The sequence below is a fragment of the Bactrocera tryoni genome, unplaced genomic scaffold, assembly GCF_016617805.1.
Source record: "Bactrocera tryoni isolate S06 unplaced genomic scaffold, CSIRO_BtryS06_freeze2 scaffold_240, whole genome shotgun sequence".
Classification (NCBI taxonomy): Eukaryota; Metazoa; Arthropoda; class Insecta; order Diptera; family Tephritidae; genus Bactrocera; species Bactrocera tryoni.
In genome coordinates this window covers 19779-91867 of record NW_024395967.1, presented here as the reverse complement: position 1 = coordinate 91867, position 72089 = coordinate 19779, and the positions used below count along the sequence as shown (strand labels likewise).

Here is a 72089-nt window from a genome sequence, read left to right as displayed (position 1 = left end):
AGTAGGTTAGCTGCGAATAGTAATACGCAGTCCCCGACCAAGAGCAGCAGAGAGGGCTTGGCTCAAAACGCCTAATACGCCCAATGAACCTCCGGCGAAGAGGCGAGAAGATGCCGCCTTTAAATAAGCGTCCACAACCCCCACTGTGGTTGCACCGAGGGAGGCAACAAAGCGACGAGGGAACCATACAGTGAGCAGCACTAAAAGTGAACAGACGACGGCGAAAATCCTGGGCAAGCGCCCACCAGAATCGAGGCCAGTAAGGTTGTGATTATGGAATACTGGAAACCAATAATGGACTAGTCTGACAAAGGGCTGGTGAGGGCAGTATTCTATCACCTCAGTAGGTAAGAGTGACATCTTACCGAAATGGCTGGCAGGCTAATACTGCTCTCACCTCCGCCTCGTTAAAACCCTGGCAGGTTTTCAAGTACGTTCAATGCACGTCGCCAAAAAAATTTTGTTTTTGGCCGTACAGGTTCAGTTGAGACGAACTCCTGATTCGTGCCTGAACCTGGCTCTGAACACAAGCTCCCATAAGAAATTGTGTCAACCCTTGCGTGGCCTCCATGCTTGCATAGATAACCACGGGGTTCATAAAGGACAACTGTTACAACGTGCGGAGATAGCGGCTTGAAGTGGATACCCATTAGATCTACAATGAATTCACCACAACAACAACAAAACCCCCAACAGAAGGAACAATAAAACAAAGATGCTCAAGGCGAGAAATACAGGACCGTGTTCCGCAGAAGTAGTAGGATACCTTGATCAACATGGATACTTAGAGAAAAGATAGCCCCAAGGAAACTCCTGCCACACATGAACCACCAGCAAAACAAACAGAAGAGAAGAGCACTCCAGTGGCCACCACAGAAGGACCTCAAAACTCGCCGAAACAGGAGTACATCACTCAAACGAGACGAGCAGAAAAGAAATCTTTGGAAAAATGCAAGAGTATTATACAAATCATGAAGACGGCGATGGCAAAGCAAAAGAACGTCAGCTTGGATGCCAAGAACGGAGCGGCACAGCTGGACGAGCCGATTAATGGCCAACATAGGAGGCCCCAGCCAAGAAAAGAGAAAGCTCTTAATGTCGACGACAATCACCGTCTTACTATACGGAGCCGAGATCTGGGCAGACACGCTTAAATAGGAAAACCGGCGTAAGGTAATGGCTAGAGTGCACCGCACCGCAGCCCTCAGAGTTGCATCAGCCTACCGGACAGTATCAAGGCGATGCAATATTAGTTATAAGCGGTAATGCTCCAAATGACCTTCTAACATATGAAAGGAAAAAGCTGTTTCTGAGCTAAAGAAATCAACCGATAATAACAAGAGCGCAATATAACAAATAAGCAAAGATATAATCACAACATGGCAACAAAGATGGGAGAATGAAGGTCGCGGCAGATGGACGGCCAGGCTAATAAAAAATCTAGACTTATAGGCAAGCCGTAAATCCGGAGAAGTCGATTTTTACACAACCCAGCCATTATCCGGTCACGGATACTTCAAAAAGTACCTCCACAGAATGGGAAAAGTTGAAGAGCCGTCATGCCTATATAACGACGCGACAGAAAACGAGGCTGAACACACATTTTTTGAATATGTGCGTTGGCAACGAGAACGCACTGCCGTAAAAAACCTGGTTGGCTCAATAAACGCGGACAATTTAGTCAGCGTCATGTTGGAGAGTGAAGCAAACTGGGAGATTATCAAGAATTTCGCAGCAATCTTGCTTCGCCGCAAAAAGCGCACATGTTTGAGTTATTTTTTTTTACCTAAATGCAATGAAAAAATATTTCTTTCATTTCTTGATTTATTTCAATGAATGCGAATGAGAAAACATAATTGTCAATAGTGCCAAAAGAAAATCCCAAAAAGGGTAATAAAATAAACGATTGAAAGACGCATGTCATTCGTGCTCGTACAACAGGAAGGTAAGTGAATGAATTCTTTGTGATTTGATTTTAAATAATCTGCAAATAATTACTGCATTTGTTTTTATAACATTGAAAATCAGGACAGAATTGAAATAGCAGCAGCAGCAATATCATCAGAAGCACAAATATAAATTGTTAAGTAAGTATGGGAAAATAAGTGTTGTGGTGAACATATAGAGGGCGACAGACTTCAAGCAACATCTGTCAAATGTTAAAATACACACGTTCTTATATATGTAGTTATAGTTCTTATATCGGGTGGTTTTTTAAGAGCTTGATAACTTTTTTAAAAAAAAAAACGCATAAAATTTGCAAAATCTCATCGGTTCTTTATTTGAAACGTTAGATTGGTTCATGACATTTACTTTTTGAAGATAATTTCATTTAAATGTTGACCGCGGCGTCTTGGGTGTAGTCCATTCGAAAGTCCAATTTTGGGCAACTTTTTCGAACATTTTCGGCCCGGAATAGCCAAAATTTCTTCGGGAATGTTGTCTTCCAAAACTGGAATAGTTGGCTGGCTTATTTCTGTAGACTTTTAGACTTGACGTAGCCCCACAAAAAATAGTCTAAAGGCGTTAAATCGCATGATCTTGGTATAAACTTACGGGTCCATTTCTTGAGATGAATGTTCTCCGAAGTTTTCCCTCAAAATGGCCATAGAATCATGAGCTGTGTGGCATGTAGCGCCATCTTGTTGAAACCACATGTCAACCAAGATGCTAACAAACTTTTTGTTGCCAAAAATGGAAGAACTGAACTTGGTTGACATGTGGTTTCAACAAGATGGCGCTACATGCCACACAGCTCGCGATTCTATGGCCATTTTGAGGGAAAACTTCGGAGAACAATTCATCTCAAGAAATGGACCCGTAAGTTGGCCACCAAGATCATGCGATTTAACGCCTTTAGACTATTTTTTGTAGGGCTACGTCAAGTCTCAAAGTCTACAGAAATAAGCCAGCAACTATTCCAGCTTTGGAAGACAACATTTCCGAAGAAATTCGGGCTATTCCGGCCGAAATGCTCGAAAAAGTTGCCCAAAATTGACCCTTCCGAATGGACCACCTAAGACGCAGCCGCGGTCAACATTTAAATGAAATTATCTTCAAAAAGTAAATGTCATGAACTAATCTAACGTTTCAAAATAAAGAACCGATGAGATTTTGCAAATTTTATGCGTTTTTTTTTAAAAAAAAGTTATCAAGCTCTTAAAAAATCACCCGATAGTTATGTAGTCGCGCAGCTGTCTGAATAACTGTGTCCATACGAACGTGTGTATTTTAATATTGGACATATATGGCTTGAAGTCTGTCGCTCCCTATGTGTTCAGCACGTGTGTTGTTTGAAATTGGGTTTGCGCAGTCCAATATAATAAGTGAAAACAAATGTTTGTTTTATATTTGAAATTATCAGATAATATTATTCTGTTCTTTCAGATATTATTATCATTTTTATTTAAATAATCTTTTCTTTCAGATGTTATTATTTTTTTCTTTAATTAATCTTTCTTTTCAGAGTTTATCACCATTTTTATTTAATTAATGTTTGCTTTCTGAGTCAATTCTATTTATATTTAACATATTTTGTTTTTTTTTTCAGATAATATTAATCTTTTCTTTCAGATATTATTATCATTTTTATATAATTAATCTTTCTTTTACTTTAAGATATAAAATATATTTGTATATATACATATATTAAATATCTAGGTAAAACTATAATTTTGTTAATAATAATTATTAGTAATAATACAATTAAATTTAATTCTGTAAAAATTGTATATTAATAAAGAAAAGTAAAAAAAATTAAATTTAAAATATTTGTTTAGAATTCTAAAAATCATTTTTGTTTAGGAATCATAAAATGCAACCCTGCATCAGCTGACGCTAAGGGTAATTAAAGCAGTTCAGCTACATTTTTACATAAATAATTTATAAGTCTCTGCTGAATGAGCGCAACAGAGATGTATGATACGTACGTGTGAGGGGAAAAGTGGTTAGAATCTTCACGCGGCCTATGGCGAGCTTTTTTCACTACTTTTGAGGGTTTCAAAGCCTGATTGGTAAATCCGCAACGACAATGCAATGGTCCTCTATAGCAGTCATTGCTTCATTATACATTATGTCACTGAATGATATCGTTAGATTGTTGAACCTTGTACGATCTCATTTCAATATATCATCACTTATCAAATCCTTGTGATTATCCCACAACATTTGTGTCGTTGGCACAATATGTATGTCGGTCAGAGTATTAATTATAATTGTATATATATACATATGTACATATATATCAAATTGCTTAAAATCCGATACTCTGGTTGACGGTTAACATATTAACCCTCTCATGCCCGAATTAAAACGGGTGGAGGTAAATCATTTTTAGGACAGATATAGCATAACATAAAACCATAAGTTTTTATTCACAGCACTATGTGCTTACTTTGAGCTTTATTTCAAACTGAGAACTTTATTCTATTGTTAGTGTTGAAAATAAGTCCGTTTCCAATGCCAAAAATGTACAAACCGAACAGGTTTATGATTTCTTCACTTTAACTGTTCATTCCTGTTAAATACTTTGAATAAAGCGGAATCTGAACAGGTTATGGCCCGAGGCACGTGGGTCCCGCGTTTTTGATATTTAAAATATTTAAAGTAAAGTAAAGTTTATGCTAGTATTAATTTAAGAATACAATCGCAATGAGTTCCATGTATCAGATTGAAAAGTTAGATGAAGGTAACTACGATACCTGGAGCATCCAACTGCGCAGCGTGCTGGTGCATGCAGAGGCGTGGAAAGTCATCAGTGGACAGGGACCAGCAGCAGACGGAGAGGGCTGGGATTCGCTCGATAGCAAAGCATTGGCCGTGATGACTTTGAGTGTGAAGCCATCGCAATTGTGCTATCTAAAGAACTGCACAACTTCAACTAGTGCCTGGAAAAAGCTAAAAGAGGTGCATCAACCCAGTGGAACAGTAAGAAAAGTGTCGCTTTATAAGCAGTTGCTTGGTTTGCGGGTGATAGAGCAGTTGACAAGCTTTGGGAGGTTGACATTAAGCTCAGTGAAGAGCTGGCAGTAATAATATTACTTTCAAGCTTGCCCAAAAGCTTTGAAAATTTCGTGATCGCCATGGAAACACGCGATAGCCTGCCTTCCCTTGAGATATTAAAAATAAAGTTATTAGAGGAAGGAGGTCGCAGGGGCACTTCATCTAAAACAGATCATAACAGTGAACAACAGGCGTTTCAAGCAACCACAAAGCCGATGGAGAAAAAGCGAGAGGAGAAGAGTCATATCAAATTTTACAAATGTGGTCAACGGGATCACTACAAAAATCAATGCAGAAATAAAGGAAAAGAAAAATCGACAGAATCGCAACAACAACATAGGTAATTTCAGTTTTAGCAGCGACAGATGTGGGTGACCTAAAAAACTCCAGATGGTAAATGGACAGCGGCGCGACTGCACATATGAGTGGCTCACGTAATCTTTTTACAAATTATGTCACACAAGCAGAGGATGTTATGTTGGCCGACAACAACATTATACGCGCAGTAGGCAGAGGCGACGTTATAGTTCAAACAGATTTTTGTGAGTTAAGGTTGGAGAACGTATTGCATGTCCCGCAAATAAAGGGGAATTTTGTATCGGTGAGTCGAGCTGTCGAACGTGGCTGTACAGTAAGCATTAACAACGAAAACGCTATCGTAAGCCAGAATGGCGAACAAATTTTAAAAGCAGAAAAAAGAAATAAATTGTTTCTATTTGATTGTATTAACAATGCGTGTTTTGGAGCAGCACAGTGCAGTGCAGAAGTTTGGCATAATAGATATGGCCACTTAAATTATGGCAGTTTGATGAAGCTAACAAAAAATAAAATGGTGTTTGGCATAGAAAATGTGAAGTTCGCAGACAGTAAGCAGTGTAAAACGTGTATGAAAAGTAAAATCCACACTCAACCGTTTCCAGCGACGTCTGAAAATCGAGCTAAAGAATTGTTGGAGTGCATATCGACGTATGCGGCCCATTTGAAAAGCGTTCTCTTGGTGGCTCATCATATTTTTTAACATTCATCGATGACATGTCTCGGCGTATTTTCACATTTTTTCTCAAGTCTAAAGATGAGGTGTTTGAAAATTTCGTAACTTTCAAGAAAATGGTTGAATGCCAAACTGGGCGGAAAATCAAGGTTTTACGAAGCGACAACGGCCGAGAATACATCAACAAGCGTTTCGACGACTTCCTAAAACAACAGGGCGTAACGCGTCAGCTGACGGTACCCTACAGTCCCCAACAGATCGGCGTCGCGGAAGAGTGAACCGCACTCTTGTTGAGATGGGAAGAAGTTTACTTTTACACTCAAATATGCCAGAGTTTCTATGGGCAGAGGCAGTGCAGACAGCGTGCTATGTCCGCAACAGATCGCCAACTGCAGCGTTGACTGGGATGACGCCATATGTAGCTTGGAGTGGTAGATAACCGAATGTAAAAAATATGCGTACATTTATGTTCGTGGCTGTTGGCATAGACAAAATGCGAAAAAATAAATTCCATGCGAAAGGTAAAGAGTACAGATTTGTTGGGTACTCCTTGGCATCGAAAGCTTACAGACTCTACGATCAAGAGAAGCATCAAATTGTAGAAAAACGTAATGTTTTGTTCTATGAACATTTCAAATAATCCCAGTCTGATGATCAAATCGTTTTTGATGAATTATCAGAAATTTTGCCAGCTGATTCAAATTCTAATGAAGAAACATTTATTCCGTGCAGAAGTGAAGTTAAGCAGGAGAAAAGTATGTACAATGAAGAAAGCGACGAACACGGCAGTGCAGATGAGCCAGAGCTGGAGCAGAAACGTAAGATAGGACCAGGTAGGTCATGTATTATTTGAAGCGGTATACCAAGGCGTCCGAAGAAGAGCTACAATGTTGTACAGGCAGTGCAATCTGTAGAGATACCATTACCACGGACGTTTAAGGAGGCAACTGACGGCAAGTATGCTTCATGGACGCAGAGCATAAGGCAATGATGGCAAATGGCACGTGGGCTGTGGCAGACTTACCAAAGGGTGAACAAGTAATTGGGTGTAAATGGGTTTACACAGTTAAAAGAGATAAAACTGGCGCAGTTGAGCAGTACAAAGCACGTTTGGTAGACAAGGGGTGCTCGCAGAAGTTCGGCGTGAACTATAAGGAAACAATTTCCCCGGTGTGTCGATATGAAACGATACGCTTGATACTTGCGCTCTCTGTCGAGCTGAAGTTACACTTCCATCAGATGGACGTTTGTACAGCTTATTTCAACAGCGAGTTAAAAGACATGATCTACATGAAGCAGCCTGAGGGTATGTAGACAGAACGTGTGGCGAAAAAGTGTTACGATTAAACAAAGCGATTTACGGCTTAAAGCAAGCAGGAAGAGAGTGGAACTCCAAACTGAACGCGGTGCTTTGTGAAATTGGTTTTCTCAATGTCAAAATGAAGCGTGCCTGTATAAAAAGGACATAGAAGGTAGCCTTTGTTTATTATTAATCTATGTAAATGATTAACTTATAGCGCGCCAGAAGAAGTCTGATTTAATACAAATTAAAACAATGATCTCAAGCAAGTTTGAATGCGTTGATAAAAGCCCACTTCAGATGTTCTTGGGTATGCAGATTGAGCGCGATGGCGATACAGGCGATATTTCAATGAATCAGTCTGCCTACATAGACGATATGCTACAACGCCACGGAATGCATCAATGCAGGGCAACAACGACACCATTGGATACAGGATATCAGGTAGCGTGCAATGAAAAAACGTGTGAGGAAGTGGATGCAACGGCTTATCAGTCAGCAGTAGGCGAATTGTTGTAGTTAGCTTTGACTTCCAGACCCGATATTTATCATTCGGTTGTAAAACTAGCACAAAGGAACAACAACCCTCACACCGAACATCTCACAGGGGTGAAGCATGTAATGCGATATTTAGCAGCAACAAAAGACTTGAAACTGAATTACCACGGTTGTGGGCAGGCGCTTGGAGGTTATGTAGACGCAGATTGGGGAGGTGATATGAGTAACCGTCGATCATACACCGGGTGCGTGTTCTTCCTGGCAGGTGGACCAATCTCGTGGAAATCGGAAAAACAAAATTCCGTAGCCCCGGAAGCTGAGTAAGTACATGGCTTTATCATCAGCGGCCAAAGAAGCGTTACACCTGAGACGTTTAATTATTGAAATTGGCTGTGGCAAGGCTAGTACATCAACAATATTGTATGGCGACAATCTTAGCGCACAGAATCTCGCTAAGAATCCAGTTTACCATAACAGGTCAAAACACATCGACATCAGATATCATTTCGTCAGAGAATTTGTACAGAGTGGTGACATAGAATTAAAGTAAATTTCAACCGAAAATATGATAGCTGATATACTAACAAAAAATGTATCGAAAACAAAGCATTTACATTTTGTTAAGTTAACAGAATCACATTGAGGAAGGGTGTTGAAAATAAGTCCGTTTCCAATGCGACTCTGTAACAGCATACTAACCAAAAATGTACAAACCGAACAGGTCTATGATTTCCTGTTAAATACTTTGAATAATGCGGAATCTCAACAGTTAGTTATTATTAAGCTAAGCTAGAGCCCTATAAGTGCCTAGTCATCAAAATTAGGTTTGCGCGTGTTTCGCTCAACTGCCTAATGATTGGGAGAGCGGATGCGCAAGTGGCCCATTAAGCTAAGAGTGCAATAGGAGTCTCAATTGTAAGTTGCCTCCTAATTATGCAGACATTGTTGTCAGCGAATTTATGTTGTGTTAACTCCTCCCTCCGAAATTCTAATCGTCTCCGATTGGTCTTTAAAAGTCTGGTATGTCGTTAAGACTTTTATGTCTTGCAACTTTCCTTGTCGGCATATGAATCGCCTCCGCGTTTTGAATAGTGATTTTGGCCATTTTTCGTGTCCGAATTTTAAGAGCTATAATTATGATTATAACAAAGACCAAAACACCGAAATGGGTTAGCATACTAGACTTGACTAAAAAATTTAAAGAGCTAATTTTTTTATATTTTTAATATTAAGCTCTCTCATAAACTTTAAAAATAGTACTTCTTCGTACTCGGATCGAGAATTTGAATTATGGATTAACGCTGGCAATGGTCTCAGGCTGTGGGCTTCTAAGGCAGTAAAGTTTAAATTGTTAATTTTTATTGTTTCATTAAAAAATTTTACTAAAAATCAGCCATTTAAATGTCTCGTTACATTATTACTTATAGTTAAATTTCCTTGAAAGTTATTTAGTAAAATTAATCCGACTTTTAGTTATTCAATGTTTCTTACATGCTCAGTATTTATAATAACACAATCATAAGGTTTGTTTCCTATCAAATTTTTAATACAATTTTCGGTTTGTAAATCTTCAGTTTGGTCTTGTTTGCATATTTTTACATTATTTATTTCTTTACAATCATTTTCTACTCCATAGTAATTTTCATTACATTTTAAAACGTTCTAAAATTTTAATTTCAAAATTGTTCAATTTTTGCTTATTGGTTTTATTAAAATGCAATTACAGATTTCATTCCTTGTTTTTGGTACTTTTATTATATAAATTATTAAATTTTGTTTCATAGCGATTTGAATATTTGTAAAGTTTAATGATTCTTCTAAAAAATCAAACGGAATGTTTTCTTCAATAAATATGTCATTTATCTTGTGAGCCTCTTCATTCGATATTATGAAACTTTTTATTATGTTTGCTTTGGTAAGATGTATTGCTCTGTTAATGTTTTCAATTTCTTCTTTTATTATATCAATTTTAAATTTATACTAAAGTATTAGTGAGTTTCGAAATTCATTGCTATTTTGTAGTGTTTTTAATATGCTGTTGCTTACTTGGGTAATATTTTTAATTCTTTCAAAAACGTTTCTATTAATTACTAGCTGTTGATTATTGTTTTCTATGATTTCTTCGAATTGACTATTAATCGCTACAAGGTCATCATGGTCGGGATTTCCCGCAATCCATTTCCATGCCGATCCTATAAAATTTAGTGATCTCTTTACTCTATATTTTGGTGTTATATTGTTGATAGTAATATTAGTTATTTTAATTTCTTCTGCAATGAATGGGTGCATACGATGGGAAGGTGGGATATTTTTTGTGAATATTTATGTCATCTAGAATTATGGAGTATTCGGTAAGGTTGATGAAGTGAAGGATCCTGTAAGTGCCAGACTGCACTTTCCCAATGCCATTTTCGATGGTAACGATTTCGGATTGAGAGTAATCGAGTACTTCAACCGAAGCATAGCAAAGGATGTGCAGGGTTACTGAAATTAGTGATCTAAAAGAAGATATGATTATATTATACTATTTTGCCTGATTCTGTTTTTACTATTTCCTCTTTGTACCTTTTTAAAAGTTTTGTTTCTAATATTTTGTTCTGTTTAACAAAAATTGTGTCTCCTGTTCTATAGTCAATAGTTTCCTTTCTATGTTTGTTACGATATTGCAGGTCCTTTTTCTTTTGATTTTTCTAGAACCTTCTTCATAGTTTCTTCTCTACTAGTGGCATTTGGGGTAGGTCTACCGAAGAATATGTCAATGGGTTTTTTTCTGTAACAGAGTGAACAGAATGGTTGTATTCGTTTACAGACCATTCCATTAATTCGTCGAAATTTTTATCAGGGTGTTCCTGTTTTAAGCATCTCATAATTTCTGATATTGTTGAATGGAACCGTTATATTTGTCCATTCACCTCGTTTTTATAGGGTGGTGCAGTGAATATTTTCATACTGAATTCATTTTCTGACATGAATTTTATTGGTTGAGAATTAAATGCATTTTCGTTATCGATATTTTTTTATACTGTCTATACTTTTCCCGTCTATTTTCTTTACAATGGCTAATTTGGAAAACTTGTCGTTAGAAGTCAATACTTTATGTTTTTCTGTTGAGAAAATGTCTATGTGAATAGTACAGCCTGGATATTCTGGTAAGGGTGTAGATCCCATTGTTTAGGCCACGATCATATTTATTTTCTTTGCAAATTTTGCATAATTTTGTGATTTTTTAATTTTTTTTCGACATAGAGGGGAAATAATATTTTTCCAAAATTTGTAGCTTATTTTCTTTTTTCATTTTTGTGAGCACGATTATGTTCCTCGATTACTGTTTTATCTTGGGCCTCGGTATTAGTAATATCTTCGACTACTATTTGTGTGAAACGAATTTTGTAATTTGCGAAATGTAGAGGGTAGATTGATTGGATTTTTAGCATAATGGGCTATGTTGTTTTTATACCATTGATTACCGATGGATTAAGATATTTATTTAAAAGCGGTTTTAGCGATTCTTCATTGTAGGGTTTCAGTTATTAGGTGCTTATGGCACGTAGGAAAAACTATTTCCAATTTGTATGAATTTTTGGAATCTTCTGATATGAAAATTTGGTTTTTGAAGACGTTAATGGGTGTTTCTACTGAAGAAATTAAATTTTCGGAAGAGCTGTCACTACTGTGGACAGTCATTGAATTTAAATTAGCGATTGATGGTCGTGAGAGTAGGTCTGCGACGATGTTTGTGCTGTATGGCTTATAAATGATTTCGTGATTATGTATATTGTGTCTTCCATCTTTTCATTTTTGCATTCGTATTTTTGTTGCTGAGAGCAAAGGTCAATGGTTGGTGATCAGTGTAAATCTTAACCTTTTTTGATCCGTATAGGAAGCATTTCAGGGCCTGTAGAGCCCAAATTATTGCCAACATTTCTTTTTCATTGGCGGCAAAAGTTTCCTCTGCTTTGCTTAGAGTTCTTGGCAGAAAGGATATTGGCCTACCGTCTTGGGAGAGTACGGCTCCTAAAGCGTAATTTGAAGCATCCATGGTAAGCTCAAAAGCTTTTTCGAAATCTGAATAGTGAAGTATAACAGCGTCTGATGTCAAGCAATTTTTCAGGTCCTTAAAAGCTTCTACTTGTTGAGCTGTTAAATTTTTGATTTTTGAAAACTCTTCCTAGCTCTCCTCTCAGTATTTCAGTCAGGGGTTTCGCAATTTGTACGTACGCTTTTATAAATCTGCGATAATGTCCGGTCATTCCTAAAAAGGAGCGTAAATCATGTAAAGTTTTGGGCCGTGGAAAATTTGTTATAGCTTCTATCTTTTTTTGTGTTGTGCGAATTCCATTTTGGCCAACTATTATACCGAGGAATTCGATTTCCTTTTTGATAAATTCACATTTATCGAACTGTACCTTTAAATGCGCTTTTACGAGAGCGTCAAATATAATTGTAAGACTTCTAAAATGATCTTCTATACTTTTGCTAAAAATAATTATGTCGTCGACATAAACGTAGCATCGAACGCCGATGTGTTTTCGTAGCACATCATCCAAAATGCATTGGAAAATGGCAGGCGAATTTCTTAAGCCGAATGAAAGTCGAGTAAATTCGAATTTCCCATTGGCAATGGAGAAGGCGGTCTTCTCAATATCTGCTTCGTTAAGAGCAATCTAATGGACTCCACTCTTAAGGTCAATTACAGAAAAATATTTATTTGATCCAAGATTAGTTAGAATAGTGGTAATATCTGGAATGGGACATTTATCTGCTATGGTATCCTCGTTCAATTTGCGATAGTCGATTACCATACGGAATTTTTTCAATCCTGAGGCGTCTTCTTTCTTCGGTACGACCCATACCGGAGAATTGTATGGAGATTTCGATGGCCGAATAATGTCATCTTTAAGTAATTCCTCAATTTGTTTGTCTATTTCTTTTTTTAAAGGCATTGGATACGGGTAAGTTTTGGAATATATTGGCCTATCGCTTTTAGTCCTAATTTGGACGATTTCAGAACGTTCGTGACATATGTTAATTTTTTATCTGGTTCAGCAAATAGTGTTGGGAAAAAGTTAAAGAGTTGTTTAAGTTTTTCGTTATCTTCGGGACTCAAATGATTTAGCTTTAATGTAGTGTGCGCAATATAAATAATTGCTAACTGGTGGATGGGGTATTCGTATTTATTGAGTAATGTAAAATAGTTCTCCTTAGAAAAAATTACTGCGTTTAAAATTTTCATAATATCATTACCTATTATGGCATCAAAGGTTCTTAACTTGAGCAAAATGTGAAATTTTAAATTACATATTTCATCATCGAAAATACTGATATTAGCGTGATGAGTAATTTTGAAGGGTTCACCAACAGAATTCGCAATGAAGGGCTTATTCGAAATGGGGTTTCTAATATAAGTTGGACTAATATAATTTTTGTTCGATCCGGTATCTAATACAAATTTTAGTTCATTGCCATTTTTCATTTTGAAACGATAGTATGGCAATGAGGAGTTTAGTCTAAAAAATTGATATTGTCACTAGGGGTTGCTTCGATCTCTTCTCGCGAGGACTCGCAGTACCCTTCAGGATATTCTAATATTTCGTTATCGTATTCTATTGGGTCAGTTTCTGTAACTTCTGTATTGTAGATCCGTTGCATTTTATTAGGAGTCTATATTATCTGTGATGGTGGTCTCTTGCTAGCTTGATTATTACTAGCCTGCGCTAGTTCATTACTAAATGCCTGTGGTTTGTTACTGATTGTTTGCTGCCTATTATTAAATGTTTGATTTTTTTGATACTGAGGCCTATTCTGATAATTTATTTGCTTCGTTTGAAAAGAGCAATCAATTTCCATTGGTGTAGGAGGTTTTGGTGGAAGACGTGGTCTAAGTTTGGTTGCACTGTGACGTAGTGTCGGTTTTGTCCGTGCTGTTGATACGAACTTGGTCTAGGGGATTGGTTGTGAACATTTGTAAGTTCTGGGTAAAAGGGTATTACTTGGGGTTTGAATGAGTATGACCTTGGCTGATTGTGGCTAATAGGTTTGGTATTGGTCGGCAAGCGACTGAAGCTATTAGCACGGTTCCTCCTGTAATTCATGTTGTATAATTTGAGACACATGTGGAGAGCCTATGGTAAACTGGTTGGTTCCTTAACACTTAACAGACTGGGTAAGGCACCATTCAGACCTCTTATAAAGGTGTCAAAAGCCTTTTCTCTATATGTTGTTGTCATGTCATACAAATCTTCTGCACCTAACTGCAGGCAATCGATTTTGTCTAGGATAAGCGGGAGATATTGATAAACTTGTTGGTAAAATTCGTCAACAGTGCTACCCCGTTGAGGAAGTGTTGTCATTTAATATTCCAACGTGCTAACGTCTCTATTGTCTGAGTAATGTAGGATCAGACATTTTTTTATCTTACCCCAATTTAATGGGGTGCGGTAAGACTCAAGGGCCATGTCAGCTTCGCCAACTATCTTGTGTCTTATTGTATGCAGGATAGCAAAATATTTTGGGGTGTTCTTATTCTGTCCGTACATTAATAATATTCTATCTACCGATTTTCGCCATGAACTGAGTTCTCCGTTTTTACCCGAAAATTCTCTTAAACATTTTACCACATCCGCAACTCTTTCGGATGCGTCCACGTTAACGCTAAAATCTACAGGATGTTCAACTTCTTCTTTGATTTGTGGGTGTAGTATGGCCGAAACTGTTTCCGATATTAACGAAACGAGTTCTCTTTTTTGATTAGGAGTGAAAGTCGAAGGGATGTTAGGAGGGGAAACGTTAGTGTTGGATGAGTGCAGATTTAATCTCGACAATGTCGATGCTATTTGTTCTTCCTGGCTCATTTTTGATTCACTACCTTTCTTTTACATTTGAAAGATGAAAAATATGAACCTTTTCTTTATAATTTATTAATATTATTTCTTCTAAAGTTTATCACGAACTTAAATAAGCCTTATTATATAAAAATTTTATTTTTAATAATTTTTTCTTATTTTCTATTAAGTAAAAAATAGTTTAATTGAACACTGACTTACATTAATAATAGCCGCTGCATTATGTCTTTAAATTGCTGACGTTTATTGCTGGTTAACAATGCTGTTGAGGCTGATAAATAGAAAATTTGTTGTCAGCTCGGCGATGAATGTTGATTGGTGGTTAACAACGCTGCTGGGGCTGGTAAGTAGTAAATGGATTGATGATGTTGTTGTTTATTCGTTGCTCTTTAGTTTTATATTTTGATTTTTTTCTTTTCAACTTATTTGCCTTATTTGCTCTTGGCACTTATTTCTTTATTCCTTTAGCACTGTTTGGTAGTCTATTTAAATTGTTAGTCCGACATTTGCAGTCTTAGAAATATTTTATTACTCCTTTATTTTTATTTTATGGTCTAATTTCATTGTCATTTTCTTTGTTGCTCTTATTTATTTAAAAACTTTTTTTTCACACGATTTTGATGTAGAATTTTTTTTTAATTCTTGTTATTTTCCACTTTAAACTTTTTAAGTCCATTTAATTCTTATGGATTCTGTTAGTATTCTGGTTGGCGGGTCCGTACGGACCGTCCTTTTCGTAAACCGGGATTATGTTATTACTAAGGGGCCAACTACCAGAAGTTTTTAATAGAAAACGCGAATTTATTAGTTAATTCAAAATTGTTCACTGGTTTACATTCGCGATTTTTAAACTAACTTTCGCGGTCCTTGCTCGGGCCCCACATAAAATAAAACAATAAGTTTTTATTTACAGCACTATGTGCTTACTTTGAGCTTTATTTCAAACTGAGTACTTAATTCTATTGTTAGTTATTACTAAGCTAAGCTCGAGCCGTATAAGTGCCTAGTCATCAAAATTAGGTTTGCGCGTGTTCCGCTCAACTGCCTAATGATTGGAGAGCGGATGCGCATGTAGCGGATTCCATTAAGGTAAGAGTGCAATAGGAGTCTCAATTGTAAGTTGACTCCTAATTATGCAGACCTAATTATGCGAATTTATGTTGTGTAAACTTATATGTTAGTCTTAACTCAAATATGAAAAGATAAAAAATTTATAGTCCTTAGTGTCCTGGTTCGTTAGTTACAGGATGTTGCCTATAGGCAACAGCACTTTAACAAAATTATTGTAAACAAACTAAACACTTTTCCAATGACTTATTTTTATTTTTAGTAACTATCTTACCTTTATTTATTTATGTTGTTCCCTTGGTTTAAAAAAAAAATTGCTATTTTAATCATTTTAAACACTTTTTACGTAAACGCCTTTTTTCGCGATCTTGACAATTTCACTCTAAGAAAAACGCCTACTGAATGAACCCTTGTATAGCATACAATAGAACAATTCCCTGTAAGATTACACAATAGATCAGACTACATAATGCAAAAAACCGCGCGTCAAAAAAATTGAAATATTGGGACTTAGAAGCTTATATGTACAATGTTGCCTATAGGCCATGAAAGGGTTAAGGTATTCCCTGTTTTTAATTCCAGGAAATTGCAAGAGTATAAAATCAGAAGGAAATTTCGGAATTCATTATATCAGATAGGACAGAGAATGATTGCATTAATTTGGTCATCACTGATGCATACTTGAGAACAATATTTTCAAGCAATTTTACAAATATATAACTCACATACTAAAAGATTCGTTGTAAGTCTTGCTAGGAAAAAGAAAATCATTGAAGAAGGATATGGACGTTGGGATAATTCGACTAGCTGACCCCGCAGACGTTGTCCTGCGTCAATTAAATATATTTTTAAATGAAAAGAAAGTTGAATTTATATTGTGTTGAAAATCATTTATTTACGATTTTTCTACATTTTTTTTTCAATGTAATATACAGTGAATATGGTTTTCCAACTCGTGAACACGCTTACATACCATTTCCAGATTTATACCACACACTTCTAGCGACTATCCTTGTGTCCTGTTGATTGTCATCGCAAATGAAATTTTCCCTGGAAACTGAATACGTTTGAACTGAAATGGCTAATAGTTGGGACTCTAAGGAATTCGTAGAATCAGGCATTCGACCCTTTGTATTCGTTAGCTGCGTCACAATCAGTCGGGTTCCATTACACAGTTTCGGCGCATGAAGATTGTGAAACATAATAATAACAGATCCAATTTTGAGAGGCAAATGATTCGGCGGCATACCAAGCCCCTCCAAAGAATTTAGAAATTCCACGGTATAATTCACGGCTTCGTCTTCATTGTCAAGGCAATCTATCGATTTGTATGAGCTCAAACCCTTCGGAATTTGACTTTGAATCTTCCAGTTGAAGTCACTAACATCAGTATTTTTGGAAGCTAACTGCGCGTGCATTCAAGCAAACGTAGTTACGATATTTTGGCCAATTTTCGGATATACATTCGTGAAAGAGTTCATCTTTCGTTGAAGTGAATTGACAAAAGGCCGGTGGAATTGATATCAAACCACTGAAAGTATCAACCAAAATTTGCCGATTTCCAATTCTTAGCGAATACGATGTAAAATGTTTTCGGGAATGCTATTTTTGTTCGTATCCTATAATTGACAAGGATTTGAAGGCTAATATGTCGAAATGATCATCACGAGAAATGAACGAATTTCAGTGGCAAGCGAAGTAGCTATCGAATCGTTCGATTGATTCCATTGATTATCATTTTCCAGCAAGTGCAATTGCTAGCATGCTTCTCAAAAAGTTGCACACACTGTACCATTCACAGTACGCAATGACTCCAATGAAGTTGAACCGCATATATTAATCATTACCAACCGATGGTAGAAGCAAACGTCGTTTTTCTGGTGGATTATATAAATTAGTCTTAATGCATTAGTTGAGAACACACCAGGATGTACATATATCTGCTGCTTGGTCTTGACTTCTGCGTTTCTTCGACGATGCATTTCATGTAAAATGTCAAAGCATTTCCGAATAGAACAATGTTCTCGCACTTACCCAAGTTGAGAAAAAACTCTTCGATGTCAATTTTGTTGTTGGCGGTATTTCTGTTGGCTGTACTGTATTCTTTGGGCTGAAATCCACTCTTCGGCCTTCTCCAAATGAACTGCGAGATGCACAACAGTCGGAAAACGTTCATGAATTGCAAAAGTAAATATCTTACAAAAGGCTGCAGTTCACGCATCGAACCATTTGATACTTGCTGATCTCATCTCGTTCGAGGCCAATAACCGCCATGTTGCTGTTTTTTGGTGACGTACTTACAAACGTATTTTATCGATTTCACCAAACGGCAATAATCAACATTAATATGAGTTTTGAATGTAAATATTTTTTTGAATGTAATATATAAATGACAATAATGGCGAATATTGTACGATCCATGTGTTGTCATTTTCGATATTCACTCATTTAAATTGAATGCTGAATGTTCTGCGATTGTCATCTGGCGAGTGACGCCGATACAGTGGATATCCATCATTTCCAGTTTGCGCTTCCGAAAGAAAAGCACGTGGATAGTGTTTTGTGCATTTATTGTCACACATACAAACCGAAGTGGGATTGTGGTGTCCGAAAGGTCCATGAACCAAATCGGTTTTCACCACTTCGAATAATTCTGGATCTATGTCTGGATCATGAATTTCGTCAGAAATGATTTCATCAATTTGATCTGGTGTAACCACTATCCACCATCCAAAGAATGTGTGCGTGCTACAAACCTCTTTTTTTGCCACACAACAGAGTACATCCAGCATCTAACAGCACCATATATACGTTGCTTCAAGATAAAGTCCATCAAACATCGTAGCTGTTGTTTGAAAAGTCGTGCTGTGACACCGTGACGATCGTTTGCTAATTGACCGCGATTCCGCACGTATTTTATTGCATCCTGTGAGTGCTCGTGCATGTACTTTGGGCTGCCAATGTATTTTGATGGCAAAAAGAACGCCAACCGATATTGGAGCGACCTATTTGTGGAATTGTAACAAATTTCAATCTGTAATTGATCATTTTGTATGAAACACACATAAAGTTTTCACTGAATAATTTTCAATAACTTACCTTTGATAGGCGAAATATAGAACGCAAACGACCGAAATTGAACGCTTCAAATAATTTATAAATAAATATGTTGAAAAACAAAACAAAAAAATTATAAAATATAAATTTTGTATGGAAAAGTCACTTTTTGGAAATTTACGCTCGTAAGTCGGTTAAAAATGCACATTTTCTGTTTTTTTTCGCAAACTATCCTCATTGGATTCCCTTCAAAGTAGTTCAGGTCATTTTCCATTTCATGCAACGGTTTAGTCAGCTATAGCAGACAAAAACCCAACACTGCATTTTCGAATATCCCTATTCACAATACAATGGTAACATTACACAATAGGACGTAATGAATAGGTTGGTAAAAATTTTCAGCTTTTCGTTCGAACTTGTGATTCGCTTCATTATATTCGAATTCAACCTTTCAACAGTAAATAACAGAAAAATTTTAAACCCATTGTGTTTGGCTATAAAGTTAAGTTTTGTGTTGTTGTGCATCTAAAATATAATAGAAGAAGAAATAAGAAATATAAAGCCTTTTGACGGGGAAAAGTATTCTGTATTTTAAAATTCCGGGTCAGGGCTTTGTTTGCTGAGATGAGTGTACTAAAAGTTATTGATGAAAATATGCCAGATATAGTGGATGGTACTTGGAAAAAAGCAGAAAGATGTCCAAAAAGTCTGCTGATCGAATATTTCAGTGATTCTTTTTTGAATTTCGCAACAAGCGACATTTCGGCGCGTCAAATTCTGCAGAATCTAGACGTTATACATATATCGGGTGATTTTTTAAGAGCTTGATAACTTTTTTTTAAAAAAAAACGCATAAAATTTGCAAAATCTCATCGGTTCTTTATTTGAAACGTTAGATTGGTTCATGACATTTACTTTTTGAAGATAATTTCATTTAAATGTTGACCGCGGCTGCGTCTTAGGTGGTCCATTCGGAAAGTCCAATTTTGGGCAACTTTTTCGGGCATTTCGGCCGGAATAGCCCGAATTTCTTCGGAAATGTTGTCTTCCAAAGCTGGAATAGTTGCTGGCTTATTTCTGTAGACTTTAGACTTGACGTAGCCCCACAAAAAATAGTCTAAAGGCGTTAAATCGCATGATCTTGGTGGCCAACTTACGGGTCCATTTCTTGAGATGAATTGTTCTCCGAAGTTTTCCCTCAAAATGGCCATAGAATCGCGAGCTGTGTGGCATGTAGCGCCATCTTGTTGAAAGTGATATAAGTGAAAAAGTTTGGCGTTGCAGCTAATGGTGTGATTACAGCAATACAAACATTAGCTGACGAAAGTTTGACATTAGCTTTTTTTTAAATATAGGTTGCTTGACCACGAATGTAAAATTAAAAATGACAGTAACGATACAAGTGGAAAAGTTATGAAGGCATTTATTAAAAATAATTCAAAACAACTCATTTAAAAGTAAGGTAAGCAAACCAAAGAAATTATTTAATGGAAAGTCCAAGAATATCATAAAATGTCATCATTGTGGTAAAGAGAGGCACATAAAAAAAGATTGCTATCATTATAAACGAATACTAAACGAAAAAAATAATGAAAATAAGCAAGCTCAAATCGCAACATCACAACAAAGATTTGCAGACTCTTTTGGAATGCACAACTTCGGTGTTATTCTTGATTCGGGCACGACAGACTATTTAATAAACGATGAATCATTATATTCGGATAGTACAAAAGTGCAACATCTACTGAAGATTGCTGTTGCCAAACGAGGCGATTTTATATATATGCGGTTGCACAATGGTCATGGAATTACACTGGAGGACGTTCTCTATTGCAAAGATACTATGTAATTTTCAAACTAGACCAATTCACATACTACTGTGTAACTTATTTAATGAAACACAAGTCAGACATTTTTAACATGTTTAAAGATTTCGTAGGGAAGAGTGAAGCGCATTTTAAGATTGTTAATTTGTATGCACTGACAATGGTAGAAAATATTTGTTCAATGAAGACGGGTGAGTTTTTATGTTTACAAAAGGGATTACTTATCACTTGACAGTGCCACATACACCTCAATTAAAAGGGGTTTCTGGCGGTTTCGTGCCGTGGTTAATGATGCAAAATTTGATAAAAGCTTCTGAGGAGAAGCTGTGTTAACTACAACATACTTAATGAATAAAATTCCGAGCAGAGCTCTTGGTGATAAGGCAATAACCACGTATGAGATGTGGCACAATAGAAAACCCAATTTAGAACATTTAACAGTGTTTCGTTCAACTGTTTATGTGCGCAATAAAATTAATAAAGGGAAATTCGATGATAAATCATACAAAAGTATTATTTTTGGTTATGAACCAAACAGGTTTAAACTATGGGTTGCTTTTAATGAAAAATTTTTTGTCGTTGACGAAATAAATATGGTTAGTTCTAGAGATGTGAAATATAAAACAGAATTCCTGAATGAAAGTAAGGAATGTATTGAAACAGACTCCCTCGAAGAGGGTAAGGAATCTGATAATGTTAATTTTTCGAATAAAAGTAAGAAATGTGATGTAACAGACTTCCTGAAAGACAGTAAGGAATCTGATCAATTGGACAATTACAAAGAAGCCAGAAAACAAAAACATTGTTGACAGTGGATGGGTGTTTTCTATTAAATATAATGAGCTCGGGGATCGCATAAAATATAAAGCAAAACTATTTGCACGAGAATTTACTAAAAAATATCGTGTCGGCTATGATGAATTTGCTCCTATTGCTGGGATTTCAAGTTTTCGATTCATATTAGCATTAGCAGTCCAATATAATAAAGCAATTTACGGGCTCAAGCAAGCGGAAAAATGCTGGTTTGAAGTATTTGAAAAAGCATTGAAAGAATGTAAATTTTCTAACTCTCCAGTAGATCGCTGTATATATATCCTTGACAGAGGTGATATGAAGGAAAACATATAAGTATTGTTATATGTTGATGATGTGGTAATAGCTAAAGGGGATATGACAAGAATGAACAGTTTCAAGAAGTATTTAATGAAAAAATTTAGAATGACTGACTTAAAAGAAATACGACATTTTTGTGGAATTAGAATCGAAATATAGGAAAATAAAATCTGTTTAAGCCAGTCTGCTTATGTAAAAAGAATTTTAAATAAATTTAATATGTATGATAGCAATATAGTTAGTACACCTCTACCGAACAAACTAAATTATGAATTGCATAATTCAGACGAAATTTGTAATGTACCATGTCGGAATCTTATTGGTTGTTTAATGTACATACATAATGCTATCTATACGTCCAGATTTAGCAACTTCCGTATATATCTTAAGCCGATATAGTAGCAAAAATAATACTTAAAAAGGGTCCTCAGGTACTTAAAGGGGACCATTGATATGCAATTGATTTTTGAAAAGAATAATTTTGAAAATATGGGGATGTTCGAGCAAGCAAATAACTGCGGCAATATTGCAACCCTGATGTTTTTTTGCAGATACTCAGCTGATACTTAATCAAATATTTTGCAAATATTTTGCGCGGCGTGCAGGTAGAAATGGAATTTAATACGTCTCAAAAATGAATTTTTTAATAAATTTAACAGTGGATAACATGGTGGAATGCGAGTGCAGTTTGCTTCTTAAATATAAAAAAGCAAGAAAACAAAGCTTTTTACGTAAAAAAAAGTGGCTTATGACCGAAATTTTAAAGAAGAGGGCGATAGTAAAATCGCAAAACTTCTTTAAAACAATTCAAATTTATCCTCCGGATATATATTTATCGCATTTTCGGATGTCTCGTGAAACATTTGCTGTAAGTTTTCTGATTTAAATAATCGCCTAAATAAACACATACATAAATACTTCGTAGGAATTAAAGAGCGGCTTGGAACCTTTTTGGTTATCGTCACGCGGGGAATATTCAATGGATCAGGCTTTGCATATTACCTTGTGGAAGCTGAGTAATAGTAGAGTTACTTATCATGAACTATCAGATAAGTTTGATGTTTCAAAAGGGACTGCCCACAAAATTTTTCTTAAAACGATTAATGCAATTTGCAAGTTAAAAAATGAAATATGTTGGCCATCAATTTCCCAGCAGCAAACAGTAATGGAGCGTTTCCAAGCGAGCCGGCCGAATGCATTTCCTTTCGTAGTTGGCTGTTTGGATGGGACACATTTTAAAATAAACACACCGAAGAAGGATGCAATTAGCTACTATGACCGAAAGGGGAAGTATTCCATTATTATGCAGGTACGTACATATGGTGATGGTTAAGCTAGAACTATTTTAAAAACAGAAAACATTTGCAATGTTTAGGGCATATGCGACAGCACATTTCGTTTCTTGGATGTTTTCATCGGATACCCAGGGAGCTGCCATGACGCCATGGAAAAATAGTCCGATATACAAAGGAATTACGTCTGGAGAGATACAACTTGCAAAAGATGCTATAATTTTAGCTGACTCAGCTTATCCTCTTACGAAATATTTGATCGCGCCTTATAGAGATAATGGACATCTGTTGAGAGAGGAGAAACAATTTAATTATTATTTAAGTTCAACTCGAGTATTCATAGAACAAGCTTTTGGGATTTTGAGGGGAAAGTTCAAAATTTTAAATCATATTGATATTCAAAATATGGAAGATGTATCAAAAGTAGTATTAGCTTGTGTAATTCTGCATAATTTAATAATGCGGAACAATTTTAATGATCCTGGAAGTCAATTATCTATTGGAAAATTTGGAAACACATAATGAAAACGATGCTGAAACGCCTGACAACATAAATGATACTAACGAAGGTATTATCAGAAGAAATAATTTGAAAATGTTGTTTGTTTCTTAAATTATATATTTTTTAATAAAAATGTTAGTAAATAAATATATGTACATGTAATATTTTATTTCATTCAGGTCACAACAGTAATAAAAAATTATAAAAAGAGATCAAGTTTACATTTTTCAAATTTTTTTTTTTTACTTTTCGGTTAACTTTTCTAAAGTTTCCCGCAACTTCATCACTACGTTTATTTTTTTCTTTTTCAAAATTCAATTTTTCTTTTTCGAATTGTAGCACTTCTTCATGACGTGTTTGTTCTTTTAGAGCCTCATTCTTTAAAAATTCCAATGCTTCGTTGGCGGCAGTCTTTGGACGCTTTCGTCGTTCGTTTACGAGTTGACTTTCTTAAGAGTAGTCAGTATTATCGTCTCCACTCCCTTCACACACTTCAGCGCTATCCATTAAGGAGCCTTGAAGGTTTTTGGCTGGCGGTTGAATGGAATGCCGCCTTTGGCATTTGCAGCTAATTTGGCGTTGCAGCTAATGGTGTGATTACAGCAATACAAACATTAGCTGACGAAAGTTTGACATTAGCTTTTTTTTAAATATAGGTTGCTTGACCACGAATGTAAAATTAAAAATGACAGTAACGATACAAGTGGAAAAGTTATGAAGGCATTTATTAAAAATAATTCAAAACAACTCATTTAAAAGTAAGGTAAGCAAACCAAAGAAATTATTTAATGGAAAGTCCAAGAATATCATAAAATGTCATCATTGTGGTAAAGAGAGGCACATAAAAAAAGATTGCTATCATTATAAACGAATACTAAACGAAAAAAATAATGAAAATAAGCAAGCTCAAATCGCAACATCACAACAAAAGATTTGCAGACTCTTTTGGAATGCACAACTTCGGTGTTATTCTTGATTCGGGCACGACAGACTATTTAATAAACGATGAATCATTATATTCGGATAGTACAAAAGTGCAACATCTACTGAAGATTGCTGTTGCCAAACGAGGCGATTTTATATATATGCGGTTGCACAATGGTCATGGAATTACACTGGAGGACGTTCTCTATTGCAAAGATACTATGTAATTTTCGTAGACCAATTCACATACTACTGTGTAACTTATTTAATGAAACACAAGTCAGACATTTTTAACATGTTTAAAGATTTCGTAGGGAAGAGTGAAGCGCATTTTAAGATTGTTAATTTGTATACTGACAATGGTAGAAAATATTTGTTCAATGAGACGGGTGAGTTTTATGTTACAAAAGGGATTACTTATCACTTGACAGTGCCACATACACCTCAATTAAAAGGGGTTTCTGGCGGTTTCGTGCCGTGGTTAATGATGCAAAATTTGATAAAAGCTTCTGAGGAGAAGCTGTGTTAACTACAACATACTTAATGAATAAAATTCCGAGCAGAGCTCTTGGTGATAAGGCAATAACCACGTATGAGATGTGGCACAATAGAAAACCCAATTTAGAACATTTAACAGTGTTTAGTTCAACTGTTTATGTGCGCAATAAAATTAATAAAGGGAAATTCGATGATAAATCATACAAAAGTATTATTTTTGGTTATGAACCAAACAGGTTTAAACTATGGGTTGCTTTTAATGAAAAATTTTTTGTCGTTGACGAAATAAATATGGTTAGTTCTAGAGATGTGAAATATAAAACAGAATTCCTGAATGAAAGTAAGGAATGTATTGAAACAGACTCCCTCGAAGAGGGTAAGGAATCTGATAATGTTAATTTTTCGAATAAAAGTAAGAAATGTGATGTAACAGACTTCCTGAAAGACAGTAAGGAATCTGATCAATTGGACAATTACAAAGAAGCCAGAAAACAAAAACATTGTTGACAGTGGATGGGTGTTTTCTATTAAATATAATGAACTCGGGGATCGCATAAAATATAAAGCAAAACTATTTGCACGAGAATTTACTAAAAAATATCGTGTCGGCTATGATGAATTTGCTCCTATTGCTGGGATTTCAAGTTTTCGATTCATATTAGCATTAGCAGTCCAATATAATAAAGCAATTTACGGGCTCAAGCAAGCGGAAAAATGCTGGTTTGAAGTGATGAAAAAGCATGAAAGAATGTAAATTTTCTATCTAGTAATTATATCCTTGAAGGGGATATGACAAGAATGGAATGAAGTTTTAAGAAGTAGTATTTAATGAAAAAATTCAGAATGACTGACATTTAAAAAGAAATACTGACATTTTTGTGGAATTAGAATCGAAATATAGGAAAATAAAATCTGTTTAAGCCAGTCTGCTTATGTAAAAAGAATTTTAAATAAATTTAATATGTATGATAGCAATATAGTTAGTACACCTCTACCGAACAAACTAAATTATGAATTGCATAATTCAGACGAAATTTGTAATGTACCATGTCGGAATCTTATTGGTTGTTTAATGTACATACATAATGCTATCTATACGTCCAGATTTAGCAACTTCCGTATATATCTTAAGCCGATATAGTAGCAAAAAATAATACTTAAAAAGGGTCCTCAGGTACTTAAAGGGGACCATTGATATGCAATTGATTTTTGAAAAGAATAATTTTGAAAATATGGGGATGTTCGAGCAAGCAAATAACTGCGGCAATATTGCAACCCTGATGTTTTTTTGCAGATACTCAGCTGATACTTAATCAAATATTTTGCAAATATTTTGCGCGGCGTGCAGGTAGAAATGGAATTTAATAAGTCTCAAAAATGAATTTTTTAATAAATTTAACAGTGGATAACATGGTGGAATGCGAGTGCAGTTTGCTTCTTAAATATAAAAAAGCAAGAAAACAAAGCTTTTACGTAAAAAAAAGTGGCTTATGACCGAAATTTTAAGAAGTGGCGATAGTAAAATCGCAAAACTTCTTTAAAACAATTCAAATTTATCCTCCGGATATATATTTATCGCATTTTCGGATGTCTCGTGAAACATTTGCTGTAAGTTTTCTGATTTAAATAATCGCCTAAATAAACACATACATAAATACTTCGTAGGAATTAAAGAGCGGCTTGGAACCTTTTTGGTTATTGTCACGCGGGGAATATTCAATGGATCAGGCTTTGCATATTACCTTGTGGAAGCTGAGTAATAGTAGAGTTACTTATCATGAACTATCAGATAAGTTTGATGTTTCAAAAGGGACTGCCCACAAAATTTTTCTTAAAACGATTCATGAATTTGCAAGTTCAAAAAAATGAAGTATGTTGTGCCATCAATTTCCCAGCAGCAAACAGTAAAAAGCAGGCCGGCCGAATGCATTTCGCTCCACATTTTAAAATAAACACACCGATAATGTAGCAAACCGAATTTCCACGTACTACTACATGGGTGATGATTAGATATTACTAACAACAAAACGGACCTTGCCTTTAATTTCTTGGATGTTTCAATGGATACCCAGGGGAGCTGCCAGGACGCCATGGAAAAATAGTCCGATATACAAAGAATTACGTCTGGAGATACAACTTGCAAAAGATGCTATAATTTTAGCTGACTCAGCTTATCCTCTTACGAAATATTTGATCGCGCCTTATAGAGATAATGGACATCTGTTGAGAGAGGAGAAACAATTTAATTATTATTTAAGTTCAACTCGAGTATTCATAGAACAAGCTTTTGGGATTTTGAGGGGAAAGTTCAAAATTTTAAATCATATTGATATTCAAAATATGGAAGATGTATCAAAAGTAGTATTAGCTTGTGTAATTCTGCATAATTTAATAATGTGGAACAATTTTAATGATCCTGAAGTCAATTATCTATTGGAAAATTTGGAAACACATAATGAAAACGATGCTGAAACGCCTGACAACATAAATGATACTAACGAAGGTATTATCAGAAGAAATAATTTGAAAATGTTGTTTGTTTCTTAAATTATATATTTTTTAATAAAAATGTTAGTAAATAAATATATGTACATGTGATATTTTATTTCATTCAGGTCACAACAGTAATAAAAAATTATAAAAAGAGATCAAGTTTACATTTTTCAAATTTTTTTTTTTTTACTTTTCGGTTAACTTTTCTAAAGTTTCCCGCAACTTCATCACTACGTTTATTTTTTTCTTTTTCAAAATTCAATTTTTCTTTTTCGAATTGTAGCACTTCTTCATGACGTGTTTGTTCTTTTAGAGCCTCATTCTTTAAAATTCCAATGCTTCGTTGGCGGCAGTCTTTGGACGCTTTCGTCGTTCGTTTACGAGTTGACTTTCTTAAGAGTAGTCAGTATTATCGTCTCCACTCCCTTCACACACTTCAGCGCTATCCATTAAGGAGCCTTGAAGGTTTTTGGCTGGCGGTTGAATGGAATGCCGCCTACCGTACACATCGTCGAACTCTTCAAAAAACTCCCAGCTTGTTGCCTCTCTCCCAGTCTGCTCATTTCGCCTCTTTATACGTTTGTATGTCGCAAATAAATTCAAAAACTTTCTTTGCATTAGGTCCTTCGATTTTGGAACATCCGCATTAACCACACTCATTTTGTTGACCACTTTTGCCCATAAAACTGACTTTTTACGTTTCCCCGCAGAAAATTCGTGCTCCATTTCGAGCCGGCTTCTCACTAGGAGCTTGGTGAAATTGTGGCTTAGCTTCGGGCTGGAATTGATATTTAATATAAAAAATAGTATAATATTATTCATTAGTATACATAATTAATAATAATAATTAATTATTAACAAAAATAAAGAGCGATTTCGCTTACCTCATATCTTCCATGATGAATTTCGCTGATGTCGATTTGTCGAGTTGTTGCTTGGTGAAATTGCGACTTAGCTCCGGGCTGGAATTGATATTTAAAATAAAAAATAGAATAATATTATTCATTAGTATACATAATTAATAATAATAATTAATTATTAACAAAAATAAAGAGCGATTTCGCTTACCTCATATTTTTCATCATGAATTTCGCTGATGCCGATTTTGTCACTTTTGCGCGCAAGAAATGTCAAAATTTGAGTTGCTCGAACGCTTGACATTTGCAAAAGTTGCCACATTTTTGCATCGAACGTGATGCTTTGCAATATTGCCGCAGTGATTGAGACTCGAACATCCCCTATATTAGGTGGTTATGTAGATTCTGACTGAGTGTATCAATTGGTTTCGCAAAGAAAAAGTTAATTGCAAAAAGTACGAAAACCCCATGTTATTTAAATGGGAAATAAATCGTCGTTGCGGCACGGGTTATTATCAATAATAAGAGGTCATATGGGTTTCATAATTTTTTAGGGCATTTACTAAAAATTTTGAGGGCGCTGCAGACTCAAAAATAAATTTGGGAAATAACGGACACCTTAATGTACATATATGATCTACGATGCTGAATATTGGCGTTTATTTTATTATTTAATGACAAAATTTACCTCATGAATTTATTGAATTGATCCATACTTATTTAAGTACTTATGTTACTGTTTTGTTAAATGAAATGTAAAGATATTTGTAAGTGATCTGATCGGGGTTTTCTGTATTTTCCCGTATCCTTGCAGCAAATGCTGTATCACATTATACATCCCAGAATGCACATCAACCACATAAGAATATGTCAAAGACAATAATTAATGAATACAATTTAAGGTATATTTTTATAATAAATATTATTTTGAAGGGGGCGTGTTGGATTATCCTTATTTTTTCATACAAAACTAGCATTATACAACACTGTATGTACGAATATCCCTATTCGGGATACAGTGGTAAAATTACACAATAGTACGTTATGAATAGGTCGGTAATACTTTTCAGCTTTTCGTTCGAACTTGTTCACTTCATTCTATTCGAAATCAAGCTTTCAACAAGAGCTAACTTTTTACTTAATTACTTTAACTTAATCTTTGAATTATATTAATATTAATTTCAATCTAAAGAGCGAAAAAGCTATTTATTTTTGAAAATCAAATAATTTTTACTACATTTTAGATCTGAACATGTGCAATTTGAAATAAAGAGTATTTTTTTTTTCTTATTTGAACACTTAATTTCTTAATATTAATGTTAATCAGTATTAATATATAAAAAAAACCATGCTAATTGAATTTTGTTGAATATAAAATTTTTTCTGTTTTAATTTATGGAAAATTAAACGTATTGCATTAAAATTAATTCCTTTTATACATATATACAAGTATATTATATATGTTTAAAATAGTACACAATTTATATAGAGCTCCAGCCACTGCCCTATATAAAATAAAAAATCAAGTTTATTTGTTTTGAAATTCATTAGTCAACGATAGGATAATGAAGTTAATTAAAATAAAATGTCGTCGCTGGCGTTCGAATTGTTGCCGATCGTGGCCGAGTTGTTGCGAAAATATTAAATATTTGGAGAAAGAAGTAAGCGCGCAGGAACCGATTTGTTGCAATGTAGCGAAGTAAAATTATCGTAGAGTGTTAATGCTGCGCATTGTACAAGCGAAAGTGTTGTAGACGAAAGTGGATTATCGAATTGTATGGGTCGAATTGTTGACGTGCAAAAGTATGTGGTTATGCGACGAGTGTCTGACGAATTGTGTTCGCTATCCTTTTTCCCATCCTTTTTGTTGAGTGGGTTGATTGATGTAAAAGTGTGGTGAGTTGTGCTGAGTGGTATTGTATTATTAGTGTGGTAAGCGGCTGGGTGATGTTCTCAATTGTGGTGTGATATAGAGTCATCAGCTATAGAGTGAATTAAGCTGTCTTATTAGTACATATATACATATAAATCAGGGTGATGAGAAAAGTTGAAATCCGGTTGATGTCTGTCTGTCCGTCCGTCCGCGCAAGCTGCAACTTAAGTAAAAATTGAGATATCTCGAAACTTGGACCACTGCCACGCTCAATATGCCATTAACCGAAAACATATAAAGTGCCATAACTAAGCACTAAGTTAAGATATAAAGCTTTAATTTGGTACAGAGGATCGCTCTAGCAAGGGGCACCTGAGCGAAATTTTTTTTTAAGTGGGCGTGGTTCCACCTTCTAATAAGTTCAATGTATATATCTCCTGAACCACCAAAGCTACAACAACCAAATTCGCTTAACAGGAATGTTGTAAGAACTTCTACCGACATTGTGAAAATGGATGAAATCAGAGGATAACCCCGACGAAGAGATGGTGTGTGTCGATTCTCTTTTCACGGATCTTTTCCAAGATTTGGCGTGAGTATCTGGTCAGTTGTTGATTTTCCAGACCTTAAATCACACTGATAAGGTCCAATCAGTTCGTTGACGGTGAGCTTTAATCTTTCACAGAATACGCTCGATAGAACCTTGAGTCAAACCACGTCAAGTGGTCCATGAAAATTTCGAAAAATCTCCGATTTTGAAAATTAGCAGTTCATTAGGAAGGGGACCAGACGCATACCCCGTGATATAAATATTTCGTCAAAATTCTTTTTTGTTAAAGTTATTGAAGGTTGAAATTTACGGGTCATCTCGACGGGTAAAAATTTATGGCATACTAACTGTCAAATCTATTGCTATTGCCATTGCCAAATCTGTATGTGGACATTTGTTATCATATAACATAATCATTTGCGAAAGGGCTTCGGGTAGGTAGGTTCGAGCTGATGTAGCGCATATTTTCAGCTCTTGAAAATTTTATTTTATCATTGATGATGTACAACATGTTTTGAGCTCTTGAATTGTATAAAGGTATATATGGATGGAAAAAATTTATATGGAAAATTAAAACAGGAGAAATATACTTTTTTCTACAAAAGTCTTTCTTGTAAAAAAAGATTTTATATTTTCGGACCATGATAATCATAGCATACATTTTATATACCAATTAAAATAATAAATTTGATATGAGCAATGATATTTTAATTTTTGCTTGTATAAGTTTATTAAATTTAAGATTTTGGTCATTCCCAAATCATTTTGCATAATTTTTCTGTAAATTAACAATATTAAACTAAATATTAATTTTTTGGAAAAATGTTATTTTGAAAATGTATTTTATTTTTATAATATAACACAACCGTTTTAATACTCGCTCTTCTATTTTCGCTCTTTAATATTACCGAAATGAAAATGCCGTCGATATATGTCTAAATGGGACATGTTGAGTCTTCGAAACAGGAATAAAGGGATGTTAAACTTATTCCAGTGTGAGAGCGCCTCAAAATTAGCGTTTTTTATAACATTTTCCATTATGGCCAGATTGAACAAAATTACAATTTTTGGGCATTTATCAACCCAATACCCAACATTTAGTACGAATAAAAATGACTAAATAGTGGTTATTTATTATATGGATAAACTATTTACATCTTTTTAAAGAATATTATAACAACTGACTTTAGTCCTTTCAATACCCAATAATAGGATTTAAAATTGTTAGCTCTCAATCATTAAATGTTTTTAATCATTTTCCATTGAAAATAAAACTACGATGCTTCAAATTACAAAACGTTGCATCAAATACCTTTAAATTTCACAAATTTATTTAATTTTCATTGTTTCACATTTTTTATAAGTGGTCTTGAACGATGCAACAAATCCCTCCGTTTACATATTTTTTTGGTAAGATTTCAATCTGGCCATCGCTCGTTTCCAATTGCTAAACGTCAAAACCTCCTGAACTCGATCAACTGTCAAAGTTTAGGTGGTTTTGACGTTCAGCAATTGTTCTCTCACTTCCAGTGAGAGAGGAGCTAAGCATCTCTTTATCTCTGCTTCGAAATTTTTATAGAAATGAAAACTGCGCTGTCAAAGTGCTGAAGTGACAGCTTATTGCTTTCAATATATGGCATACTAATTAGTATTCCATACCTTAGTTTCCATAAGCAATGGGGAGTCTCCATGGGCAATAGGCACGGCAATACAGTAAATATAACATAAATTTTATCCTGTAGAGATGCCCGGTTAGAGCATGATAAAATTGTAAAATTATTTTCTCATAAACTACTAGAGATAAATTGATGAAATTTTGTGAAGTCAACGAAAAATTTTCGTGCTATATTACATATATTTTTCATGGTATTTTTTTAAATAATAATATTTTGCAAAATTTTTGGTTAAACAATTATAATTTTTCAGGTGTACTTCATTCTAATAGTGAAAAGTATATGACAGAACGTGGAAAATATTCACCTTTAATAATCTGCAAAAAAATGTTTGTTCATTCATACCATTTCAAAGATATTAAATTTTTTGTCCCGCTTCCTCTCTTAAAACGTATGGCACCTGCCGCCATTTCGCAAATGATAAGATAAATCTTTCAAGAGCTCAACATATACGAGCGGTGACCAGATTGAAATCTTACCAAAAAAGTATATAAACGGAGGGATTTGTTGCATCGTTCAAGACCACTTATAAAATATGTAAAACAATGAAAATTAAGTAAATTTTTGAAATTTAAAGGTATTTGATGAAACGTTTTGTAATTTGAAGCATCATAGTATTATTTTCAATGGAAAATGATTAAAAACATTTAATGAATGAGAGCTAACAAGCTTAAGTCCTTTTATTGGGTATTGAAAGGTCAAAAGTCAGTTGTTCTAATATACTCTAAAAAGATTTAAATAGTTTCTCTATATAATAAATAACCACTTTATAGTAATTTTTATTCGTACTAAATGTTGGGTGTTTTAATGTAAATGCCCAAAAATTATTATTTTGTTCAATCTGGCCATGGAAAATGTTATAAAAAACGCTAATTTTGAAGCGCTCTCATACAGATTTGGCAATGGCAATAGCAATAGATTTGACAGTTAGTATGCCATAAATTTTTGCCTGTCGAGATGCCCCGTAAATTTCAACCTTCAATAACTTTAACAAAAAAGAATTTTGACGAAATATTTATATCACGGGGTATGCGTCTGGTCCCCTTCCTAAAGAACTGCTAATTTTCAAAATCGGAGATTTTTCGAAATTTTCATGGACCACTTGACGTGGTTTGACCCCCTTATATGCGATGTTGAGGAGGCTTATCCCACGGTAGATGGTGCAGATTTTTGGGTTTCCCGTTTTGTGGATTGGGCAGAGCACACTTAAATTCCAATTGTTGGGCATGCTTTCGTTCTTCTACTCTTCCATTTTTTTACTCTATTGAAGCATAAATTATTAATATATACATACATACATAGTTCTTATTTTACTGATAAGCATTTTTTTCTTTTGTTGAGTTTTTAGCTATGCTGGGCTGACCACCGTAAGCCATTATGACTATATTTTATTATTATTTGTTTCATCTTTTCGCAACGTGGCGTCGATTGGAAATCCTCCACCTGGTGTTTCCAACGGAGTGGAGGCCTTTTCTCTTCCTCTTCTACCCCCAGTGGGTATTGCGTCGAATACTTTCCGAGCTGGAGTGTTTTCATCCATACGTACGACATGACCTAGCCAGCACAGCCGCTGTCTCTTAATTCGCTGAACTATATTTGATATACTTGTGGCTCATCGTTCCGTCAAATACGAACGCGCAAAGGATCATAAATCTTTCACAGAATCTCGACGCCAATAGACGAGCGTGCGCATCGTTGAGATTTTTTCCAAGTGTTTTTCTGCGGTTTTTTCGGTATTCTCTTTTGTGCGGTAATTTGTTTACGTGATTTAGCTGGTACCGTTATTGCCTGGCGCGTGTGCGTAGCGGTCTTTGACTTGTTTGTGCGATCGGCGGGTGCTAAGGTTAGAGACCGCTAGTGTTTTTTGTGCGAGTACACATTTTTGTGTACAAACTCGGCGGTAAGTAAATTTTATTAGTAGGTTATAAATTACAAATAACCAAATACAAATTATTATTCCTTTATTGATCAGACCATCCTGTCTGATGAGTTCTCTGTTTAAAACTAAACTTACATTCTAAATGTCTTAAACCTGCACCTTGTCTCAGTTGTTGTGGAGTTATTGGCAGCGGATACGACGCCGACGCTTCAGGCGCCGTTGGTGCTTCTGCTGCTACCGCTGTGCCTTACCTGTCAGCGTGGGAATGTGATTCGCTGACTCAGGCCACGCGCGGACTTTGTTGTTGACAAAAAGTGCTGCTTATGTTGACCGTTAGCCGCCAGCGTGAGAATGTGATTCGCTGACTCTGCGCCACGCGCGCGATCTTTATTGCTGACGAAGGGCAGCTTATGTTAACTCCTCCCCTTCTAAATGAAGGCCGTCCACGGACTTCTTAAGATTGTTTATGACGTTCTGAAGATTCTGGGATTTGAGTCTTCTTTTTCGCTCTCGGTATAGTTTAATTAGACCGTAACAGGTAATTAGTGTGACAATGCTAGCGAGACCTGATATCGTTGGTCCCATCATAGTCCTCCTTTCGATTTTCCCGATAAAACGCAGGTTTTCCATACTTATCTTATGAAGGTATAGAAGACTCAAAATCTCTTGATGACTGGTGATATTGAGGAGTGCCGTCGTTGCTGATCCTGGTAATTTTTTAAACATGCCGTTTACGTTTTTGAAGTAGGATCCATTAATTTGAATCTCATTTTCGAAGGAAAGTAAATAAGTTCCCTTTATGGTCTTCTCGGTGTCTGCGGTAGTCTTGACTAAAGCGGTATTATCGTTAATGATGATTATGCCATCATCGACCACCATAATTGGTTCATGGTGGCTAGGCGAGTGCTGCAGTGGGCAACATTACCAGAATGAAGCTGCTGCGCGCACGTTGGATGTTGTAATTTTTGGCAAAACGTTGATGTGAGCGTTGCGCTGCAATTTCCAATCGCCAAAATTCTGATTATGACAATCGGCAACATTGTATGTCATTCCCAAGGTGCAGGATTGTTCCGTTGCTGTGGCGACAGGAAAAATAATAATTTTCTTACAGACTAGTACTGGCTTGGGATATTTGATAATAAAATGTAGAAGATTACCGTCTAATAGAACCTTAATATATGATACCTCCATTAAATCAGTGATAGTTGTGTTTGTAGAGTGCATTTCAATAATGATTTTTATATCATTTGAGTTTAACAACATGGGATTTATTATCCCTATCTTTGCAAGGGTAGTAGTTGAAGCACCTTTATATGTGCAATGTCTGCGTCGAGTAACATTCTCATATGGGATAGAGGGAATTGCGTTGTTAAGCCTTTGGTTTCCTCAACTATTCCCTTGTATACTGTAAGATTAGTTGTATGCCTTAGATAGCCAAATTCCTCCCAAATCGTCGCGTCACCATCCTGAATGGGTATGTAGTCGGAAGTCGAATAGTCGGTCAATTTTGCTGTCGTCGTTTGAATAAGAAGTATCGCAATCAGTATCCTGAAAGATAGTGTGAAAGAAGCTTAAATAATTTACCCTATGCTATTTAAAGAATTCTAAAATATGCTAAGAATTTTCCCTTACTTTAGGTTGTCCTTGTGGACCACCCTCCCTTTTATGAGAACCGTGGTTCCCAAGTCTGCTTCAACTTCCTCCTCAACATATAAAGGGGTTAATTTATTTCCGAGTCGTCTGTTAGTCTTTACCAATACTCTTTCCCCCACGTCGAATACTCTATTCCGTCTGGAGGGGTTATTCCTATCCATTTGTACTTGTTGAGCCTTCATTATTTTCATGGTTATCTCATTCCTCAGTTCGGGTGGGTTGGCGTGAAGTATTTCGATTGGTTTCATATTGGTCACCGAGTGAATCGTTCGATTGTATTTAGTTGTTGCCATTAATATGAGGTCTGTCGTCTCGTTAATTTTTCTGTCCAGTTTCAAACATCTGGCTATCTCCAAAAGTGTACTATGGAGGCGTTCAACCTGCCCGTTCGAGGTGCTATGAAGGGGTGGTGCGTTTACGATGTCCACACCAAAACTATTCCTCAACAATGTGGTTATCGTTTCAGAATTTAGAGAAGCTTCATTATCACAATAAATTGTTTTTGTGTTTGGAAATATATTCATTAACTGAATGATTGGGACCTTTACATCCACAATTGTTCGAGAAGGTATAGGCTGCACCACCGCAAATTTTGAGAATTTGTCCAGACAGGTAAGAAAGTACTTTTATCTGTCGAAAAGATATCAATGTGCAACATTTCCTGGTATAGAGGGATTGAGTTACACCATGTTCCTGCTTACGTGGTGTCTGTCAGTATTTGGCCTTACCACAGATCCTACAATTCGCAACAACTTCATTCGCCAAATTTGTCATCTTTGGGAAATAGTAATCGCAGAGGATTTGTTTAATATTCTCCTGGGCTGCTCTGTGAGCTCGATTGTGCTCAGCAACAACAATCTCCCTCTGCTCGTTTTTGTTGACAATATCAGACACCATGTTTTTGCAGTGCCAAAACTTTGTTGACGGAAAACTCCTTACCAATTCATGTTGTATGCTGGCCAATGTTGGTAGATCGCAATGTATGGCATTTACCACATTTGGGTTTACAGCTATTTTTATCTCCTCAATAAGGTGCTTCCTATTTGTAAATTGAATTATATGACGAGTTTTATTGCCAAAGTATATGAAATTCCGTCTTAAAGTCATGTCTGCTTCTTCTAAAACGATTTGGTTTCGGAAGCAATTTAATGGTTTCTCAGTTCCTTCTATCGTATAGGATAGTGACATTTCGCTGTGGACTGTAGCTAAATCTGATTGGGCATCCTCCTCTAGAGCGTGGATGTTTTGTCGTGATAGCGCGTCAGCAACATGATTTTCCTTGCCCGGTTTGTAAAAAATTTTAGCGTTGTGCTCGTCGATAAACGCTTTCCAGCGTTTAATTTTGGCATTTGGATTTCGGTCTGAAACCGCAAACGTAAGTGGCTGATGGTCTGTAAAAATGTTTAAATTTTTAACGCCATAGAGATAGATTCTAAGGGTTTTTAGGGCCCAGACTATGGCAAGTAACTCGCGTTCGTTAGTTGCGAAGTTTTGCTCACGATCTTTCAAAGTCCTTGAAATAAAGGTGATTGGCCTATTGTCTTGTGACAGTACTGCCCCTATACCGAAAGATGAAGCGTCTGTCGTTAGATCAAATGGCTTCCTGAAGTCTGGGTAGAGTAACATAACATCCTCCGATGTAAGGACTTCCTTCAATTTGTTAAAAGCAAGTGATTGTTTTTCGTCTAATTCCACTTTAATCTTTTTCGATTGTGTTGCGCTAACCTTGCCGTTTTCCCCTTTCAAAATATCTGTTAAAGCCTTTGCTATTGCCGCAAAGTCCTTAATAAAGCAACGATAGTAGCTTGCTAAACCTAGAAAGGATCTGACATTGAAGAGAGTGGCGGGCTTCTCGTAGTTATGTATAGCATCTACTTTGCTGCGGCTCGTTTTAATGCCTCCCCTAGACACAACAAAGCCTAAGTATTCAACGCCTTCCTTAAAAAATTGTGATTTCTCGCGCGAAATTCTCATATTAGCTTCATGTAACCTTTTTAACACCCACTCGATATGCTCGACATGTTTTTCTTCGGTTTCTGAAAAGATAATATCGTCATCGACGTAAACGTAACAGGACTTTCCTATTTGTTCTCTCAGTACGTCGTCGATAGCTCTTTGAAAAATGCTGGGCGCATTCTTCAATCCAAAAGGAAGCCTGCAGAATTCGTATTTTCCGTTGCCTACCGAGAAAGCGGTCTTTTCCCTATCGGATTCTGCGAGAGTTATTTGGTGGAAGCCCGATTTCAGGTCGAGTGTTGTGAAATACTTGGCCTTTCCTAGATTTGATAGTATTACAGTTACATTGGGGATGGGATATTTGTCATCGATGGTTTTTTCGTTTAATTTTCTGAAGTCTATTACAAGACGTTTCTTCATATTGCCTTGTTCGTCCATTCCTTTTCAGTATTCACGAATTCCGCTACACCCATTGGATAAGGGTATAGCTTAGAATACACCGGGTCGTCACTTTCGGTGCGAATAGTGGCGACAATATTTGTGTTAAATGGTAGGGCCTTCATTAGGATCAGAAAAAACGCGTAATAAATTTTTCACCATTTTCTGAAATTTGCCCCTTACAACCTCGGGGACTTCTATGTCCTCTACCTCGTGTGAAATTCACATTTGTACACTTTAAAAACTTTATTTCTTCTGAGCCATTATTAGTTATTATTTTTTTTGATTTTAGATCTATTGTTGCGTTTGTTTGCGTTAGCAAATCCAGACCTACTATTCCGTCGAACGTTGAAAGAGACGGGAGAATAAAAAAGGTACTGTTTGTGTCGAAAAGGTTTACCGTGCATTTTTCTTTAATGTGAGTAAAGCCATGGATTGACTTTACCAAGAAAGAATTTTCGACAGGTACTATGTGCTTAAGCACTTTTAGAGGCTTTATATAGTTCTTTGATGCCCCCGTATCAATCAATAATTTTAGTTTTCTCCCTGCAACTGTTCTTTCAATGAACGGTAGCAAGGAGTCCTGTCTAAAAAATTTAACTGGTTAGGTTCAGTAAGGTCGTCTTCGATTGATGGGGCCTCTGAGTTTGGTACCTCATGATACGTCGTATCTTCTTGATTAGAAGTAGAATTTACGTTTAGCAGGTAGTTAACCCGTTGTTGTTTTGGTCCTGTGAATTTTGCAGAATCATTACTTGGTCTCTTCACTGTCTGTCCGTATCTTTGATTTTGATTATTAAAATATCGAGATGAGTATCCACTATTTTTCTGTTGTGCTGAAGGTTCTCTGAAGCGTTGCGAGGTATCAACGTCCATTGGCTGTACTGGCTCTAGTTTCGGCGGAGTCCTGCTGTTGAAGTCCCGCGTTCTGTTAAAATGGGGATTTTTCGCAAGATACGTGTCATTCGTCTGATATCTACTACTTGTACCTTTTTGCCTAGATTGCTCTATATTTAGCCTTTGGGATTTGTCTTCCAGGCTCCTGGCATATGTGCTTGCGAACTGGTATCGCTCATGGTTAGATTCCACCTCCTGTGCTAACGCTAGAGCCGAAGGTAGATCTTTGGGCCGGGCTGAGAATAGCACATCACTAAGGGGTTTCTTAGTCCCTGAAATAAATACGCGTAATGCATCCATTCTGTATTTTTCGTTCAGTGATGCAGCAATTGATTTTTCGTAAGTCATTATCGTTTTGTTAGTTAAAAGGGTTAACTTTTTCTCTACCTCGTCGTAATATTGTAGTAGTGACAAACTTCCTTGACGGAGAGTTGACATCTCCTGTTCGATCAGGTAAATTGGTCGTTTGTCGGAATAACTAAAATCGAGTCGATTAATTATGGACTTAAAATTTAGAACGGTATTAAATGAGGCCAGAACCATGTCGGCCGGGCCTTTAACTTTATTCCTAATGATGGCAACAGCTTGATAATGTTTGCTGCTACCCTCATAGCCCTCAAAAACTTTGTAGGCGGTGTGTGCCGCCTGCCGCCACGATACATAATTTTCCTGCTTACCGTCGAAGTCCGGTAAGGACTTTACAATATCGAGTGGCTCCTCACATCTAATCCCGGGTACAATTTCTGTTTCCCTATATGTTTCTATGTTCGGAGTGTCGATTTTAACGTCATTTAGTCGTTGATTAATAATTGCAAGCTTTTGTTCGAAATTTTCTCTTTGAGTGGTAAGTGCACTACAAACTGCACTTTCCACTAATGCCCTTAATTGGTCTGGTTCCAGCGCCATTTCTTGTCTTTTGTCTGCCAATCTATATTCTGTCCACCAATTTTCAGTATTATCCCTATTGTTGCACTGTTTTCTACTAACTTCTATTCCGTTAAGTCTCTCAAATATTTTGTCCAGGTCCTGATCACTCATGAGCTTGAAGTAAAACCGATACCAATAAGCTGGCCTGCGCAAAATTTATTTCTCAAAAACTCGTGCAAAGATTTACAGTTACATATATTTGACACAAGTTTTCTTTTTTATTAGAGCAATTCAACATACTATATTTTTTGCACTCTACTTACATATTTTTGAATCTTAATTCTATTGTTTAATTTTTGTAGAAATTTTCGATCCCTTTTGGTCCGTGATTCCTTTTTTTGTGACGTCTCCTCCTTGATGGTCCGTACAATTATTCCCGATTAGTTTTTTTACTATTTTTTATTGAACTTTAATTTTTGTTCCCGAATAGTTTTTACCATTTTTTAACGAACTTTAATTTCTTTTATTCCCATATAGTTGGGCGCCAATTACAAATAACCGCCTTGCTTTTTGATGATGAGTTCTCTGTTTAAAACTAAACTTACATTCTAAATGTCTTAAGCCTGCACCTTGTCTCAGTTGTTGTGGAGTTATTGCAGCGTATACGACGCCGACGCTTGCGTTGGCAGTTTGCCGCTACCGCTGTGCCTTAGCTGTCAGCATGGGAATGTGAATTCGCTGACTCAGGCCACGCGCGGACTTTGTTGTTGACAAAGTGCTGCTTTTGTTGACTGCTAGCTGCCAGCGTGAGAATGTGGATTCGCTGACTCAGGCCACGCGCGGACTTTATTGTTGACGAAGGGCAGCTTATGTTAACTTATATACGGGCAACGTGGTCATCTACGTTGTTGTTGTTGGCGGAAGCTTCGCGCGGTTCCAGAGCAGTAACGTGTTGTTGGCATTCTCGCTGACTGGACTGCCTGACAGTAGTACTGTGCTGAGCATCTGGCGTTCAGTTCACTCAGTGTCAGGAGGATCTGGACAGGATTGCCCAAAAGGTGCCGGTATATGTCCAGTGTTGGAGATTGCGACTCCTGTGCGGACTAACGGTCGTAACAGCGAACCGTTAGTCCACGGTGTGATTAAAGGCACATTGTCCGTCCGGCGGCCAATAGAGTGGCCTTAGTCCGGCTCCTGGTTGGAGTTGTGGGCTGTGCCCCCGCGATCACTCAATAATCAACAATTTTGTTGGTCGCTGTTACAGAGCGGCCCTGCGCACATTTTTCAGGGTGTTCAGACGCAACACCTGGATACCAGCTGTTCCGGAATCTGTGTCCGTGAGCTTTCTGCGTCAGTGGTACGCCGGCGTATCAGTCTGACTGATATGGAGTCTATGAGCGAAATGCCTTCTAGACGGAGAAGGAGGGCTAAGACCCTCGCTGGAAGCGGAGAATCCGTTGCTTCCAAGATAGTGGATGATCAAACGTCGGATGGCGAAGTGGAAGTGACGGGACCTTCATTAAGGCCTCTACCGCGGCATAAGAGGAGCAGTAGTTGTAATGGAAGCGTTAATGTGGCCACCACTGAAAAAGCGGTTGCTTATCCGGGAAGTACAGTGAGCAAAGATTCGGTGTCGGGCATGATAATGAGGGCGTTAAGAAAGCGGGTGCCAATGAGGAGGGCGTGAGAATTTCATGGGGATTACCTGTTGTTGGGGGTGGAGCAGTGAGCCATGTCGCGGGTGCCAAAAGAATAACGGGAGAATTAAGTGTCTTGGTTTTTGATGCCAAAAAATTTTATGCAGAGAACGCGAAGGGGCTACGCTGCTGATGACGGTGATTACCGAGAACGCCCATCTTCGCGGGCAGATCGACGCCCTTAGAAAAAGTCGTGGAAGACACTCCTCGCCGCCGAACAGGTAAATGCCTGTACCTCCAGCACCTATGCTGAAAGCAATTACACCAGTGTAGCCGAAGCCTGTGGAGACCTGGTCGGTTGTGGTCAGGAGTAAGGGCCCTGCAACTTCCACTAAGGAAGTAATCAGGCAGGTTGTTAAGGAGGTGGGTCCTTCAGTCGGAGTGAGGATCCACGAAGTCCGACCGATTGGAGGGGGTGGGGCGGTTATCCGCACTCCTTCTGGTTTAGAGAGGGAAAAGATGGCGACCAACGCAAAGTTCGGGAAGGTGGGGTTGGACGTGACCGTCAACCCGGAGTTGGGTCCTCGGGTTGTTGTTCGGGGGGTTCATACGGAGAACCCTCATGAAGAATTCAAGGAAGAGCTACTCCGGCGGGACCTTTAGGATTTCAGCCCGGCGTCCCAGAAGTCTGACGTAAGAATGGTCAGTCGTCCCTGGAAGGTGGTCCCTGAATGTAGCACCAAATGTTATCCAGGTAGGTACTGTATTAAGTGGTTCTCCTTCCGGGAGCGGCAGGATAGCCCTGTCGCGGGCTGCTTCCGGTGTATGGGTTTCGACCATAGGGTGGCTGATTGTAGGGCTAAATCCGATCTCTGCTGGAGATGCGGTCAAAAAAGCCACGGAGCTGCCGATTGTGTCAATGCACCCCATTGCCGCAACTGTGCATTTAAGGGTAGGCCAGCAGGGCATCTAATGATGTCAGATGCTGCTGATTTACTGTGGCATTGCTGAGCGAGGGATCTTCCAGTTAAATTGCCAGGGCTCTTATGCCGTAATGTGAGAATGAACCTAACTACGATTGCGTGATTGAGGATTTTTTACAAATGGGTGTAGAAGGGGAGTTCGGTGGTATGATTGTCGCTAGTTTGTACTGCAAATGTACAGAACCCCTAGAGCCCTACCTGGGCTAAATGGATAAGTTACTACTACTTGCGAGTATCCTAGGGCTGTATGCGAATACCTCGTCCTCGATGTGGTTTAGTAAGGTATCCCGGCATACGTCTGGATACCAAAGCCACAGTTGGAGCGACGCATTAAGCGAATGGGTAGTAGCTAATAGCCTCCACATTGTGAATGAGCCGAGCGAATGGTATACGTTCGATGGGCCTGGGGACGTGAGCGACCTTGACGTGACGCTTATAAATCAGGTAGCAAATAGGGCTGTCAGCGATAGGTGGGAAGTTGAGAGAGGATGAGGATTGAGTGATCGTAATTTGATTCAAATTATGGGTACCCCTCGATCCCGTCCCTCGCATTATGAGAGTCCATTGCGGCGACGGTGTACCATTGCTATTGACTGAAGCCAATATGGACTCTCAGTTAGGGAAGCGGTATTTAGTATACTGCTTAGACAGTTGGAAGAGTTGGGGGTGGACGAGCAAATTACTCGTCTGTACGTAGTAGTTTGGAGGATAAATGATAGGGTACTTAAAAGGTGTGAGAGTTATATGAACAGAAAGATTAAATGTTGGACGCGTGAGTTAACCTTGAAGAGGAGGACTTCAGGCGATAAGTTGTCCCAGCTTAGGTGAAAATTTGGTTGTGTGATGATGGAATACAAAGATATGGTACTTAAAGTTAAGGAAGAGGATTGGAGGAGTTTTGTTGCTGTGAAAAGGAACGATCCCTGGGGCCAGGTCTATAGACCCTATTTTTTCGAGGTCGTACGAGTTAGTGGAGAGAGTGTGCGGGAGTTCTGTAAGGTGCCTTCTTTCCCTGTCCCTCCGTTAGATGATGTGGAGTTGCGGTACGCCTTTGGCCTGGTTTGGTCTAAACGGTCCCCAGGTTTTGATGGTTGGAACGATGAGTTGTGCAAAAGCTTGAGGAAGTTCGTTCCGGAATACCTGAAGGCTACTTATAGTAATAAGTGCTTTTGGGAGGGATATTTTCCATGTGAGTAGAAAAAAGCTAGGGTTGTTCCTCTCCTGAAGTCCCCTGATAAGATCAGGAGCGATCTTTGTTCTTATCGTAGCAACAGTCTCTTTCCAGTACTTGGAAAAGTGCTGAAAAGAGTTATGTGGTCGGATAGGCAGTATGGGTTTAGGGAAGGTTTTTCGTTCAGGATACTGTTAGTATGAATTTCAAATAATATATCATTGGCATATTTGTTGATTTCAAGAGGGCGTTTGGAAATCGTTCTTTGGTGAAGCTACTTTTTGGACAGAAAAGCCTCTCTTGCCGGCATGCATGAAAGAGTGGAGAACGGAGTGATTCGTGACTACCTGCAGGGAATCTCTTGATGGACTCTGTGCTTGGGCAACTCGAAACGCTTTGTAGGAGGTGTGCGTATTCGGATGATCTTCTTCTTATGATTGAAGGTCATTCGCGATCTGAGTTAGAACGAGGAGAGGACAATTTTTAGAAATTGTAAATACTTTGGGTGTACCCACACCCACATACATATCGCGGGAGAAAACGGTGGCAGTGCTGCTTAAGGGCAGTTTAACACTGGTTCGTCTACAGATTGTCCGTGTGAATGGGGTCAGCATCATATATGTGACGTTAGTCAAATTTCTGGTGCTGAACGTGGATGAAATGATGTTTTTTATTCCACCCTTGGTGAGAATGAAGGAGGACTTGCATTGAGTTCTCGGGCGTCGTGCTGTTCGCATATTAGATTGTGATACATCGTGGCTTGTTTGTAGCTTGTGCCATTTATGGAGCTGCTACGTGGTGGGAGACAGTTGTGGCGGTCTCGGGTCACCGAAACTCCTCTCGGTGTAACGTTGTATGATGCTCGCCTGTACGTCGCACCGTATCAACGGATGCTATGCAGGTTTTGTTAAGTGCACCCCCTTTTGACCTGATTGTCTTACAGCGTGCTGTTACATTGAGGTTAAAAAGGAGCTTGAGGGTGTCATTGCTGCGGAATGATTGGATTTCCGACGCTGATGTGGAGAGGGAGGGGCATCTAGGGAGCAGGAGGCTTCTAGATGATAGGGTCAGGAGTAGGTGGCAAGAACGTTTGGACAATAGTCCTAACGGCTGACCTACGAGTACAATCGGAACGTTGGGTTTGTTGAGGATAATCCAAACTTCAGATTTTGTCTTCGTCAGGGTTTTCTGCTCAACGGGCACGGGCCTCTGAATGCATTATGAGTAGAGGATAGGGTGCCTATATTAGCAGAATGCCCGAAGGATTAGCTAGATAGGATGACGATTAGATGCTAGTGATGCGATCTCCACTAGTCGGAATACCAAATAGTTAGGGTCGTTTGCTTATGAGTTGTTTAAGCGGCGACTGCCTTTAGCTGGGAGTTAGGGTTAGATTTTGTATGAGTGGTGTGTGCATGGGGTCCGACCTCTGGCAACCAGTCCAGAGATGTATGGAAGCTCAACTTCTGCTTCTTAATTGGCGTAGACACCGCTTACGCGATTATAGCCGAGTTAACAACAGCGCGCCAGTCGTTGAAAGTCTTACTCCTCCTCTGCTTCCCACGGCTGGTACGGCGTCAAATACTTTCAGAGCTGGAGTGTTTTTGTCCATTCGGGCAACATGACCTAGCCAGCGTAGCCTGTCTTTTAATTCGCTGAACTATGTCAATGTCATCATATATCTCATCCAACTCATCGTTCCATCGAATACGATATTCGCCGTGGCCAACGCGCAAGGGACCGTAAATCTTTCGCAGAACGTTTCACATCAGTTGTTGTCATCGTCCAAGTCCCTGCACCGTATAGCAGAACGGGAATTATAAGTGACTTATAGAGTTTGGTTTTAGTTCGTCGAGAGAGGACTTTACTTCCCAATTGCATACTCAGTCCGAAGTAGCACCTGTAGGCAAGAGTTATCTTGCGTTGGATTCCCATGCTGACATTGTTGGTGATGTTTACACTGGTTCCCAAATGTACGAAACTATCTACAACTTCAAAGGTTTGACTGTCAACAGTAACGTGAGTGCAAACTCTCGAGTGCGACGACTCTTTGTTTGATGACAGGAGATATTTCGTCTTACCCTCGTTCACTGCCAGACCTATTTGCTTTGCTTCCTCGTCCAGTCTGGAGAAAGCAGAACTAACGGCGCGGGTGTTGAGGCATACGCCAGTAGCTGTACACTCGTATAAAAAATTGCACCTTCTCTATTTAGTTCTGCAGCTCGAACTATTTTCTCCATCAGCAGGTTGAAGAACTCGCACGATAGGGAGTCGCCTTGTCTGAAACCTCGTTTGGTATCCAACGGCTCGGAGAGGTCCTTCCCGATTCTGACGGAGCTTTTGGTGCTGCTCAACGCCAGTTTACACAGCCGTATTAGTTTTGCGGTATTGATACCAAATTCAGACATCGCGGCATAGAGTCAACTCCTTTTAGTGCTGTCGAAAGCAGCTTTGAAATCGACGAAGAGGTGGTGTGTGTCGATTCTCCTTTCACGGATCTTTTTCAAAACTTGGCGCATGGTGAATATCTGGTCAGTTGTTGATTTTCCTGGTCTGAAGCCACACTGATAGGGTCCAATCAGTTTGTTGAGGTTGGCTTTTATCTTTCACACAATACGTTCCATAGAACCTTATACGCGATGTTAAGGAGGCTTTTCCCACGGTAGTTGGCGCAGATTGTGGGGTCTCCCTTTTTGTGGATTGGCCAGACCACATTTAAATTCCAATCGTTGGGCATGCTTTCGTCCGACCATATTTTGCAAAGAAGCTGATGCATGCTCTTTATCAGTTCTTCGCCGCCGTGTTTGAATAGCTTGGCCAGTAATCCATCGGCCACCGCTGCTTTGTTGTTCTTCAGACGGGTAATTGCTATTCGAAATTCTTCATGGTCAAGCAATGGAACGTCTGCACCATCATCATCGATTGGGGAATCGGGCTCGCCTTCTCCTGGCATTGTACGTTCACTGCCAGGCTGGAGAAGTGTTCCCTCCATAATTTAAGTATGCTCTGGGCATCAGTTACTAGATCACAAGAGTATGCTCCGGTCTTGAAACCTTCTGTTTGTCGCTGCATCTTTGCGTAGAACTTCGAGCATTACCCCTGTCGCCCAGCTTATCAAGCTCTTCATACTCACGCATTTCGGCCTCTTCTTTATCTGTCTGCAAATGCGTCTCGCTTCCCTCTTCAACTCTCGCTATCTATCCCATTCCGCACGTGTTGTGGTCGATCGTAACGTTGCGAGGTAGGCAGCCTGTTTTCTCTCTCGTCGTACCAGTTGTTCTTTTGTATTTTCCGAAAACCAATGGCTTCGGTTGCAGCCGTCCCACAGTTCCCTTATACCGAGTTGTTGACGAGTGCTCTCAGAGAGCAGGAGTGCAAGTCGAATAGAAAATAGTTCGGCAATCTGTTGTGATTGCAGCTGCTCGACGTCGAACTTTCCTTGTGTTTGTTGACGTTCGTTTTTTGCTGCACAGAGGCGGGTGCGAATCTTGGCTGCAACAAGATAGTGGTCCAAGTCGATGCTAGGACCTCGGAGCGTACGCACGTCTAGATCACTGGAGACGTGTCTTCCGGCTATCACAACATTATCGATCTGGTTGGTGGTTTTTCGATCCGGAGACAGCCACGCAGCTTGATGTATTTTCTTATGCTGGAATCTAGTACTACAGATAACCATATTTTGGGCCCCGGCGAAGTCGATCAGCCTTAACCCATTTGTTGAGGTTTCCTCGTGGAGGTTTAATTTACCGACTGTTGCGCCAAAGATTTTGACATCGTGGCCGGGGCAGTTCTCATCTTTGATCACATCGTCCATCTCTTCCGTCGGGGCGTGGGCGCAAATCAGCGGTATGTTGAAGAATCTCGTTTTGATGCGAATTCTGGCTAGACGGTCATCCATCGGAAGGAAGGATAGTACTCGGCGACGGAATCTCTGTAGTAAATACTACAAGGACCTAGTCGCCTCAGCTCTTGTCGCATCCACCACATCTCTTGGCGGTGATGTCAACCTTTATTTTCCCAATTAAGGGACCGGAAATTTCATGTGCATGCCCTAGAATCGTAATCCTTATTTCTAAACTTTGCAGTGACGATAATTTGAAGAGGGCCACATAGTCATCTTTTATAGAATTGAAGATTTTTTTCAAAAGCTTTCAGAAGCGCTTTTAAAAGCCAAGTAGTGGGGACTATATTTGTAGTTTAATAAGAGAAACTTCTACGGAACATGACAGAAAAAGTAAAACTGCTAATTTTTACATCTTTATAGTTCATTTTAAAACGATTATTGTGAGAATTAATCCTTAATGGATACTTGGTATCTCTTAATAAATTATTTATTTAAATTTTTTTTGTGTATTTGTATTGAATTGAAATTTGCCATTTTTATACATAAAAGCAAATGAAGAACTTTTTTATTTGAATAACAAAAAAATAACAAAAATAAGTTATGTATAAAAACTTGCTTGCCAAAAATGCTCTTGACCGGTATAATCAACCATATTGTTATCTTCGAGTGAATTAATCATAGCCATGTATTTATATTTGTCGACCTTACTGTAGATCAAACAAATTTTTTTAAATCTTGTAAATACAGAGTTATTAAAGTATGCTTGTTTAGCGGTATAAAGTGACCGTTTTTTCTTAAACGAACCTTATTTTTTTCCTGTTTGACATGTCATTATGTTGAAAATGAAAAATTTTGTACCGAAAAGAGATAATTGGCGAAAAGAATTCATTTTTTTGAGAAGAAAATTGTGCATTTATAATCTTACGAAACACTCTGTATATTATTAGACTTACAGATGTCATAATGAATAGAAGCTAAGTTCATTATTTAATAAACTTCCTTCTTCTGTTTTATACTGTCGCCAAGTCAACACGCGTTTTCCTCTCCTAACACATTTTTTATTTAGTTTAGTTATTTAGTTTTTTAAAGTGAGAAACGCAGGTCTAAAAATTGATGATGAACTAACCGCATCACTCATGTTAGCTGGGTTGCCCAGTGAGTTTCAAGCGCTAGTGCTCGCTGTCGAAAACTCCAAGAAGCGCTCACGGTAGACGCTGAGAAAAATCTACTTTTACAAGATGCGAAATTTGATGCAAAGCAAGGTGCCGAAAATGCGTTTTATACAAAGGCAAAACATTTTCAAAAGTTCGCTGTCATTCGTGCAAGCAACTAGGGCACATAAGCAAAAACTGTCGTAAGAAAATAGTGAAAGACGACAAGCGAAAACAAAAAAGTCAGGTTCTTTTTGCTTCATCGCTTTATGCTAATATGCACAACAACGAAGACTGGTATGTCGATTCCCGCTGTTCTCAACATATGGTAAAAAGCAACGAATGTATGACAAATTCAAAATTGATGTTGAATGCACTGGCGATGTGCAACTCTCTCTAGCTGTTAAACATAACAATGTTAACGGCACTATCAAAAATGCTGAGTACGTTCCTAGTTTATGTGCGAATTTACTTTCGGTGAGTCAAATGACAGACAATGGGAAAGAACTCCATTTTAAAGACAATTGGTGCAAAATATTAAACGAGGACAAACAACTAATTGAAACTGCGAGCAAAATAAATGGTCTTTATCGTCTGAACTGTGTACAACAAGATCATGCAGCGATGGGCGTCGCAAGCTATAACTATAGCATAGGCGCTTAGGTCATGTCTGTCGCGAAAGTGTCACAGCCATCCAAAATGCCTCGGAAGGTGTTAAAATCACAACCAGTGGTAACGACAAATGTATGGTTTGCATAAAAGGCAAGCAGGCCAGAGCGTCACACAGTGAAAAAGGGCAGCGTGCTGAACAACCTTTGGAAATAATACATAGTGATGTAATGGGTCCATTAAATGTTAACTCCTTTTCTGGTGCGCGCTATTTGTTGACGTTTGTGGATGACTATTCCAGAAAAGTTTTTGTTATCCCAATTAAGTCAAAAGCACCTGTCTTCGATGAATTTGTAAAATTCAAAGCAATGGTGGAGAATCAATGCTCGAAATCTATAAAAGTTCTCCGAACGGACAATGGTCGTGAATATATGTATAAATGAAGTGTTAAACAAATATCTTTCGAAATATGGCATTATCCATCAGAAAACGACTCTTTACACCCCCGAACAGAATGGCGTTGAAGAGAGGCTAAATCGGACAATAACGGAAAAAATCAGAAGCATGCTGCTAGACGCAAATTTGGAGAACAGATTCTGGGCTGAGGCTGCTGTAACTGCGGCTGCTGTAACTGCGGCATATCTACTGAATCGTACACCATGCAGAGGTTACAATCTGAGTCCGGAAGAGTTGTGGTCAGGAAAAAGACCAAACTTGAAACACCTCAAAGTCTTTCGTTGTAAGGCAATGGTTCACGTAGCCAAAGAAAAACGCAGTAAGTTAAAACCTAAATCTCGAGAATGTATTCTCGTAGGCTGCAGTACTAAATCAAAGGCATACAGGTTGTATGATCCTGTAGAGAAAAATATTATTGTTAGCTGTGATGTAGTTTTTATAGACAATCAAATTAATCAAAATCCTCCAGCTACAGATGCAAAGACAGATACGGTTAATTCACCAGAGCCAACTTCCGTTGCCAATTCAGAGGTGGAATATGTGGAAGAACTACCAACAGAAGATGGCAGTGGTGTAACTTCAGGTAACAGTCATTCGCATACAGAAGAGAATCATGAATCAACAATGGAACGAGAAGAAACAACAGATTTAAACCATGAAGGAGTCCGTCGCTCTGAGCGATTGCGGAATATGTTACGACCAAATTATAATCTCTGCGTAACTAAATAATGGGTTGTCAAAAACGTCTTGCGGTATTTTTATTGAATTTTTTTTTTATTGAAATTGAAATGAATTTTTGATGACTCATGCCCAGCTCTTGATCGATGCTACGCTGCTACTATGCCGGTCTCTTTCGACCAATTCTGCGATTTTATCGCAATTTTCGACGACAGGCCTTTCGGAGCGTGGCGCATCTTCGACCACCTCTACACCAAAACGAAAACGTTGAAACCATCGTTGTGTAATGGAAATGGAAACTGTATCGGGTCCATAAACTGCACAGCTTTTATTGGCGGCTGGAGATACATTTTTGCCTTTATCGTAGTAGTACTGTAAAATATGCCGTATTTTCTCTTTATTTCGCTCCATGTTTGCGACGCTATAACTCACGAACGACTTAAAAGAACCGACAATCAATCAAACACGTCTTAGCGCGTGAAATGAGCTTTCCAGAAAGGTATAGCATGACCCGATGCGAGGAATAAAGAACTACGCGCTTTCAGCGCCAACTAGCGAAAATACCGCAAGACTTTTTTGACAACATATTATGTATCATCAGATCCAAATACTGTGGAGGAAGCCATGGCAAGCGAACAACATAAACTTTGGCAGTCTGCAATGTGTGAAGAAATTGAATCTCATGATATCAACGGCACTTGGGAACTATCAGCCCTGCCTATGGGTAAGAAAGCCATTCCGTCAAAATGGGTTTTCAAAAGAAAGGTAAATGCAGACGGAGATCCTGACCAGTTGTGCGATATACATCAATTCGTTTTTTGTTCGCACTTGCGGTGAAATATAATTTTACTGTTTATCAAATGGATGCTGTAAGTGCTTTTTTACATGGCGACCTTAAAGAAGAGATTTATATGATTCAGCCGAGTGGCTTTGATGGTGGATCCGGTCGCGTCTGCAAGCTGCGAAAATTGTTATATGGTCTGAAGCAATCTAGTCGTGTCTGGAACATAAAGCTCAATTCTACGCTAGTTAGTTTCGGCTTGCAGCGCAGCAACGTCGACCAATGCGTGTATGTATTTTCTTGTCGCTGACAAAAAATGCTATTCGTCGCTGTTTACGTGGATGATGTCATTTTATTCGCCATGATACAAAGATGCTGAACAACCTAAAAAACAAGCTCTCTGAAACATTCAAAATGAAAGATCTAGGTGCAGCATCATCGGTTTTAGGTATGCGTATAGCTCAAAATCTCAAAGAAGGAACTTTGAAGATCGACCAATCTTCCTACATTGCCGATGTAATTCGACGTTTCGGCATGGAGGAATGCAATCCTGTAGGCACACCTCTCGACGTTAACCAAAAGCTGTCCGCGGAGATGTGCCCAACTAATGATGACGAAAAAAGGGAAATGTCTACTGTTCCCTATAAGCAAGCTATTGGATGTCTGCTGTTTGCCGCTCAAGTCACGCGCCCTGATATATACTTTGCTGTCAACTTGTTAAGCCGATACAGTACGAACCCAGGGAAGGCACATTGGACTACAATAAGGCGTGTCATGCGCTATCTCAAGGGAACTATTGACAAGGGCTTAGTGTATAAGAGTAGTTATGATGAAATCGTTGGTTTTTGCGACGCTGACTGGGCAAATGGTGTAAGTGATCGCCGCTCAACAACTGGCTATGTTTTTTTTTTCAGAATGCTGCCATTTCGTGGGCTACCAAAAGACAACGTACTGTGGTCTTATCATCTACCGAAGCCGAGGTAATGTCTATGGTGGCTGCTACACAAGAATCAATCTGGCTTAAGCGATTTGAAAAGGAGTTAGTGCCCAAAGCTTCAAAATCTATAACCTTATTCTGCGATAACAAGAGCGCTATACACATAGCTGAAAATAACTCATACTCAAGTAGAACGAAGCATGTAGACATGAAATCAAAATTCATCAAAGAAAAGGTTGAAGATAGCCAAATTAAGTTATACCATATTGGCACCGATAAAATGATAGCCGATATTTTTACAAAAGCATTATCTTTGCCAAAAACAAAACAATTGTCAAATGAATTTGGCTTGAAGTAATTTATTCTCATCTCATTATTAGTAAAATATTTTCTCTTACTCATAACTGAATTGTATTACTGTTTCAAATTCATTTCTTATTGTATAACGAACTATCATTTCTATATCCATTTTGTAATGAACATAAATATTCAATTTAGGGAAGGTGTTGAGAAGAAAATTGTGCATTTATAATCTTACGAAACACTCTGTATATTATTAGACTTACAGATGTCATTGTGAATAGAAGCTAAGTTCAATATTTAATAAACTTCCTTCTTCTGTTTTATACTGTCGCCAAGTCAACACGCGTTTTCCTCTCCTAACACATTTTTTATTTTCATTTGAAAAAAAGTGCTGCAGAGTCGCATCGAATGCCTGTCTAGGCATATGTTGATCATGCTCTATCAGAAGCAACGTACCAAAGATGGTTTCAATGGTTAAGAGATAATGATTTTGATGTGAGAAATGAAGAACGTGGAAGACCACCAAAAAAGGGTGAAGACGCCGAAGTGCAAGCAATATTGATTGAAGACGTTACTTTGAGTCTAGAGCAAATGGTAGCCGAGTTAAATGTTGCACAACAAACAATTTCATACCGTTTGAAAGCTATGGAAATTTTGCTTCAACGACACGAAAAAAATCAGTTTTTCATTGGCGAAGAAAAATATATTTATTTAAAAATTCTAAACGGAGACAAACAGGGTTTTCATTACAGGTATGCTACGCTATTGCTACTGCTTTCACTTTCACTTTGCTTTCAAAAGTAAATGTGCGTAAAATGTAAATTCGTTTAGCCAAAGATCGTGAAACACGATGTCGGCAATACAAAAATTTCGATTAAATTATATACCTTTCTTTATTTCCCCAATTCCGTAGGAAGGCAATGCTCTGTGCTTGATGGGATCAGAAGCGTATGGTATATCATAGGAATACTAATCGCTACAGACAACAAATGATCAATTTTAACATTTAGATAGCTTGTGTTATCCAAATCACCTATTTAGGCGTTAATGGCCTCCAAAAAATAACCCGTTTGCAATGCAAAGCAATTTGTGGGCGATTGCTATGCTACTAGGACTAGCTAGGCGATTTATGCGTACAATTAACGTCCATCTGCGCCGTTACTCAAATTATATAGGCTTCATATCCGCTGTATTCATCACACTTGGCCCCTCACGATAACCATTTCTTCTCATGGATGGGACACGCATTGGCGAACATTTGTGTTGACATGGTATTCACAACTTGTGAGAAAGGTGGTCAAAATGTGTAAAAAGCTATGGTTAATATTTTGAATACATTTTTTTTTACTTTCCCATTAAAAATTTAATTTTCAAAAATGTGTAAAAAATGTGTAAAAAGCTATGGCTAATATTTTGAATACATTTTTTTTTACTTTCCCATTAAAAATTTAATTTTCACAAAAGACGCTAATTTCAAACGGTACACCTATCAAGTTTTTGTAATTCTTATTGCAATTACCGTGTGACCACAAAGTTAAATTAATTGGTCACAACATAATTTTGAAGAAATATACGCTATTTGATTAAAATATCACATAAAAACTTTCGGAATTAAGCTGTAGTATATTCAACAGTAAGCGTATTTTATTTGAACAGCAAATTAAGCTAATAGCTTATTTTGCATGGAAACCTTAGCCAACATAATTATGTTGGCATGTCAAAAGCTATCATAGCGTTTATATTGAATTAGAGGCATTGCCAGTTTATCGCTTTTTTTTCATTCAAGCTATGATTCTTCCAAGAAGATGGAAATGCAAAAAAGCCAAAATTACAAAATTTTGTGTTTTGTTTAAGTTAAAATTAATACAAATCTGAACGTTTGTTATGATTTTTTTGTATTAATAATATCAAAACAAAATAAATAAATTTATATATAACAGTATTTTAATATCCCGTTTACAAATTTAATAATTCGAACTAACCTTTTCTCAAAGTCAGACATTTTGAAAGAAATTGAATATCAGCTGACTCTTCCCGCTCGCATTGCCAACATACTTCGTTTTTAAGCGAAATTATGAAATAAGCTAACTGCGTTTTATTTGGCCATGATTTAGCTATTAGCTTGTGATAGTCAAATAAAACGCGCCTATTACACAGTACAACAGCTAATCTGGGGAGTGAGAAATTCCAAGGCAGGGTGATGGTACTAGGTCAGTATAGTAAAACCCTCAAAGGGTTTGGCGTTCGTATGTGTCAGTTTTTTCTTATGACCTTTTAAATTTTTTCCTTATCTTGATGTTTTTTCGCTTAGTTGTAACAGTTTTTTTTTTTTGCCAAGTGTATCACATTTTTCTGAGCAAAAATATGAGAAATTATTAATGTTGTATACACTTTAACAGGTAATATTATTGAAATACAGCATTTAAACTATATGTATGCATGTATCAAAGGAATGACGCATTTTAAAATTAAAAATATATTTGCATAACCATAACATACGACCCAGTTAAGAATCAGAGAAGAATTATGATAGTTGCTTTTTTACATGCATACGTGTGTTTCCAAGCCGTGTGACTAGACTGCAACTGCATTTTGGCATACCTACTTCCTGCACTTAACCTACCTGCTAATATGTAGAAAGAATCATAGCGAGCGCAAGGAGTATGTATATATCTTAGCTGCCTAAGCTTGCTAAAAGTGTCATACGAAACTAAAATAATTTTAAGATGAATGTCCGCATAAAATGCGTTTGAGTTCTGAAGTGTATAACGTAAAGTTTCATACTCTTTGTTTGTTTGCGCGATCGTGATCCTGAATTATAGCAGAATATAATACTGGTTAAATGAATGAAAATATCCAACCTAGAGTTGGATGCCCATACGTCCCACTTTTGGGGGCATTGACCACGTTTTCAATAACCTGTCCCGCCAAACCTCTTGGCGACAAATATGCTTATATAATTATAAAAACTTCTGTTTTCATTCTTCAATATACTTTTATTAAATCAGACTTCGCATAAACAAATGATATTTCACTAGATATAAAATCATTAAAAAAAACGCATTCCACGCACTATTGAAATTAAATATTAATAAGGAAAAATATGTTTATGAAACTATCATTGCACGCATACTTTATAACTCCCAACCATTAAGCATTATATTCCATATTGAAATTAAATATAAATAAAGAAAAATATGTTTATGAAACTATCATTGCACGCATACTTTATAACTCCCAACCATTAAGCATTATATTCCATACGAAACTTTGGCCTTTGCGCTTACCAGACAAGCTGTAACTGCCATTCGCAATTTTGCAACCAATAGAATCTTCTTTTTCGGCCATTATTTTCAACAAATATCATGTAATACGTATCATATAAAATTCTTAACACTCACAAAGCAAATTAACCAACTGTACTGACGATTACACGTAAACAAAAAATGCTTTGCACACTCGAGCCTAAATGTTATAAAGAATACTATTTCCAAAGAATTTTAATACGAATATTTATTAATTGAGTTTTCCAAAGAATTGTTTGTCCAAGTGCATTTTCGCTAACGAAAATGCAACAGTTAACAAAATGTACCATTAATTCCGAAGAATTTTAATAATTTGTATGTTATTGTTCATTCAAGTGCATTTCCTTTAACGAAAATGCAACAGTTAACAAAATGTATAATAACTTTATTATTATTAATTGTATTACTTTGCAAAATGCACAAGACACATTTCCTGAGAATTGTTATGCAAACATTTATTTTTAAGTTGTTGCAAGAAAGCAAAATATTAGTATTTAAGAAAGCACGAAATAAAACAGAATGCTGATTATCGATTAAACCTCCAACCCAGTTGTTTTATTTTTTCGTTGTTCATCACTTCGGTGAAAAAAGTGGCGCAGTCGGTAGGATACCCGTGTATCCTTGTGTGTAAAAATTTAAAATCAAGTTACATAAGAAAGGATATTGAATATTTCTATATTCGTAACGGGTAGAAAAAAAAAATAAGAACAACGATTCCTTTAAAACATACAAAATAATTTTTGCAAAAAATGAAAGTGACATTTGAACTAAGATTGAAGAACGAATCCTTTAAAACACACACATTTTTCGAAAATAATACAAGAAAGGGGGTTAAGAAAAGGGTAAAAAAGATTTACTCTTATCGATGATAATTTCAGACAACAACCGAAATATAAAAATATACCCATATTAACAACTCATCAGCCAACTGCACATCCTAATCAACTTTAAACTCAACATAGTGACAAATTTTTTTTCCATCCTTGGAAACACATCCAGATCAACTTCAAACCCAACACAGAGCCAGACAGACAGCAATATAATATTCAACAATAACATCAGAAAGTGAGAATCCGATTAACTATATTATATATAATATTATTATTATTAACTGTATGTAACTGAAAAAATTAGCATAGAGTAAGAAATTGAAAGAAAATTACTATATACGTCTGGAAAACAAGAAATCAAAAAGTTGCAAGAATTCCTACATAAAGTAACCTTGATAAAAACCCAAGCAAAGAAACATTATTTAAAACATATTATTAGAGAGAATTTCTTTTTTCTTCCTCCCGAACCTTTAAAAAAAAAAAAAAGGGAAATAAAATGGCAGTACCAGTTCAAAACATTCTTACTATAAACCCTTTAAAATATCTTAATAACTTACCTGAATTCTGTGGCGACTCAAGAGATCTACAGACATTCACCACACTTATTAACCGAATACACCCACACCTACAAATATATGACGAACTGTCCCAACTAGCTTTTTCGGACATAATAAAATCAAAGCTAAAAGGAAGAGCAAGACAGGCAATAGAAATAAACTGCCACGCGACCTCATGGACAGAGATTAAAAACATACTACAGAATAATTTCGGGGATACCCGTTCTTGCGAAGAACTCTTTGACGAATTACGAAGCGTGACCTTTAGAACAAACACTTTAGATTTTTACAACGACATGAAAACCAGGTTACACAGGTTAAATAACAAATTAGTAACCATTTTAGGAGAAACCGAAGCAACTAGAGAGAGTGCGATGAACAACAAGCGCGCTGCCCTCAATATCTTTAAAAACAAGCTTCCTGAACCAATGAAATCCATCCTTTTCTGTAGGAACCCAGAAGACTTGGAACATGCTATGGACATATTGTTCCAAGCCGGGTACGCACATACAGGGAACAATAACGTGAACAACAGCACAGAATTTAAAACTCATTCAAGTAATAGGAATACTGACCATAGAAACAATACACAATGCAATAAAAAAGACAGTAGGAGTAGAACACAGTACGGAAATTCCCAACAACTATTCAACAGAAGGAATTTCCAACCAATGCCCCAAAATAACGGAAGAAATTACCAACAATCCCAACCATACCAACAAGCAAACCCACAAACCCCAGTCCTCAAAACCCATCCTTCCAGAGACCAAATTTCAGAAACCAACCGGAACCTATGGACATAGGAAAAATAGAAGTGGCTGAAAATTTTCAGGAATCAGCCTCAAGAATAAATTACCATTTATAATAATAAAAACAAAGATAGGTTTTATAAGACTTATAATAGACACAGGCGCAACAAACTCCATTTTAAATCCGGGTATCTGCGACCCCAAAATAATTCATCCAACTAGCCCACTTTTAATTAAAACTCTCCAACATCGAATTTACGTTGACAAAAAGGCAATAGTACCCATGTTCGAAGAATTTAGCGACATTGGAACTAATCAACCAATAGAATTTTATATAATAAAATTTCATAACTTTTTTGACGGTCTAATAGGTAACGATATATTGAGACCACCAAATGCCTGTATCGATTATAGAAAGAACGAAATAAACATCGGAAAAAAGACACTCCCTATGCACTTCGAAAACGAAAACTTAAATGAAAGAAAGATAGTAGTACCAGATGACTCTGACCTAGTATATTATAAGGAAGAAAATGGCGGAGACATTGTAAGAGAGGGAATTTTAAATGTAAGAAATCAAGAAGCAAAGATAAACTTACTATCTGAAACCAATCGAGTGACGACGCAAAAAGTAGATCACGAAAATTTTAACATAATCGAAAATAAAGAATCTAAACCAAGTAACGATCGATGACAAGTTTCCCATCCCGAACATAGACGAGATTCTTGAAAAACTGGGAAGAAGCCAGTACTTCACTACACTCGATCTGGCGAAGGGTTTCCACCAAATCGAGATAGAGGAAGAAGACATCCACAAAACTGCATTTAGTGTCGAAGGAGGGCACTATGAATTTCTGCGAAAGCCTTTCGGACTAAAAACAGCCCCTGCAACGTTCCAGAGATTGATGAATAATCTACTCCAAGATTATATCAACAAAATCTGCCTAGTATACCTGGACGATATAATCATATTTTCAACATCCTTACAGGAACATATGAACTCACTTAGACTTATATTCGCAAGATTACAGGAGGCAAATTTAAAAGTCCAGCTAGATAAATCAGAATTTCTAAAAAAGGAAACAGAGTTCCTTGGGCACATAATTACAACGGAAGGAGTCAAGCCCAATCCTAAAAAGAAAGAATGCGTTGTTAACTTCCCAATACCCAAAACAGCAAAACAGATCAAGCAATTCTTAGGGCTCACAGGCTACTATAGGAAGTTCATAAAGGACTACTCGGCTATAGCTAAACCAATGACTGGGTGCTTAAAGAAAGATTCACAGATAAATATAAATGACTCGGACTACGAAAAAAGTTTTAACACCCTCAAGACCCTACTAACACATGATCCAATATTGACATACCCAGACTTTTCTAAAACATTTACATTGAAAACAGACGCGAGTAATTACGCTTTGGGAGCGGTACTTTCGCAAGATAATCATCCAATATGCTACGCCAGTCGCACCCTTAATACGCATGAAACAAATTATAGCACAATGGAGAAGGAATTATTGGCAATCGTATGGGCTACAAAATATTTTAGGTCATACCTTTTTGGTCGTAAGTTTATAATAGAGACAGATCACAAGCCACTGACATGGCTCTTTTCTATAAAGGAACCAAATTCAAAACTTGCTAGGTGGAGATTAAGATTATCTGAATACGATTATGAAAAAATGTCAAAAATAGAAACTAGAGACTGGTTACAGAATCCCGCCATAAGTATTTCAACCATTTTCAATTGAAGTTGCATTGGTGTTGCCAACCCAAAAAAAATGAAGATTTGATAGATAATTAAACAGCTGAAAATTTGTAAAAGAAAAATCAAAACAGTTTAATTAATTTTTGTTCACAAAAATGTGATTCATTAAAATAGAAATTAGTTTTTATTTATATTACGATTAAAAATGTTGGGGTGATATACTGCGTTTAAGAAAAAGCCTTCGTGATCGCTCAAATTCATTCGAGCTTCCCAACACCAAGTAAGCCAACGTTTTATTGACAATTAAGTGGCTTTAAATAATGTTTTTTGCAAATTCATAAGATATATTCGTTTAAAAGAGGAATTATTTGGGTTTGTACTAAATGAGATGAAAAAACGTTCCCATAAACTCTTCAATCCCTTCTGCCGGTAGTTATAAAAAATGCATTTTAAATAGTTTTAACTTTGAGCTGAAGCAACCTACGATATCTATGGTTGCTACAAAAGTTCCTTTTAAATGATATGAACACCATATACACCTCTGGAAAAAATAAAATGACTTAAGAGGAGCAAAACGCTTCATAAATTTAATTTTACTCGAAAACTATATTCCTGGGAGTAGTAAATTGTTTTTACTGTTTATGTTCGAAACACTTCTCACGGTCCTTTATTTTTGTTTTAATGTAGTTTGCTTGTTAGCAGTTGAAAATTATTGACTCTTGGAACCCCATTGGCACACCATATTACAGAACTGCAAATCAACCAAAATGCAGTTGGGTTGGAAACCGTAAAAGGGGCATAATTTGCGTTGCTAATGGCAAGATGGAGTCATGTGTAGAAGTTGGAGGATGGAGACATGTGTAGAAGTTCACGCAAGTGAGGAAAGTTCTCTGATCGCCATTCACTTGGGAGTGGCCAGAAACGATTCTTTTACATATGGCTCAAGCAGCTCACTACTTCCGGTCTTTGACCAAGTATCCTCTGGGTAGCCTAAGAACATCCGTTCGAATTCGAGCTAATGTGAGAAGGCGAAACATCCCCTCCGCAGGGTTGTGCGCTGGGTTTGGGACCCGCCACGTAAAAAATCTTACCAATGAAAATCAACAATGAGCCTCGGATGAGAGACCCCCCTTTTGATGACAACCATGGCAAACGAAATAAGGACTACGATTTGAGGGCAGGTACCTGGAATGTCCGGACACTTAATTGGGAAGGTGCCGCTGCCCAGCTGGTTGATGCCCTCGCGAAAATAAAGGCTGACATCACCGCCGTCCAAGAAATGCGATGGACGGGACAAGGACAGACACGAGTAGGTCCTTGTGACATTTACTACAGTGGCCATATAAAGGAGCGCAAGTTTGGTGTTGGATTCGTGGTGGGAGAGAGACTCCGTCGCCGAGTACTATTATTCACTCCGGTGAATGAGCGTCTAGCCCCAATCCGCATCAAGGCAAGGTTCTTCAACATATCGCTGATTTGCGCCCACGCCTCGACGGAAGAGAAGGACGATGTGACCAAAGATGCCTTCTATGAGCGCTTGGAGCGCACTTATGAGAGCTGCCCCCGCCACGATGTCAAAATCGTGCTTGACGACTTTAACGCCAGGCTGGGCAAAGAAGGTGTCTTTGGCACTACGGTCGGTAAATTCAGATTCCACGACGAAACATCCCCTAATGGGTTGAGGCTGATTGACTTCGCCGGGGCCCGAAATATGGTTATCTGTAGTACTAGATTCCAGCATAAAAAGATTCATCAAGCCACCTGGCTGTCTCCGGATGGAAAAACCACCAACCAGATCGATCATGTTGTGATAGATGGAAGACACGTCTCCAGTGTTTTAGATGTGCGTGCGCTCCGAGGTCCTAACATCGTGTTGCAGCCAAGATTCGCACCCGCCTCTGTGCAGCAAAAAGCGCACGCCAACAAACACAAGGAAGGTTCGACGTCGAGAAGCTGCAATCACAACAGACAGCCGAACGTTTTTCTACTCGGCTTCCACTCCTGCTCTCTGAGAGCTCTCGTCAAGAACTCGGTATAAGGGAACTATGGGACGGCATTTCGAACTCCTTACGTACACCTGCAACCAAAACCATTGGTTTTCGGAAAGTGCAAAAGAACAGCTGGTACGACGAGGAGTGCCGTGTCGCAGCGGAGAGAAAACAGGCTGCCTACCTCGCAACGTTACGGTCGACCACAACACGTTCGGGATGGGATAGATACCGAGAGTTGAAAAGGGAAGGGAGACGCATTTGTACACTGAAAAAGAAAGAGGCTGAAATGCGTGAGTACGAAGAGCTTGATAAGCTGGCCGACAGGGGTAATGCTCGAAAATTCTACGAAAAAATACGGCGGCTTACAGAAGGTTTCAAGACCGGAGCATACCCTTGTAGAACCCCCAAAGGTGATCTAGTCACTGATGCCCAGAGCATACTTAAATTATGGAGGGAACACTTCTCCAGCCTGCTGAATGGCAGTGAACGCACAACGCCAGGAGAAGGCGAACCCGATTCCCCAATCGATGACGATGGAGCAGACGTTCCATTGCCCGACCATGAAAAATTTTGAATAGCAATTGCCCACCCGAAGAACAGCAAAGCGGCAGGGGCCGACGGATTGCCGGCCGAGCTAGTCAAACACGGCGGCGAAGAACTGATAAGGAGTATGCATCAACTTGTAAAATATGGTCGGACGAAAGCATGCTCAACGATTGGAATTTAAGTGTGCTATGCCCAATCCATAAAAAAGGAGACCCCACAATCTGCGTCAACTACCGTGGGATTAGCCTGCTCAACATCGCATATAAGGTTCTATCGAGCGTATTGTGTGAAAGATTAAAGCCCACCGTCAACAAACTGATTGGACCTTATCAGTGTGGCTTCAGACATGGAAAATCAACAACCGACCAGATATTCACCATGCGCCAAATCTTGGAAAAGACCCGTGAAAGAAGAATCGACACACACCACCTCTTCGTCGATTTCAAAGCTGCTTTGGACAGCACGAAAAGGAGCTGCCTTTATGCCGCGATGTCTGAATTTGGTATCCCCGCAAAACTAATACGGCTGTGTAAACTGACGTTGAGCAACACGAAAAGCCCCGTCAGAATCGGGAAGGACCTCTCCGAGCCGTTGGATACCAAACGAGGTTTCAGACAAGGCGACTCCCTATCGTGCGACTTCTTCAACCTGCTTTTGGAGAAAATAGTTCGAACTGCAGAACTAAATAGAGTAGGTACAATCTTCTATAAGAGTGTACAGCTGCTGGCGTATGCCGATGATATCGATATCATCAGCCTCAACACCTGCGCCGTTAGTTCTGCTTTCTCCAGACTGGACAAGGAAGCACAGGAAATGGGTCTGGCAGTGAACGAGGGCAAAACGAAATATCTCCTGTCATCAAACAAACAGTCGTCGCACTCGCGACTAGGCTCTCACGTCACTGTTGACAGTCATAACTTTGAAGTCGTAGATAATTTCATCTATCTTGGAACCAGCGTAAACACCACCAAAATCAGCCTAGAAATCCAACGCAGGATAACTCTCGCCTACTGTTTAAAAGGATACAAAATTTATTTTATTATAAATTTTGTTTTTATTTTAATAATATAACATAACGAATTTACAAATTTAAATATTATAATATTTATAAGTTTTATTTAAAAATGCTAACAAGCAGGGTGGCGAGACTCCAATGCCGAAGATGATTTTACGCTGCTGGTGATCGAATTTCCGCCCTTCGATATCAAAAGGTAGAAATCGCGGTAGAATAGCTTAGGGATCGACGCGGCAGTGTCTATGCGAAACTTGGTAGCGAATGTCAATGCGTGAATGTTGATGTCGAATTATAAGGAGCGAATTATGTTGAACGGTGTCGGCGCGGCGCAGTGTAGAAGCCGGAATTGTGTAAACGAATGTTGATGGGCGAACTGCAGCTGACGAATTGTGTCGAACGAAAAGTGAGCCCTTTACCTTTTTGTCCATCCCTTTTGATGAGTGGGTTGATATACAGCTGTGGTGAGTTGAGTTTGTGTTGCGTTATGGTGAATTGCACTGTAGCATTAGGATGCGGCAGTTTTACCGAGTAGAGGGGGTGGATGCTTAACTCATTTAAACACCTACAGGTGCTACTTCGGACTGAGTATGCAATTGGGAAGTAAAGTCCTCTCTCGACGAACAAAAACCATACTCTATAAGTCGCTCATAATTCCTGTCCTGCTAAATGGTGCAGAGGCTTGGGCGATGACAACAACCGATGAGTCGACGTTACGAGTTTTCGAGAGGAAAATTCTGCGAAAGATTTCTGGTCCTTTGCGCATTGGCCACGGCGAGTATCGCATTCGATAGAACGATGAGCTGTACGAGATATACGACGACATTGACATACTTCAGCGAATTAAAAGACACAGACAGATGAAAACACTCCAGCTCTGAAAGTATTCGACGCAGTACCCGCCGGGGGAAGCAGAGGAAGAGGAAGACCTCCACTCCGTTGGAAGGACAAAATGGAGAAGGACCTGGCTTCGCTTGGAATATCCAATTGGCGCCACGTAGCGAAAAGAAGAAACGACTGGGGCGCTGTTGTTAACTCGGCTATAATCGCGTAAGCGGTGTCTACGCCAATTAAGAAGAAGAAGAATGGCGCTCGGTACTCTGTAACACATTCGCATTGACTAATTTCCAATGTTTTTGGAATTACTGGCCAAAACGTAGTAAAATTAAAACAAAATCAGCAATAAAAAAAGTGTAAAAATAAAATGGACGTTCCAACTGCGTAATAATTTAAATTAATTCTGAAAGTCTTAATAAATATAGAAATGATTATAAATTTAATTTCTAACATTTCTTAGCTCGAATGTTGGAAATTTTAATACTTTTTTACAAAATCAAGTTTTTTTGGGTTCGAGATTTTCAACAGCTAATTTATATTTCCTTTTCCCACTTGGGTCTTTTGAGTTTTTTATAAATTTTGAATTTACCTTTACGGGGCATCTCGACAGGATAAGATCTATGTTTTACTAACTGTATTGCCGTGCCTATTGCCTGTGGAGACTCCACATTGCTTATAGCTTACAAATTTGGCAAACTAATTAGCAATTTGACAGCGCATTTTTCATTTCTATGAAAATTTCGAGAAGGCAACATATCCCATTTGCACATATGCCGACGGCATTTTCATTTCGGTAATATGAAAATTAGAAAAGCGAGTATTGAGACGGTTGTGTTTTATTATAAAAATAAAGTACATTTTCAAAATAACATTTTTTCAAAAAATTAATATTTAGTTTAATATTGTTAATTTACAGAAAAATTATGCAAATTGGGTTGGGAATAAGCGAAATCTTAAATTTAATAAACTTATACTAGCAAAAATCAAAATATCATTGCTCATTTAAAATTTATTATTTTAATTGGTATATAAAATTTATGCCACAATTATTATATAGTAGTCCAAAAATATGAGTTCTTATTTTTCACAGAAATACATTTGTAAACAAAGGGATCTTTATCCTTTTTTTGTTTTCCTCATAAAAGATTTAAGGAGTTCAAGAGCTCAAAACGTGCGCTACATCAGCTACCTTCCCGACGGCATTTCGCAATGTGATAAAATAAATTTTTCAAGAGCTCAAAGCATGCGCTACGTCAGCTCGATCCTACCTACCCTACGCCATTGCGCAAATGATTATGTTATGATAACAAATGCCCACATACAGATTTGGTAATGGCAATAGCAATAGATTTGACAGTTAGTAAGACATAGATTTTATCCTGTCGAGATGCCCCCTTAGGTTTTCAACTTTCCTTAATAAAACAAAATATTTCAGCGATGATAAACCACAAATAAGTGCTATAAACTGGTATTGTTTCTCCATTGCTAAAAGCTCGGACTGCGTTTTTGAAAGGCTTAGATCTCGAACTAAGTCATTAAGTTCACCCCGTGATATTAGATACGGCACTGTTGAACATCCTGGTAAATCAAATAAAGGATCGGTTGTCATTTCATTTGCGGTTTTTGTAACATCACTTGAATAGCTAGTCGATTCTTGTTCTTCATCGGGCCTCCAAGATTCTGGAGCTTTTGGAATAGGAAGTTTTTCACTGTGTTTGACAAGTATTAAGGTACTATACCAGTGTGACGCATGAAAAATTAGGCGATTTTCGTGAATTTTTTTAAAAGAAAGTACTAGATTGAATGTTTCGACGTTCTATGGACGTAATAAAGTATATTTTTAGCTATATTAAAAAAAAAAAATTTTACAAAAATATTGAAAAATAACGGAGTAATGTGCTGTCTGCGGAAGTGCCAAAAAAAAAAGTGCCTCAACTGCTGGCATGATTCCGGTCGATTGAGTAGCTGAAACAAAAAAATTCAAAATGTTTATTAAACTTAAATATATTTTCTATACAATGGACTACGATCTTTGAAAAATATCAAAAATTACAGAAAATTGCGCCATTTTGAAAAAAAAATCTTTTTGCGAAAAAAATTGTCGTTTTAATGCCAAATTGACAATTTTCAATACCAATCAAAAAGATCGTAGTCTATTGTATAACAAATGTATTCAACTATATCCAGTTTTAATTTGAAGTCGATCGGTTAATTTCTCGTTGAGTTATAATGTCAGCAAATTTGAAAAATGTCGTTTCGAGAAAAACGCGTTTAAAGTTTCACTTATATATGTTTGCACCTCTGAGCGGTCGCTATTTAGAACGCTGCCATTCAAAAACTATCTAAAATACGACCTCGCCGATTTCACAGGATATTTTTGAATATATAAGCTATCGAAAAAAGCAAAAAAAAAAATTTTTTTTTTTGAAAGTGTCACACTGGTATAGCCCCTTAAAGCTATGGTAAATTACAGAACTTAACCGTATGTTTAGATTTTGGTCCAATATCTTTTATATTCATGAAGCGAAAATAGCAGTCTGTAACATGGTCTTCAGGTTCTCTCCAAACCATTGGCACTGCAAAGGGTATTTTACGATTTGAACCTTTTAACCAAGCTGTTAACAATGTTACAGAAGTTTTACAACAGATATGAGGGGCCCATGCTTTGTCTTGGTGCTCAACTTTTACACCAAACTACAGTTCGTAAGCTTTTAGCACAAGCGGAGTAAAATTACTTTTTTGCGATTTAAAAGTTAGTTCTAAAACAAAAAACAAAAACTGTTGGCACTATTTACGCACTGCTTAGGCATTGTACCTAAAAATCTTAAACACAGTAATTTCAAAAACGTAAAAGAATGTGAAACGTTTTTGAGGTTTTGCTATCCAAAAATCGAACACGTAACCGATTCGGACACCGTAAAATACGTTGTTTACTTCAAACAAGCAGGCAGAACCGGTCTAAAGCCACAGGTTACAGAATATCCGTGAGCGATAGAAAAATTTTGTTTTCAGATTTGACTTCAGGGTATCAAACTGCATTAAAAACACCTAAGAATTTTTATATCTCAAATTATGTGTCTACCAGTGTAATCAATGTCAATTCATAATGTACATTTTAGTATCGGTTACCGAATGGCAAATATACCCCTGATAGAATACCTATATCACAATAGAGCCAATAATTATCTTTTTTATTCGCTTCGCAATTGGTAAAAAAAACACCCTATATACGTACATTTTAAGAGATTTTTCATTTGGCGGTTAGAATTTCGAAACCACATATCTGGGAGTTTCTCTCTGAGACGTTACAAAACAAAAAAAAATTGTTCTATTATAGTTTTGAGCTCCACTGAGTTGAATTAAGTATTTCGACCATTTTCAGTCCAGGTTTCATTGGTGCTGCCAACCTAAAGCTCTTCAGCTCTCAAGTAATGTAAAAATTTCATATAAAAAAACGCTTAAGAAATGGTAAAGAAAATTTTCTGCAGTAAATTGTCTTATGCTAGTATGCAGCTCTAAAGAAATCTAGTACTAATTTTTAATACATTTTTTCAATAAAATGCGTATATGGTAGCCCTGGTTGTTTAAATGGATTTCCAAAAATGATAGAGAAAGAGATTATGAAATGTGAAATTTTATATTTTTTAAAATGAGTTGCGCAGTGTTCGGATGCAATAATAACAATGTTAACAAGTAAGGAAGGGCTAAGTTCGGGTGTCACCGAACATTTTATACTCTCGCATGGTAAAGTGATAATCGAGATTTCATTATACGTCATTTACATATTTCTCAAATACCGTATTTGTGTAAAGTTTTATTCCGCTATCATCATTGGTTCCTAATGTATATATTATACAGAGAAGGCATCAGATGGAATTCAAAATAGCTTTATATTGGAAGAAGGCGTGGTTGTGAACCGATTTCACCCATATTTCATACATGTCATCAGGGTGTTAAGAAAATATTATATACCGAATTTCATTGAAATCGGTCTAGTAGCTCCTGAGATATGGTTCTTGGTCCATAAGTGGGCGGCGCCACGCCCATTTTCAATTTTTAAAAAAAAACCTGGGTGCAGCTTCCTTCTGCCACTTCTTCCGTAAAATTTAGTGTTTCTGACGTTTTTTGTTAGTCGGTTAACGCACTTTTAGTGATTTTCAACATAACCTTTGTATGGGAGGTGGGCGTGGTTATTATCCGATTTCTTCCATTTTTGAACTGTATATGGAAATGCCTGAAGAAAACGACTTTGCAGAGTTTGGTTGACATAGCTATAGTAGTTTCCGAGATATGTACAAAGAACTTATTAGGGGGCGGGGCCACGCCCACTTTTCCAAAAAAATTACGTCCAAATATGCCTCTCCCTAATGCGATCCTTTGTGCCAAATTTCACTTTAATATCTTTATTTATGGCTTAGTTATGACACTTTATAGGTTTTCGGTTTCCGCCATTTTGTGGGCGTGGCAGTAAGCCGATTTTGCCCATCTTCGAACTTAACCTTCTTATGGAGCCAAGAAATACGTGTACCAAGTTTCATCATGATATCTCAATTTTTACTCAAGTTACAGCTTGCACGGACGGACAGACAGACATCCGGATTTCGACTCTACTCGTTGCCCTGATCACTTTGGTATATATAACCCTATATCTGACTCTTTTAGTTTTAGGACTTACAAACAACCGTTATGTGAACAAAGCTATAATACTCTCGTTAGCAACATTGTTGCGAGAGTATAAAAATAGTGCTACGAAATGGAGATTTTTCCATTTCCCTTAGGATAAAACAGTACTAAAACAGTGGATTAATTTTTGTGCACTTCGCGCCAGAAGCCTTCGAAAGAAATTTGCAGTTTGAAATGCGTAAATATAGCATTTTGATTACAATAATTTTATAACCAAACACTCTTGCAGGTTTACCACCAGATTAACTCCTGCAGAGGCTAATGAATGGCAGAAAAGGATGGAGTCTCGTTTAAACCAGGACGTTTTAGAAAATTTGTTTGGCGTAATCAGGTTAAAAGGCGGTCTTCACGATCACCCTGACAGGAAGGAGTTCAAGTATAGGCTACGTTCCTATATACTTGGTCACAACGAAGGCCCGATTACAGATGAAGGAAATGTTGAAGTCGACAATACCCCAGATTTGGAAGGGAATTACTTATCTCTAACCGGTAATTATCAAAATATTAAACGTACATAGTATAATAAACCTAAAACTACAGAAAACATTCTTTTATAATATAAAAATGTATTGATGTTAACAAATGCAAATATGTACTTACATACAAACTAAGTTTTTGCATACTAACCACTGTTTCTTATCCTAATTGTAATAATAATCTTAACTAACAATTTATTCCATTTATTTATACGCATGTATGTATGTTTATTGTATTTTTGCAGGTAATATTTTTCAACGTGTGTCAGTTGATCTAAATTCCGCTGACCCAATTAAAAAAAATGATGACTTGAAGATTCTCAACAACGACGGGCTTAAAAATTTGGCAGGGTACATCTGCCAGAAACTTGGTAAAGACAACCCCGAAATTTGTGCCAATTCAGAAAATTGTTCGTCTTATACTTGGGTGGATCACCTATCTGAAGGAAGACTCTCAAAACCAACAGATACATATGTTGATGGAGCATATGAGAACCTTGACGACTTAAATGGTACTGATTTGCATATATGTAAAAATTACGTCCAGAAGCACTCGGATTTAAGTAATTTTGTAAATTGTAGCAACAAAGTAAAAGAATTGTTTTTCAGAGCTAGAATATGTTTTAAGAATCGTTCCTTAAATAAATACTTAATTGAAAATATGTACAGAAAAAAAAGAAAAATAAATAAGACAATAAATTGATAGTTGGCCACAAAATATTCAATATTTTTATTTGCATAAATGTACGTACATAGTTGAAACAAACACAGCAAAGAGATAAAATTAAATAATACAACGAAAATACAATGAAATAAATGTTCACTATAAAATATTCACTTATATTGATATTTTTTATTAATATTCACTTATATTGATGTTATCTTTTGATGATATTCATGTTTTTGTATGCCTACAATACAAAATTGATTCTTATTGCAAAGAAAAACAAGCAACTGAAAATCAGCTGATTGTACGTTGGTCAACCGTGACGTAGATGCGCAGAACGAACAAAATTTGAACTCGTCATTGCGCAATCTTGTTTCTATCATTCTTGTTGGATTCCCAATCGCGTTGAGTACCATATTTTAGTAAAAATGCGATTGATCTCGGATATATTAAATTATATTTTATTCTTGTAACAAAACAATTAATATTGCAATTAAAAAGATTGTATATAAAAAAGAAGCGGGTCCGATGGTAAACGAAACGACTCCACCAATTTCCGGTTCTCATTCGGCTGATCGAATTGGTTACAGCGCGCGAGTTACATCTCAGCCAGCCAGTACGTGACCAAAACAGCAGACTCAGCATATTTTGAGTTTGTTGGAATGTGCGGTACACCCACACATTGGGGCAGACTCGAGTTGCTGATCTGATGGCAGAGTCAGACTGATTCTTACTACAGAACAGAAAACAAGGTTTTTAATTTATAACTGGCGCAGTCGAACGGAACGGTTCTATATTCTCTCTCAGCTCCGCTCAGCTAGCAAAGAAAAGCTAAATAAAAGCTAAATAAATTATTATTAAACAAAAGTACTGTTATTAAAAGAAAAATGGCAAAGATACAGCTAATCATATAAATCCCAAAGCAGAACAAAATAATACATTTGAGTTGGAAAATTATAACAAAAGCAAAAACAAAATTCAAAAAGGGAAAGAATTTGTGAAAAGTGCAAAACAAAAATTACTTTGAGAAAAAATAAAGAAAACTGTTGAAAACCCTAAAAGTGAGCTCTAAAATATTCCATTGGATTACTGCATTTGGATTACCTTTAATACAAAAACAACTACAGCAACAGCGGAGACAGCAGCAGCAGCTTTAGCAAAAAAACAACAACATAAACAGCAACAACAGCAGCAGCAGCTATAGTGCAGAAAAGTATTGTAAGAATAAATTAAATATTGATATTTTAAGAAAACAATTTAAATAAAATGGCCCACAATAATAGGAATTTAGAAAACTTTGTAGTAGCAATTACACAATTGTTAGAATTAAATGCAATAAATAATCAGAGGTCAATAAGACAACGTATTGAAAAAGATTTAAAGTATGTAAATTCTTTTGAGGGTAATGCCGGCCAATTGCCAGCATTCATTGAGGCAATAGATAGGATTCTGAGGGATTATTTAAACCAGGAACAAGAAGTTTTTAGAGTAGTGTATGATTAAAAAATATGCGGGAAAGCAAAAAATTATTTGCACCTTGCCCCACCAGCTAGTTGGGAAGATTGCAAAATAAAACTTAAACAACATTTTAAGCCAAGAAAAGATCAGATGAATATAACTAGAGAAATAAATACATTACGAGTAGGTAGCATTAGTCAGTTAAGCAGGAGAATCAATGAAATAATTGATGCTATAACTGAATTTGGAGCTCTGGATGAAAACGGGGAGGCAATGAAGGAAATTTTTTCAGGTATGCTTATTCAACGTATTAAGCAAATCACATCGGGGACTTGTGCTTATGCAATAAGGAACTCAATTTCATTGACTCAGTTATCAGGAATTCTACATATACAGTTTCATAGGGCTAGACGATGGAAATTTAAATAATATATCTTTAACAAGAAACAGAAATTCAAACCAATTTGATCAGAAGGCAAGAAATTTTAATAGTAACCAAAATCAAAATAATCAAAGAATAAACAACTTTAGGAGACAAAATATTGGCGATCAAAACAATGATCGTTATTATGCGCAAAATAATTTGGGACGATACTCCCAAAGAAATACCAATTTTTCAGGGCAAAATAATTATAACCCAAATAATCCACAGAGACAAACTAATTATCGGAC

General features: G+C 37.3%; 1 protein-coding gene and 2 long non-coding RNA genes across 4 annotated transcripts; 2 read left to right on the top strand and 1 right to left on the bottom strand.

Annotated features, from left to right (window-relative positions):
• The first annotated feature begins 22217 nt into the window (after positions 1 to 22217).
• On the top strand, positions 22218 to 23466 carry LOC120780224. Its single transcript, XR_005705839.1, has 3 exons — positions 22218 to 22564; positions 22622 to 23005; positions 23072 to 23466. It is a non-coding gene; the product is annotated as an uncharacterized LOC120780224 (long non-coding RNA).
• Positions 23467 to 23718: 252 nt separating this feature from the next.
• Positions 23719 to 28738, bottom strand: LOC120780222. 2 transcript variants are annotated; one of them, XM_040112475.1, is made up of 4 exons: positions 28474 to 28731; positions 28290 to 28367; positions 27902 to 28183; positions 23719 to 24043 (listed from the first exon to the last, which is right to left on the bottom strand). In XM_040112475.1, the coding sequence occupies exons 1-4, from the start codon at positions 28488 to 28490 to the stop codon at positions 23941 to 23943; spliced, it is 480 nt and encodes a 159-aa protein (XP_039968409.1). In that variant the 5' UTR covers positions 28491 to 28731; the 3' UTR covers positions 23719 to 23940. The 2 variants fall into 2 exon arrangements, with proteins under 2 accessions (XP_039968409.1, XP_039968410.1); XM_040112476.1 differs by lacking the exon at positions 23719 to 24043 and having other exon boundaries at positions 27991 to 28183; positions 28474 to 28738.
• A 28037-nt stretch (positions 28739 to 56775) lies between these two features.
• On the top strand, positions 56776 to 69663 carry LOC120780225. The gene is made up of 3 exons (XR_005705840.1): positions 56776 to 56968; positions 69046 to 69305; positions 69538 to 69663. It is a non-coding gene; the product is annotated as an uncharacterized LOC120780225 (long non-coding RNA).
• Positions 69664 to 72089: the final 2426 nt, after the last annotated feature.

Coding starts and splice junctions, on each gene's coding strand:
- LOC120780222 (XM_040112475.1), bottom strand. Junction 28,184..28,289: donor TTCATCATGGAAGATATGAG/GTAAGCGAAATC, acceptor TATCAATTCCAG/CCCGAAGCTAAGCCACAATT. Junction 24,044..27,901: donor TTCGACGATGTGTACGGTAG/GCGGCATTCCAT, acceptor CAAATGCCAAAG/GCGGCATTCCATTCAACCGC.